This window comes from Podarcis tiliguerta, assembly GCF_965153285.1.
Source record: "Podarcis tiliguerta genome assembly, chromosome: 12".
NCBI lineage: Eukaryota > Metazoa > Chordata > Lepidosauria > Squamata > Lacertidae > Podarcis > Podarcis tiliguerta.
In genome coordinates this window covers 25,003,572-25,064,519 of record NC_139545.1, presented here as the reverse complement: position 1 = coordinate 25,064,519, position 60,948 = coordinate 25,003,572, and the positions used below count along the sequence as shown (strand labels likewise).

At 43.7% G+C, this 60,948-nt stretch overlaps 3 protein-coding genes across 4 annotated transcripts; all 3 read right to left on the bottom strand.

The window, feature by feature from the left end:
- Window positions 1-5,220: 5,220 nt before the first annotated feature.
- On the bottom strand, window positions 5,221-8,819 carry CYCS (cytochrome c, somatic). Of its 2 annotated transcripts, none has more exons than XM_083405273.1 (3): window positions 8,668-8,819; window positions 6,732-6,908; window positions 5,221-5,646 (listed from the first exon to the last, which is right to left on the bottom strand). In XM_083405273.1, exons 2-3 carry the CDS (start codon window positions 6,898-6,900, stop codon window positions 5,498-5,500), a joined length of 318 nt encoding a protein of 105 aa, XP_083261399.1. In that variant the 5' UTR covers window positions 6,901-6,908; window positions 8,668-8,819; the 3' UTR covers window positions 5,221-5,497. The 2 variants fall into 2 exon arrangements, with proteins under 2 accessions (XP_083261399.1, XP_083261400.1); XM_083405274.1 differs by having other exon boundaries at window positions 6,732-6,905; window positions 8,668-8,815.
- Window positions 8,820-12,242: 3,423 nt separating this feature from the next.
- SPMIP4 (sperm microtubule inner protein 4) lies at window positions 12,243-30,552 on the bottom strand. Its single transcript, XM_083405036.1, has 9 exons — window positions 30,447-30,552; window positions 27,816-27,958; window positions 26,434-26,595; window positions 21,870-21,899; window positions 20,405-20,514; window positions 16,165-16,226; window positions 15,248-15,413; window positions 14,430-14,521; window positions 12,243-13,153 (listed from the first exon to the last, which is right to left on the bottom strand). The coding sequence occupies exons 2-9, from the start codon at window positions 27,947-27,949 to the stop codon at window positions 12,365-12,367; spliced, it is 1,545 nt and encodes a 514-aa protein (XP_083261162.1). The 5' UTR covers window positions 27,950-27,958; window positions 30,447-30,552; the 3' UTR covers window positions 12,243-12,364.
- Window positions 30,553-32,003: 1,451 nt separating this feature from the next.
- Window positions 32,004-35,474, bottom strand: NPVF (neuropeptide VF precursor). The gene is made up of 3 exons (XM_083405644.1): window positions 35,314-35,474; window positions 33,343-33,713; window positions 32,004-32,349 (listed from the first exon to the last, which is right to left on the bottom strand). Exons 1-3 carry the CDS (start codon window positions 35,437-35,439, stop codon window positions 32,262-32,264), a joined length of 585 nt encoding a protein of 194 aa, XP_083261770.1. The 5' UTR covers window positions 35,440-35,474; the 3' UTR covers window positions 32,004-32,261.
- Window positions 35,475-60,948: the final 25,474 nt, after the last annotated feature.

Genomic DNA, 60,948 nt, shown 5'->3' with positions numbered 1-60,948 from the left:
TATTTAAGCTCCATAGAAGGTCTACCCTTTGAGTAGTGCTGTTTTAAAAACCAAAAAAACAGAAGACACAACATATTCATGCAGTTTATTCTATCTCATTTTCTGAACTACTGCTATCATTTTCCATTTCTTCTTGCTCTTGCTCTTTGTCATTTTTCTCATGGACTTCTAAAAAACAGCTTTGGGGGGGAAAGGGGGGGGAAACCTGTCCCCCCCCCCATTTTTCTGTCCTCCCTGCCCCGGCCTTTCCAAATCTACGTGACGATAGCCGGGGCAAAGCATAAGGCAAATTTTTTTGTATGCCAGGCCCAGAAGTACGGTAACCAACATCCAGTTACTGAATAGTATGTAATAGTAAGGCTCAAACTCTGTTTGAAAGGAAAAGAATATATGTGTGTGTGTGTGTGTGTGTGTGTGTGAATTGAAATTGTTATTATATATTATAAACCACATGATGGTAAGAGAGCTTTCTAAACAGTTTACAAAAATATACAACAGAATACTAAAATGATTGATAAAACAAACTCAAAAGCAGGCATTTAAGAGTATTCAATAGATGATTAAAGTCAGCAGTGGTTGAAAGGAAGTAAATCGGATGCAGCTTCTACGTGTTCAGATGGGCTGGCACTAACGAAAATGTTGTGAGCAGTTGCAGGAAAGAGTACAGTGAAAGCACCTGCCAGGTGTCAATCAGCAGGGAGCTCCAAAGTGTGGGTGCTGGGAGGCCTGGAAAAAAAATGAAAAAATTGGGGGGGGGGGAGGGAACAGGTTTTTCCAGTTATTTTCCAAAGCCATTTTTTTCCAGGAAAAATGGGGGAGGGATATTGTGTGAAATATTCAAACTATAGCAAACTATCCCCCCCCCCAATTTTTCTGGGGGGAAATGGCTTCGGAGGAAAATGGAAAAAAACTAGGCCCCCCCCCATTTTTTCTGGGTTTTTCCCCAGGCCTTCCCATCTCTAGCCCTGTGTGAAGCCAAAATTTGATGCCCGCCAGCCTCTCGCCTTCTGTTTTACTCAATTCAGTTCATCATAGTTGTGATGCCCTGTGTCACCCCCTAGGCTCGGGGCCCAGAGCGGCAGAACCGGTCATGCTGCCCTAAATTTGTCTCTGCCTTTCCTTAAGGAAAGGGACGCGGGTGGTACTGTGGGTTAAACCACAGAGCCTAAGACTTGAGAATCAGAAGGTTGGCGGTTCGAATCCCCGTGACAGGGTGAGCTCCCATTGCTTGGTCCCTGCTCCTGACAACCTAGCAGTTCGAAAGCACGTCAAAGTGCAAGTAGATAAATAGGTACCGCTCCGGCGGGAAGGTAAACGGCATTTCCATGTGCTGCTCTGGTTCGCCAGAAGCGGCTTAGTCATGCTGGCCACATGACCCGGAAGCTGTACGCCGGCTCCCTCAGCCAATAAAGCAAGATGAGCGCCACAACCCCAGAGTCGGCCACGACTGGACCTAATGGTCAGGGGTCCCTTTACCTTTACCTTCCTTTTAAAGGATGGGGTGGACCAGTGGCGTAGCGTGGGGGGTGCAGGGGGGGCCGGCCGCACCGGGCGCAACATCTGGGGGGGGGGGCGCTCGCACTCGCAGCTCTCTGCCCCTACCTGGCTCACTCACTCTCTCTCACTGCAGTGCTGGCTGTGCGAATCCGATCTGAGCCGCCGGGTCGCTGCCCACTGTGGAGGGGAGGGTGCCAGGCGTGCGGTGTGGTGCGGAGACAGAGCGAGGGACTATCTGGGGGAGGGACAGTGCAGCGGGGGTGGGGGGTGCAAATTACTTGTCTTGCCCCGGGTTAGGGGGCGCAAATTACTTGCCTTGCCCCGGGTGCTGACAACCCACGCTACGCCACTGGGGTGCACACAGCATTTAGTGCATCAAGTGGCTGGAGTGCTCAGACTGGGGAAGCAAACAAATTCCTCCTGGTGGGCTGGCTAGGGGAGGTTGGCATCTCCATGTCCCATTACAGAGGCGAGGTGGGTACCCGCTTAGTATCAGATTTCCTTTGAGCTGCCTCCCCTAATGGGGAAAGCTCCTGTGTACCAGGGCCGGACAGTGAGGCAGTTCCTTGAGTAGAGATACTGAGAGGGGCATACCTAGAACGAGGGCACTTCTGAGTCTGCCTGAGCCTCCAGAGGGTGGATCTCTACAAAGTGTTGTGGGAAAGGCACGTTTCCCAGAGGAATAATGGTGCCCCAAAAGACCCTTAACTCTTCTCACACCCTGAAAGGAAATAATGCAATATTCCCAGATAGTTAATGATGTATATGCATCAAAAGAAAAATAGTGCAAGTCATAGAAAGAATTCTTATTGTAACTTCTGGTAAGGTGTCACTTACTGAAAGAAACATAATTTTAAAAATTATAATGTTCATAATTTGAATCAGATTATTCAAGGATAATGCTGTCTCCACTATTGCCGCCATGAATATGTACATTTGTAAAATGAGCTTTCCTTTCCTTTGGCTCCTTCTCCTGGTCATACAGAAGAAGAAATTCCTAAGTAGGGCTGTGAGCAATCTCAATATTCAGCTTGGTCTTGGCACTTTGTAAAAGGGTAAGATTTGTTCCAAAGTGCTTCAGAGGCTGTCCGATTCAGCTCAGTGTCCAAATCTGCTTCAGGGAAAAATATCCTTCATTTTCTCTCCATTCACTATTATTTGACTATAAGGTTCCCCCATCACCACTTTTGACAGAAGTGGATGAAATCATAGCAGCCTCTGATTAAGTTGCTAAATTGCAGGCAAATTCATCCAGCTGTGGTTTGTGGACACCTTTAAGCTTGCTCTCCCCCACCAACATAGTAGTTTGTAACATTTTTATTTGGGGGCTCAACTGGATGAAGTATTTTATTTCACAAATAGTGGCACAAATAAGCAGTCAATTTTTTCATTTCTTTTTGTTTTGTTTCGTATTTGCACGGAGTAAAAATATCCTTGACATCTCTCTTCATTTCCCTTTTTCTTAAAAATAAATTTTATTTTCAGATTTTCTCATTTTACAAAGCTTGCTCCATCTTCCATCTGACAGCCCTTAGGTATTTCATAGAACTGTATAGTTGGAAGGGACAACAGGAGCCAGTCAAACTCTCTGCAATGCAGGAATCTTTTGCCCAATGTGGGGCTCAAACACATGACCCTGAGATTTAGTCTTATGCTTGACTGACTGATCTATCCCAGTTATTTGAAGATGGCTATATCTCCTCCCAGTCTCCTTTTTACCAGGCTAAACATACCCAACTCCCTCATCCGTTCCTCTTAAGTTTGGTTTCCAGACCCTTGATCATCTTGGTTGCCCTCCTCTGCACACATTCCAGCTTGTCAACAACCTTCTTAACTTAAAAATGGTTGTTGTTTTTTTTTAAAAAAACCCAGAAGCATTTTTACTTGCTTTATAGGTCAGGACATTAATAGGCAAGATGTTAAATTGTTTTTATATGCAACAACTGCGGCAAGAGTATTGTTAGCCCAAGAAATGGAAACAAGAAGAAATTCCGACGAAAGAAGAATGGCAGACGAAATTAATGGACTATGCAGAATTGGACAAAATGACAGGAAGCATTTGAAACATGCGGGACCAGAGATTTACAGAAGATTGGAAGAAGTATATGAATTATTGGAAGAGCAACTCTAATCAACAAATTACGCTAGTAGGACTACAAGAAGTTTTGTAAGGAGAAATATACGAAGTGTTACAAAGTAGAAAAAGATAGATATTGAGTTTGAAATGTAATAGGGAAGATAAGAAATGCATACTGAGAGATTGGAAAATTTTCAGACAGGATTGATGGAAGTCAAAAATTTGAATAAGATGTGAATGTTTAATTACTGTTGAAAATGATATGTTAAAAAACTAATAAAAAATTATATATATAAATCCTTCTTAACTTGTGGCGCCCAGAACTGGACACAGTACTCCAGGTGTGGCCTGATCAAGGCAGAACAGAGCGGTACTGATATCCCTTGATCAGGCACGGTAATCTAGTTTGAGTATGTCTAACCTCTAAGCTATATAAAGAAGTCAATGAACCTTTCAACTCAATTATGATGAGTTCGGTGATAAGGAAAAAGAATTTGGAAGTAAAATGGTTGTGTTAGTTCAGAGGTGAGGCACCTGTGGCCTCCAGCTGCTGATCTGTAATTTCCTTCATCCCTAACCACTGGCTATAATGGCTATGGTTAATGCTGGTATAATTACTACATTGCTACAAGCCCTTATCTTGTAGTGCCTTTTCCTTCAAAGCCCTCAAAGATAGCGCTCATAAAAACGCAAGAACCTGCCAAAACAGGCCAATCGCCCATCGTGAATTCTGACCAACACACTTCCCCAGCCAGCTGCCCCTAACCTTTTAGAAACTAAGATTGTAATGTATCATGGCATGGAGTGCTGCCATTCGATATACTGTGTACATTTCTTGCTCAATATAGACACGTAACACTCCAGGGTAAAATCTAATCGGTGTCCTTGTATACCTCAGCCAAAAGAATGGGAGGGAATGCATTTTTCTCACTTTCCTTTCCCCCTGCAGCCCACTTCCTCCTGTTTTGGAAGGCATCTCAACTCTTAGGACTCAAGAGCCATTTGGGGGAGGGGAGAAGAAACTACAAGCTATCAGAGAAGGGGAAGATGGCAATTATTATTATGGCCTATCTTCTGCCATTAGTGAAGACCTTTGCCGGCTCTAAAGCCCTTCTGTGAGCACAAGCGCACCAACAGGACTCTACTCATGGCTTTTACCACCACTTATACCAACTTGCTACTTTTTAATAACTGTAGCAGCTATTATGCTGCCTGCCTCTACCATAAGCCTCTGGAGAGCCAGGGATCAAGGGCAAGAGGTCATGTTCCAAGTTTTGTAGCTAAGTTTAAATTAAAAAAAAGTTTGTGTTTGATTCGTTGTATGGGGAAGGAAAACAGGAGATGCATACAGGGCCATGGACTTGCTTGTGATGAGATTATGGAAAGCACCATGCTGATTGCTTTCAAATACAGTGGTACCTCGGGTTAAGTACTTAATTCGTTCTGGAGGTCCGTACTTAACCTGAAGCACCACTTTAGCTAATGGGGCCTCCTGCTGCCGCCAGAGCACGATTTCTGTTCTCATCCTGAAGCAAAGTTCTTAACCCGAGGTACTATTTCTGGGTTAGCGGAGTCTGTAACCTGAAGCGTATGTAACCTGAGGTACGACTGTATGCTTGAACCCGGAAATAAAAAGCAGAGACACATTGACAGGGGTTGTTTGTTTTTTAATTACATGATCAGGAAACGCTACAGTCACCCTGACTGTACTCATTCAAGCCTGATTGCACAATTCTATAAATTATAATACAAGAACAAGTACATATGTTAGGAACCATCCATGATCAAAAGTTCTCTGGCTGACGAGAAGGCTTTTTGAAGTTGTTACAATATAATGCATGTAAAAATAGAAAGTTTAAAAACCAATCTCATCAGAGAGTCATTTCCATTTGTATGGTGAAATAAATAAGGCAGCAGAAGCCATTAGTTAGAAGTGGCCTCCTTCAGGTATGCTATTAAATCTGCCCTCTCCCCCTTCTTCTTAATGCCAGCAAATATCATCTTGGTTCCTGGAATATACTTCTTGGGGTTTTCCAAGTAAACCATCAGTGTATCTTCTCCCCAGGTTATACCTAGGAAACAACAACAGTATTTAACAAGATGTTTTCTATATAAAGAATCCAACAACCCTCCCCCCCCCATTTCAATACTTTGGTCCAATGTTGAAAACCATGTCATATGGTTCATTTTATATTTAAAACCACCAGCAGATTTGGACAGACAAATTAGGCAATCAGGACATGAACTGGTAACTTTTAAGACCAGTCACTGAGGCATTACTCTTAAAGATGTTGTTACTGGCCCTGAACTGAAAGCACATGATGGGAGTCGACACTTCCTGCTCAACCCTGCTTGTTTGTACAGTCATGATGCTACCTGTAAAATTCCATGCTATATTAGATAAAAGCCAATACACGCATAGGCAGTAAATTGCCGTGCAATGCATGGCAAAATCTTTCCCTAAGTGGGCATTTGTTAAGATGTAGTCCTGAGTATTTTTGTTTTAGGAACTCTGAAATTGCTCATTCTCATGACAGTCAAAACCTAAAAGCCTGCCCACTGCATGCAACCACTAGGTGGTGTTTCTATGGCTCTTTACTTGGCAAACAATCTTTTGCCAGCTAACGTGCACCAATAGGTACGGAGCTGCAAGAGAGACACTAATCTAGTGTGGGCTGTCTCATGATTAAATGGCAGCTCAAAGCTTCTGCAAATAGGAAGTTAGGAGGCTGACTCCAGAGAGAACAGAAATTAAATGGCAAGTTAATTCTTGGAAGCAGGCAGGAGTGGCAGCAGCATGTACCTGGAGTCCTGCCACACCACTGCTGGGACAAGGTCAGTGCTCTGTGGATGCACCAGTGGAGCCAATCCAGCACTCCCACTGGTGCCATGCACACAGAGCCGACCTTCCTCCTCTGCATCCTGATAAGCTGTGGTTGACTCCCTAGCCACCTTTCCTTGATGACCTAAAAGCAGGGCACATAACAGGCAATGAAGTGGGACTGGTTGAGTTTTGGAAAGATGCAGAGCACATTCCAGAATGCCCTGGTCATGGGAGTGAGCATGCATTCTATGTTACAACTATGTCCTCCCTATTGACTGCTGCTAATTTTCTTGCAATCTGATTTGCAAAGCTAACAGGACACTTCCATTTTACCTTTGCTTTTGTTGGCGTCTGTGTAAGAGAAACCTTCGGCCTGACCAGTCTTTCGGCCAAAAAGACCATGAAGGTTAGGGCCAGTCTTGTGCTTGCCTCCCTTCTCAACTGTGTGGCACTGCGAACACTTCTGAACAAAGATCTTCTTGCCCTTCTCAACGTCTCCCATGGTCACTGCTGAAGAAAAACAAGAACATCATACAATCTTAAACATTTCAAGGTGAGTTGGGCTCATCTGAAGTGAATGAAAAATGCAGTAAGAATGCAAAGATCTGGGTACTTCTAAAAGCGGCCATAAAGAAAACAAAAAACCAAGCACAAAACAATGCATTTTAAAGCCAGTGACTATGACCAGTAGATCAACTTTCAAAAGCTATTAGGTTTTACTAATGTTACATGTTAAAATGAAACATTAAAGAAGAAAATGGTCTGTCCCTGGGGTTCAAAACTATCTCAGGAAATTTGTTTGGAGCATTTGTTCTAGAGTAAGATAGCATAAGTGAATATCAAAGAGCTTGTCTGCATAAAACAAGGTATCAGATATATTCAATTCTGATTCATAGTAATCTATATTCCTGTAGTGTCATCATACCCAGGATACAATCAGGGCAGGTAAGTTGTTCGTGACACTGTTATTGTGCAACGCTACCATCCTATGTACTTGGGAGGTTGTTGCTTCCAAATCAACATGCACATGGCTGAAATTATTATGCAAGAGGTGTTCCAACATTACAGTGCCTTATTTCCTCAACAGGACCCACTACTGCCAAACCTGTTGAGGAAATAAGGGTCATGCTAAGTGTTATTTCTCATCTTCCCTCTCAGTTTGGGGGCAGTCTCAAAAACTGTGGTTAGGACAGTGACACCAGGAAAATTGTCCGTGTTACAGAGGTAAGTGAGAGAGGCACTGTAATGTTGGAACAAAGCATGCCTTCCTTCTCAAGTCTCCTGTTTCACAGAGTTAAGGGAGCATCCACAGGATCACACTGAACAGCAGGGACGAGCAGTCTCTCTTTGCCAGCCACCCTCACAAATATGGAGTTGGTAAACAAAAGGGTAGATTTAAAATACATACAGCACATGTATGTATATGTATATATGCATTTAAAATTTCTTCTTTTAAATACCAACCCCGTATTTCTGAGTGGCTGGCAAATAGAGACTGCTAATCCCTGCTGTTCGGTGTGATCATGTGGACGTCCTATATATATAGGGACCAAGTTCACCCTGTGCCTTTAGCCATGCTTGGTTTTCGGCGGGAAGCTCCAGGCCGCGCGAAAAGCTTTGCTTAAGGGCGGGATGAAGGGCACGAGTTCACGCGGGGGGTCAAACCGGCGCGTAGCAATGTTCTTTTCCCGGGCGGCCTCTTTCATTGGGGTCAACGACCTGTGCCTTCCTCTTCGGCTTTATGTGGAGCTTCACAAGGTCGAAAGATGCCCAGAAGCAGCAGCAGCAGCCTCTTCCTTATCTTGCATAAGGGCGCATGCTCGAAACCTGATAAAATCGCCGCCGCCGCCTATGAGTCAGCGCTGCGGGGCCTCTGGGGACGCCGCGTCCCTCCGGCAGGAGACACCGGCGTCTCCACCGCCCGTGGAAGGGAAGGGCCGCTGCAGGGGCCGCATCTATAGCCCCTTCCAGGGCGATGACCGGGGGGGGGGGGAGGAGGCCATGAAGGGCCGCGATTCCGCCGCCCGCCGCGCTCCTGCTCCAGGCCACGTGGAGGCGGCCCGGCCTCTCTCCCAGGCCTCTCCCCCCGGGCTCACCTGCCTGACCTTGGCCTTCCGCACGGCCCGCTCCCGCCTCGACCCGCTTCTCCTCCCTGCCCGGCCTACAGCGCAGGCTTGTGCTTCTCCCCTAACCCCGCTCCTCCGGTTCGGGGTACGGGGTGCCCCCCTTCATTCCTCACACGAGAGGCTCCCGCTCCCCCATTCATTACCACGCGAAGTAGAGGAAAGGATGCAAAGCCGCCGCCGCGCGTTCTCCCGTCAAGAGTTCCGCAGACTGAGCCCAAGGGCACCCCGTACCCAGCGCTATGTAACCGGTGTCTGCGCAACCAAGTTTCCCTCCGGGGGCCTGCCGCCGTTTCTCCCAGTTGGCCAATCAGGCACCGGCTCGGAGAAGCTCTATTGGGCCAGTCGGACGCCTGTCAGCGTGACTAATCTCAGCAAGTTAGGGTGAGCCCGAGGGGATCTCGGGTGAGCCGGCTTTGGCGTTGCGCAAAGGCAGGGACGTAGGGAGATGACGACAGCGGCGCATGTGCAGAAGAGGGATAGCGGCAAGGTCAAGCACGCTTGAGGATGCTGGCTTAAAAAAAAAAAAGTCATGTGATTGGATGCTCCTCCCTACAGAAAGTGACGTGCGTGGGAATTCCGCCCAGTGTGTGATTGGGCGAGGATATTGCAGTTCCTCGTCGTACAATGAAGGGGGATGCCCCATTCAGGTAATGATGGTGAAGTCACAAAGTTACAGGTAAATGATGCAATTAGGGAGCAAGACAAGTTGGAACGACTCTATTAACCTTTGCACCCAGAGCAAAGTATTAAATTGTATAGTCTGAGGATTATTATGCCACATTTTTTTTAAAAGGGCTAAAGGTTGCTTTCTCACCTGAGTCTCTCTGAGTAAATATTCAAACACAGAATAAGAAAGAGGTGGGATAAAAACAGTTTAGCATACAGCCATATATTTTTCTGGGAGCAAGCTGCGTTGAAATCAATGTGATTTGCTTCTGAGAAGACATGTTGTATAGGTTTGCAGCTCTTGAAATGAAATGCATATTCTAGCTTATGTAGATTTTACATTAGGGATATCATATAATAATTTTGTTTTTGAAGAAGCCTTTTAGTGCCCTCTGTGACAGTGCTGGATTGTCTCGATATGACGTTGCAAAATTTAGTGCCACAATTGTATATGCCCCAGAACACCTCTCTTCCTGCCTTTGAATTCCCACTCAAAGCTCGCCTTTTATGGGATATCTTGTGCAACCTCCCAAGGTCCTATGCCTTACAACAAGGATCACCAATATGGTGGCCTTTGGGTGCTGCTGGACTACAACTGCCCTCAGTTGCAGGCAGAATGGCCTGTGGTCAGAGATGATGGGAGCTGTAGTCCAACAAGCTGTAGTCCATCTAGTGCAAACTGCAATGACCCTTACTCCAGGCTCAGTTACAGTGAGGCAGGGATAGCCTACCTAGATGTTATGTCAATCACATGGATAGTGTCCATATAAAGGGATTGACAAAAATTTAATTTTAGGCATGGTGAGTAAGAGGATTTTTAAAAATAAGGCCACATTGCATGGGAAGAGCAGCTTTAACTCTTTCGTATGATGTGGTAGGATCCTCTAGAAAATCACCCACCACCATCATAGTACAGGCATGGGTGCTTTTTGCTAATTCAAATTGCTGAGGTTTTGGTCAGGCAAGCGAAGGGTTAAGTCTCCCCTCCCTGTTCGTTGCAGCCTCAATAACAATTGCACACACCCCACCTAGCATTATATTGATTTTAAATCCCATGATGTGGTTGCTAGCCATATAATTAGCTGGAAAATGCTGGTGGGTGGTTAAAGGTCACTGATGTGGATTTACTGAGTATTCTCAGTAAATGCAAATACAGGTTGCAATCTGTGTATTTTACGTCCACCATAATAAATGAACTGAAAGTTCCGCTTCATTGCCTGAACAAGGAAGTTAGAGTACTTCTACAGCTATCCAGGCAAAGGTTGTTGGCTCCTCCCTTTTATGGAGCTCTTAAAAGCACATGATCTCCATATAGTTTGACAGGTGAGTAGCAAATTGACTATTCTACTATATTTTAAATTAATCTCAAGAGTTGAAAATATTTTTTCTCTCTGGGTGGATTTGTGCATATAGATGAGGAGTGGGGAATACTATTCTGTTGCGGGCTGCACTTATTCTGGGGTGATCTATTAGGGGCTGTGTTCCATAAGTAGGCAGGACAAGAGCCAAAAGTGGGTGGGGTCACCCCCTCTCTTTTGCCCTCCCTCTGCCTTCGTGCCCAGTGAGCTGTTAGAGACAGGTCTGGTCTTGCCACAAACATATCCTAATTGCTTCCAGAGTGCTTCCCCCTCATTCCACTTTCCATCATTTGATTACCGTATTTTTTGCTCTACAAGACTCACTTCTTCCCTCCTAAAAAGTAAGGGGAAATGTGTGTGCGTCTTATGGAGCGAATGCCGGCTGCGCAGCTATCCCAGAAGCCAGAACAGCAAGAGGGATCACTGCACAGCGAAAGCAGCGGTCCCTCTTGCTGTTCTGGCTTCTGGGATTCAGAATATTGGTAATTTTTTCTCCCCACATTTTAAATCTTTCCCTCCCTTGGTGCTCTCAACACATGCAAGAAATTAGGCCCTTCTGCTCTCTCACATGCACTTGAATACACGAAAGAGATCCTTGCATATGCAATACTGCATAAAGGAAAGACCCCGCTTTCACATTCATTAGAACACACACATATCAGGGGCATAGAAAGAGAGGTGTGCTGATGACAGCCAGTGTGGCGTAGTGGTCAGAGCGTCAGACTAGAGCCTGGGAGACCATTGTTCAAATTCCCACCTGATCATGAAGCTCACTGGGTGACCCTGGGTCAGTCACTGCCTGTCATCCTAACCTACTTCACAGGCTTGCTGTTGGGATTAAATGAGGAGGGGGAAGAACCATGCACACTGCCACCTTGAGTTCCTTGAAGAAAAATACAAATTAACAACTACAGTGATACCTTGGTTCTCAAATGCCTTGGTTCCCAAACACCGAAAACCAAGAAGTGTTCTGGTTTTCGAACGTTTTTCAGAAGCCGAACGTTTCCGGGGCGCCTGCACCAATCAGAAGCTGTGCCTCGGTTTTTGAACATTTTGTAAGTCAAATGGACTTCCGGAACGGATTAAGTTCAGTGCTTTTGTTTTTGCTATTAATTTTGCATTTTTGTTTTTGAGGCTTTTTCGGTTAATTTATTTTTGTGACTGTGTGGAACTCAGTTCATTTACTGATTGATTGATTGTCTGACTGCAGAAATGGATAAAAGCCCACCATCCAAACAATGACTATAATCAGTGCAGGTAAGAAAAAATATTAATTTTAATTGTTATCATCTACAATACTGTTGTATTTATTTTATAGTACAGTACATTGATTATTACTTTCATTTTGTGGATCAATGGTCTTGGTAGATAGTAAAATTCATGTTAAATTGCTGTTTTAGGGGTTGTTTTTAGAAGTCTGGGCCGGATTAATCCATTTTGCATTAGTTTCTATGGGAAAGCATGCCTTGGTTTTGGAATGCTTTGGTTTTGGAAAGGACTTCCGGAACGGATTAAATTTGAGAACCAAGGTACCAATATACTTCATAATATTAGAGGCATGGCTAGCAGGTGTGGCACCCTAGGTGCAAAGAGGCTTTATGTCTTGTTCTCATTTGATTCCTCCCAACCCCCTTCAGAGCTGCCTCAACCTGCCTTTGGACGACACTGAATCCGTACTTCACACAAAAAACTGAAAAAACTAGGAGAGTGTTTTATAAAGCACAGCAAGCCAATTCAGAAGCAGCAACTGGAGAAATCGGCTGAGATTATTTTCGCCCTTCCCTTTCACTTTTTTTGAAAGGGTGAAGGACGTGTGTCAGTTATAGTGACGGGCATTCACGCCGTAGAATTTGTGCCTTCTGCCTTTCCTGTCGTGATCCCTCAGGTCCCTTATTCCTCCTCTAGTTAGATCACTCAGGCGTTTGATGGCTTCACCCTTCCTAAAACAATACTGCATATCGTTTAATTTTGTCTGAGGCCGAGCTATCCCGCAGTTAGGAATCCATTCTGGGAAACTGGACCTGCTTTCGATCCCTGGGAACACATTAGGAACACATTGAACACCCGGGATGTCGTCACAGGTTTCAAAGCTCACCTCCGTTGGGCCTGGTTTAGAGAGGCTGATGGGATGGTGCCACACAATGTAATTGCTTAAGCGGGAGGGGGGCAGATCTTCGTAGCGAATGGATTCAGCGGGCTTCAGAACAATCTCTGGTTCGGGGGGTACAGCAAGCTGCCTTTGATACAACTTCTCCGTCTTCCAGGTATCTGTAATTTTCTGAAACCTGCTCCACGGGAGTTTTATATGTTTCATGCTTTCTCTCGGGTTGCCTACCGGACGATCGATCTGATTTTGTTGGAAGTCCTCAATTCTCTTTTTGGCTCCGCTGTCTGTTTCCGGAGGCATTTGCCTACTGCTGCTCTGCACCGCATCTAAACATTTGCGTATGAGTGACTCGCCTGTCCATTGAGGTGGGTGCTCACAAATATAGCCAGGATCCTGCTGCTGAGGGTCATAGGGGCGAATTGGTTTGCCTTGAAGTGCGCGAGCAATGCGTCCTTCTAAGGGTCTTACTTGAGTCTCAGCTGACGGAAATGATTCTCTCTGAAAAACAGATCGTTTGGGATTGATGGCTACCCTTTCTGTTTACAGTGATGTTCTCTAAATACAACTCTCAGAGCAGCGATGGGGAACTTTTGGCTCTCCAGATGCAGTTGGATTACCAACTCCCATCAGCTCCAGTCAGCATGGCCAATGGTCAGGGGTGATGGGAGTTGTAGTCCAGCAGTATCTGCCATGCCAGAAATTTCTGTTATAGGACCATACTAGATACTATATATCATTTGCTTGATGATTTAATATTTAAATAAATTGTCCTTTTTGCAAGCAAGTGTATGATAATATCAGCAACAAGAGAATACAAGAGACCAAAAGACAACATCTATGAAATGAACAAACAGACTGGAGGACAGATGTAACCCTTTAAAAATGTCTGGTCAAAGAATAGGGCTGGGCGATATTTCAACAGCGTGATATATCACCAGCTAAACATTGCGATATACTGATATATCATGATGTCTGAAATAAGGATGGAGCTATGTATAAAGGCACTGTCTGGGTTCACGGTTTTTTCCACATTGCGCTTTTTTGCATAGCACACACAAACACACATCATGATTCGTGATATATTGCCCGGTCAAAAATTATGAAGCCGATACCACAATATGGACTTCAAACTGGTTTGGACGATATAGTGATATGTCACCCAGCCCTATCAAAGAGGAAAGTCTTAACCTGGTGCTGAGAAGATCACAACTTCAGTGTCAATGCAAGATTAAAAGCCACTGTAGGCATTGCAAGGTGACAGCTGTGTCCAGGGTATTACCTTTTTTTAACGTTTATTTCCATTATTATTAGTAATAACAGTTTATTTGTTCCACTCCATTAAAGAAAAGCTCTAATGAAGACATTTCATCACCACGGATCAATAAAACGTGTCTCACCATGAACAAAGCTAATGCATAGAAAAAGTGTGCCTTGCAACAATAAGGTTGCAGTTCAGAATTCCAGCCTTTCCATTCTCCTTCCCACCTGGTTTTCTAGGACAGTCAGCTGGCTGTTCTATGGAACTGAGCATGCTCAGTCCTCATTGGGCTGCTTTGTGGTTTCTCCCTTCCCTTAGAGACACGTTTGTTTGTTTTTCCATTTCTGCAAACTCCATGCCCACTTCCCAGCTTGCTGATATCTCCCTCTTGGGTCCTGTGGGTAGGTTCTGTCTACCTACCCTTCTGTCTACATCATCAATGGCACTCACAGCCTGAACATCAATCAGAAATGGAAGGGAACAATCAGCTTGAAAGGTCCTAGTTGCCATACTTACGAGTTCAACGTCCATGCCCAGTTCTCCAGTTGCTCTGCCAATCATCTTGGGATCGTGGTCATCCAGCAGCAAGGGGTTCATAGAACCTTTACCTTAAGCAAAACAATGTTGACATCAGTTTAGGAAGTTAATATGTAATATGTGGTATTTTTCTTTGAAAAATAGCAATAATGTTGTTATGTGTTACCTCAGTTTCCAAGCTGTTAGAGACTCAGGGGTACCTGTGCTTAACCCAGGATTTGGTTTCCTTGGAATGAAAGCCAATGGAGATGGTGGTGTCTCCAAGATAAATGGTTTTATTTACACATATATAGATCTCAATCATAGGATGGAGCGGCTCACAGTAACAACACCCTCCCGTAGTTTTTGCTTCCCCTTTAAGCTTCCAGGGGAGACACAAAGTCATGTCTCCGTGTCTGCAGCTTTAACATCCAGCTCCCACCTCACAGAAATAGCAATTCTGGGCATTGTGGCCTAGGATCATGTGGCCTTTAGTCAGATGAAGGGAGTGAGGAAGATCCCTATGGCCCCCTTTCCTGGAAAGTAGCATCACTTAGCTCGTTCTTTGAGATGCTCACAAAGGCTTCACTGAAGCCATTACCATTATAAGTTTGACCCATTCTGCAGGTTCCCTCTTATACTTTCCAGCCTTACAGGTGCAGGTCCCAATAATTGGGACCCCAGGTATCATCAAGACTGCCCCCCCACAAAAACTCCTCCTCATAATATTTTGGAAAATGCAGAGCAAGTCTCAAGATGATTTATCTGTAGGTATTTTGTGTTCCATCCTTAATCTCTCATGTTTAAAAGGTCTGTACCTGTGTAGTCACGCTTGTAAGTCGACAACCAGAGGGCCTTTTTGATATTTTCCAGCATGTTGGCAGCTCTGAATGAAATGTCAAGCTCCGGGGGTTTGGAAGTCTTCTTGCGGCCCCCCTTTGGGGAAGCATTTGGGTCACCTGCCTCACCATTTTCATCGCCATTCTGAGAAAAAAAAGTAGAACAGGCATGATAAATGCTCCTGCTTGAACTGTGTGAGTGTTTGCTGAGAGGGTAGGAAGGGCACAACTTTCAAAATTGAAGCTGTCAAGGTTTAAAACGTGGTTTTAGAAATCTGTCCAATTGGGAGCAAATGAATGAGGATGGTAAAATTTTGGATGCACTTTCCACACTTCCACATAAGAGTCTAGGGCAGGGATGGGGAGCTGTGTTCAGCTTGAGGGCCACATTCCCCTTTGAGCAACCTTCTGGAGGCCATGTGCTTGTGGAGGTCAGCACAAGAGGCAAAAGAGGATGGAGCCATTAGTATGAATGCTACCTTAGTACTGTGGGATATTTTCTACACACATTCTGCCACCCTCCCTCCTCCATTCAAAGAAGGCATTGCCTCTGCCATGAGCGTGTATACTTTGTATGATTAAAAAAATAATCATTTCCTGTCATTGTTCTGTTTTAAACTTTTTTAAAAAGGTTGTTTTTATTTTGTGCATCATCTCGAGACATATATGTGGAAGGCAGTTAATAAATAACAATAATATTATAGTCCATGAAGCTGGTTGGCAAAGGCTGGTCTACTCTGCCAGAGCTGTCTCCAAGACCTCTTTGTTACTTGAGGTTTCAACATTTTATTTTTAAAGATGGAGAGAACCAGGAATTGAACCTGGTTCTTTTTGATTGCTGAGCCCTAGCCCTCCCTCTATTGTTAAAATCCCCAACCATAGTTGCGATTACCTACAGGAAAGTATCCAAGCCGTCTGTCTAAAGGTTCGCCAGCTCTTTCGTCTCTTTCGGGGCCACCTTTAAAATTCAGAAATACTTGGTTGCATAATATGAAATTCAAGCAGCTCAGGTTAGAAGAAGAATCTGACTTGGAAGGGGGCAGCTACTTTGCTATAGTCAAGAAACGCTTCCTGATCCACCAAAAATCAGAGATCTACCAGTAGGTCTTGGCCTGTGTCCTGGTTGGGCAGAAGGCAGAAGACTACCATCTTTCGCAGAGCACTTTTAACAATGTTTGTGGAAGAGGAGCAAAATTGGCTGAGTACCCACCATACAGTAAAAGCACAATCTTGGGCACAGTAATTTGTTAAGGGTGCTCTGTGAAGGGTCAACCAAAGTTCCCAGGTTTTTTTCCGGGTTGGTGCTAGTGGTGTGTGTTTTACATGTATGGTGCATGCTCTTTGTGTACAGTCACGATGATTTTGCTGCCAGCGCCTGAATGCAAAGAAGGAACACAGCTGAAGAATTCCTCAGAGAAGGCCATAATTCTTAACCTGATAAGCTTTGCTTGGAATAGAACTTGTCCTCTGATGGTCCCTTGCAAAACAAAAATAGAACCGCACATCTTTCCATCTTTGTACTGCTTAGGGCCAGTCTAGAATGAAGTACGGGCAGACGGGAGAAAGTTTAGAAGGAGGAATGCTAATCACACTATTGTACAATAATGTCTTGCAAGCCTCCTTTGTTTACTAGGCAAAGATCCCACAATGTGCTTCTGCATTCTTATTCAGCATTGTGGTGATGGGTGGTTGGAGATAACAGCTCCTTAACTCAACTTGACCTGTTGCTTAATGCCATTACTTCCCAATGATTAAAGCTTCTTAACACTGTATGCATTTAAACTGGACAAATGTTCTGTGACTGCAGTAGTCTCATGAGGTTTTCCTCTTACATTACTCTCCTTTGCCTGTAATCCGTTTTGTGTTATTGCCAACACGTTATAGAAGTCTGAATGCACAGTATAGTCATTTATTCATTTATTTAAAAGATGTTATGCTACTTTTTCAACACATTCAAAGCAATTTGGGGGGAAAGGAGAAAAATTAAAACTGGAATAATAAAATAAAAATAAACACGCATATACATTGTGGTGTGCTCTCCCCAGGGAGGTTCATCCAGCACCTTCATTATAAGGTAAAAGGTAAAGGTAAAGGACTCCTGGACGGTTAAGTCCAGTCAAAGGCAACTATGGGGTATAGCACTCATTTCGCTTCAGGCTGAGGGAGCTGGTGTTTGTCCACAGACAGCTTTTGGGGTCATGACTAAACCGCTTCTGGTGCAACGGAACACCATGACAGAAACCAGAGCGCACGGAAATTCTGTTTACCTTCCCCCCGCAGCGGTACCTATTTATCTACTTGCACTGGCATGCTTTCGAACTGCTAGGTTGGCAGGAGCTGGGACAGAGCAACAGGAGCTCACCCCGTTGCAGGGATTCAAACTGCCGACCTTCTGATTGGCAAGCCCAAGAGGCTCAGTGGCTTAGACCACAGAGCCGCCTGCATCCCCCTACCTTCATTATACATCTTTAGGCACCAGGCGAGAACATTCTTCTTCAACCAGCCCTTGGCTGATTAATAATCTAATTAATCTTTTAACCTTTTAAATGTGTTTGCAGAAGGAGGGGTTATTGTTTTGTTGTTTTTGTTTTAACTTTATTTTTGCTTTTGTTTTATATTTTATCTTGTTAACCACCCTGAGATCTTGGGATGATGGGCATTATATAAATATAATAAATAAACAAATGTGTGTGTATTGGCCTGTTGAAAGCATCGTAAGGGGCAACTCCCAATAGACAGATAAAGAAGGGATGGCTTGTCTGAAAAATCAGGCTGAGAAGAACAATCCCTCAGTTTCAGGAGATATTGGGGGCACAGCTGTAAAGCCATTTCAGTGGCATATATTTGTATTGCATGGACAGATGTTTAAAGTAACAAAAGCAGGACTGGCCGGATGAAGGAGGCTTGATAATGTCACTACAACCTAATCTCCAGGATCTCCCTCCCCCTTTCCTTGGAACAGGAAAAACCCTGCTACAGGCCTCAGTTAAAAGCCCCACCAGGAACTCTATGGAACCCTGCCAATAAGCCCATTATGTTATGAGCACCTACACAGAGCTTGAATTCAAAAGTCAAGGTTCAGCCATCAGGATTGAGTCTGTGGCTTAGCCTCCTGTGACTCAGTTGATTTGAGTCTGATGGTTTTTTCACCAGCAGATTTCTATTGATTCCAAAACAGTTTTGAGCCTTACATGGATCTTGGAGTCAGAGGATGTTTAGCATTTGGGAAGAAGTGTGCAGACGAGGGGGAGATGGGCAAGCCCTGAATACAGAGATGGTCAATGTTTCCTCCACATACCAGGTATGTCATGCCTGCCTTTTGGGAAAGGTAGCATAACAAATAATAGAACCACAGAATGGTAGAGTTGGAAGAGATCCCAAGGGACATCTAGTCCAGGGGCCAGCAAACTTTTTCAGCAGGGGGCCGGTCCACTGTCCCTCAGACCTTTTGGGGGGCCGGACTATATTTTGAAAAATATATATGAATGAATTTCTATGCACACTGGGAAGAATGGGGCGGGGGAAGGGCAGGCATAACTCTTCATGGCGGGTTCTCAGGCTGGATTTAGGACCCAGGCGGGCCTGACCTGGCTCGGGGGCCGTAGTTTGCTGACCCCTGATCTAGTCCAACCTTCTGCACTGCAGGAATCTTAACTAGATCATACATGACTGGTGGCCATCCAACGTCTGCTTAAAAACTTCCAAGGAAGGGGAGTCTGCTACCTCTTGTAGGAGTCCGTTCCACTGCTGAACAGCTCTTGCTGTCAGAAAGTTCTTCCTGAAGTTTAGTCAGAATCTTATTTCTTGTAACTTGAAGCCATTGGTTTACTCCTACCCTCCAATTATATGGAAATATTTCTGCTCCCCCTCTTCCCCCAAAATAATGCACAGAACTGCCTTAAAGCTTCTAACTAGAGAGGTCTGCTATCTTATACTGTAATGGTTCTAGGGATTGCTTGTGCGTAAGTTGCCGTTACTCCTGGCTAGGTTGCCTGGTTGAACCCTTTCTGTCTGGACAGCCTCAAGTTCCGTGGCTGCCTCAGTCGCTGGCAGAATCCGTCAGTGGGCGTTTCTTAAACCTCTTCCAGCATAGAAGCTGTTTGACGCCCAGTCTTCTCCCCCTTTGCCTGCGCGGAAGTTTTCTGCGCAAAGTGGGTGTGGGCAATGGAGTACTCGTGCCCTCTCCGCTGGTCTCTTGCGAAGAGTCCTGGAGCCACCTCACCGATTCCCCCATCTCCTCCCCTTTCCCACTGGTGTTACGCTGATTTCCTTCCCCAGCGGATGGGCTACCTCTCTCCCTACTGGGACCCTCTCCACCATCGTCCTGGAGCCTCCTCTCCGCCTCTCGCTCCGATGGCAGTTCCCTGACATATACAGTTGAGAATATGATCTTCAACAGGCGTGGGGAACATTTAGTGTTCCAGATGCTAAACTACAGCTCCTATCATCCCTTAGCCATTGGCTAAGATTGCTAGGGCAGGTGGGAATTGTCATTCAGCATCATCTGGAGGGTCTCTGGTTGCACACTTCTTCTTTACAGCTATCCTAAGAGCAGGTTTTTAAATTAAGTTTCTCTATCTGATAATAATAATAATAATAATAATAATAATAATAAATAAATAAATAATTTTTATTTATATCCCGCCCTCCCCAGCCAAGGCCGGGCTCAGGGCGGCTAACAAGCAATAATAAAAACAAGTTGAATGAATACAACTTAAAAACAAGATTAAAATACAACATTAAAATACTAAAATGCAGCCTCATCACAGGAGGAGAAAGGAAAAAGAAAGAGAAAGAGGGGGAGGGGGAGGGAATCAAACTGGCTCCAAGCCAAAGGCCAGGCAGAACAACTCTGTCTTACAGGCCCTGCAGAAAGAAATCAGATCCTGCAGGGCCCTGGTCTCATGAGACAGAGCATTCCACCAGGCTGGAGCCAGTGTTGAAAAGGCCCTGGCTCCGGTTGAAGCTAATCTAACTTCCTTAGGGCCCGGGACCACTAGGGTGTTGCTATTTATGGACCTTGAGGCTCTCCGTGGGGCAGACCAGGAGAGGCGGTCCCGTAGGTACGACATGAGAAAAAGACATGAGAAGACTTAAACCAAAACCGCTCACAGGCACAAATGAATAATGCTTTACCTGTGATGTCGATGTTATTGTGGACGTAAGGATGAAGTGGCCGGTGACGGCCGGCCACAAGATGTGTCTCTGGATTGGCTGGTGACTTGTGCCTTAGATACTTCTCATATCTATCAAATACAGCAGAAAGTTTTTGAGAGGGACAAAGAACATTGTATGGTCATGATGGGCTTCAGTTGCTTGGAATGGATTTCAGATGAAGAAATACAGTCCCTTAATTTTGCTCCATACTTCTACCTTGACTTCTCTACAAGCTGTTCCATACCTGCTGACAGGAATGCCCTGGGTTCATTCGAGGGATTCAGCTGTTAAACTACAGGCTACAGCAACACATTTCACCCAGTATTTACTAACAGTATTTTAAAAAGAAAGAAGTAAGTCCTAAGAATGAGCCAAAGGCATGGGGAGAAAGGGCATTCCTACTGCCTCACCAGAGTGGTACATGCTCTGGTTGTCTCCTGCTTGGCTACTGCAATGCTCTCTACATGGGGCTACCTTCAAAGGTGACTCGGAAACTACAATTAATCCAGAATGCGGCTGCTAGACTGGTGACTGGGAGTGGCCACTGGGACCATATAACACCTGTCCCAAAGGATCTATGTTGGCTCCCAGTATGTTTCTGAGTTTAATTCAAAGTGTTGGTGTTGACCTTTAAAGCCCTGAACTGTTTCGGCCCTAGACATCTGAAGAAGCGTCTCCATCCCCATTGTTCAGCCCGGACATTGAGGTCCAGCTCCTCTTGGTGGTTCCCTCATTGCAAGAATTGAGGTTACAGGGAACCAGTCAGAGGGCCTTCTTGGTAGTCCCCCCCCCCCCCCATGAAATGCCCTCCCATTAGATGTCAAGAAATAAACAATTGACTTTTCGTAGATATCTGAAGGCAGCCCTGTTTCGGGAAGCTTTCGATGTTTGGTGTTCTGTTGGAAGCTGCCCAGAGTGGCTGGGGTACAAGGAATAAATTATTATCATTACTCAGCATGAATTCTTTCCCTTTTCCTAGGAAGGTGACCCCACACCTGCCCTTCTCTGCACCCGGAGTGCTAAATGCACTTGTTTTCTTTCTTTCTTAACTGTTTTTGCACTTCAGGAAGAGTAATGCAGAATTCTGGAACGAGGTCCAGTGGAGAGCTTGGGCCATCATTTTCTAGCCAATAAATTATACAGAAACTAGTTTAACAATAAACCAAAGGGAAGGGCAGTGTCTTTGCCATCAGCAAGCCTTTGTGGTCATCTTCAGCTCTTTCTGTCGCCTCGGGGGGAAGAGCTGGGAACCTGGACTGTGGCATCAATTGCCAGGAACCAGAAGCCACAAACTCCTCCATATAGTCCTAATATATTGTACATTTTGAACTGTAAGCTGCTTTAGAAGCCAGTTTGGCTGGGAAATGGATAAAAATGTCAGTCATACTTTTTCTGAATAAAAAACACACAGATTTTAACACAGACGTAAGTTAACTATACTTACTCCTCTGAATTTTCTGGCAAGTCAGGAAGTCTGTAATAAAAGAGAGGTCAGCCAATTATGGCAGTGTATAGGATACCTTATACTTCCAAAAGGCAATTGTAATGGAGACTATTCTGATTGCTGCGGCTGAATCTGGCCAAATGGCTTTAGGATATACTCAAAGCTTTGTAAATTTCACCCATCGGTCTGGAGAGGTCCAGAAGGTACAACACGAGAACGGGCCTTCTCTGCAGTGGCTGTGGAATGTTCCCCCCCAGGGAAGTTCGCCTGGAGCCTTCATTATGCACTTTTAGGTGCCAGGCAAAAACATTCCTGTTTAATCAGGCCTTTGGTTGATTTCATAGAATCATAGAATCATAGAGTTGGAAGAGACCACAAGGGCCACCGAGTCCAACCCCCTGCCAAGCAGGAAACATCATCAGAGCACTCCTGACATATGGTTGTCAAGCCTCTGCTTAAAGACCTCCAAAGAAGGAGACTCCACCACACTCCTTGGCAGCAAATTCCACTGTCGAACAGCTCTTACTGTCAGGAAGTTCTTCCTAATGTTTAGGTGGAATCTTCTTTCTTGTAGTTTGGATCCATTGCTCTGTGTCCGCTTCTCTAGAGCAGCAGAAAACAACCTTTCTCCCTCCTCTATGTGACATCCTTTTATATATTTGAACATGGCTATCATATCACCCCTTAACCTCCTCTTCTCCAGGCTAAACATGCCCAGCTCCCTTAGCCGTTCCTCATAAGGCATTGTTTCCAGGCCTTTGACCATTTTGGTTGCCCTCCTCTGGACACGTTCCAGTTTGCCAGTGTCCTTCTTGAACTGTGGTGCCCAGAACTGGACACAGTACTCCAGGTGAGGTCTGACCAGAGCAGAATACAATTGACATCCTATGCCCTTTTAAATAGTGGGGCGTGTTTTTTTTTTTGGGGGGGGGTTATTGGGTTGTTTTTATTTTGATTATGTAATTTGTGGTTTTATATTTTAATTTTATTCTGTGAACCACCCTGACACCTCCGGGTATAGGGCAGTATATGAATTCAATTGATGATGACGGTGTTAAAATGTCCTCCATGTTTTGGACATGGATTATAACATGATGCAAACAGCAGTACTTTGCAATGTTAGGAGTCAAAACGAGGAAAGCCTCCTTGGATGGATCTACTTTGGGAGACAAATGTTATTTGGAATCCATCAGTGAGTATTTTGTCTGCACTGCACTGAATTATTCATAGTTGTAAAATATTTACGTCAGTGGTTTATTGATTTTGATAATTATTTTGCTATTAAATAGTGTATTTTGTATTGTACTGTATTTAGAATCATATAGAATTGTAGAGCTGGATGGGATCCTAAGGGTCATCTAGTCCAACCCCCTGCAAGGCAGGAATCTCAACATGCAGTCCCCCATCCAATTTGAAACCAGACCACACCCTGCTTAGCTTTGCAAATGTGCTAGCAGTTTTGTTGCTGCATCTCTAGCAGGAAACTTCTATTTGATTATTTTTGTCCACCGCCCTGGGATCCTATGGGCTGAAGGGCACTTTTAAAATGAAATGAATAACAGCAGGAGCAGCAACCAAAAATTATAGGGAGCAAGGCTTGCATGTGTGCAGTACAATGAGGCGGTCGACTTCTGAGGTGGTAAAAGAGACTGTGCCGTTTCAAACTGCAGGTGGTATATCACATCTGTGAACCCTCCCCGTACATAAACAACTCACTGGAGCAGCAAGAATACTCATCGCGCAATATTGGAAGACGCAAGATCTACCCACGCTGGAAGAATGGCAAATGAAGCTCATCGACTATATGGAACTTGCAGAAATGACCGGCAGAATCAGAGACCAGGGAGAAGAGATGGTGAAGGAAGACTGGAGGAAATTTAAAGACTATTTACAGAAGCATTATAAAATTACGAACGTTTGAGGTTATCAGATTGAATGTAAAAGAATGTTATTATAAAAATGACAATGTTAAAGAAAGTATATTTAATATTACATAGGGAAATGTAAGGATAAATAAGATAATAATATTAATCTGAACCAAAGATACGCCAGAGGGAAAGAGTTTACTACCAGAATATAAGACCTAGAATACAGAGTGGGAAGGCATGGGGAAGTCGCAGACCTAAGTTAATGCTGAAGAATATAATGATACAATATTTGTTTTTAACTCTTTTATTCTTACCGTTTTTATTTTTCTTTATGTTTTTGTATAATGTATGTATTGTTTTTCCTTTGCTTTTTTCCTTTTGATGTGTTTGTCGATTTGTTCTTTTTTTTTGTTTATTGAATGTGGAAAATAAAATATTATATATAAAAAAAAAAAAACATAAACAACTCACTGGAAGTAGTTTAGTTCTGTTCAGTAAATTTATTGTGCTAGCCAAAGGACATGACAAAACCATATAACACAGGCAATATAAAATATAAAGCAAAACCTCCATTTGAACAAACAGAACCATGTGCTGCAAGCAAGACTGTGAACGGGGAGCCAATTTAGAACTCCGAATCTTCCGTACAATTTACTGTTATTTTGTCCAATTCCTTCTTCCTAATCTTGCTTGCTGCTAGTGCAAAAAGGTGACTTTATGAGCCTCACGGGTGTTAGAGTTACTCAACAATCACAGACCTCTCTCCGCCGAGGAGAGACTGCTTTCTTGAACAAACACGGGATTTAGAAAGCATCTCCAAGCTCCGTGTATGATGGGCAATAAAACAAATAATGAATAATGTCTTTGGCCCACGGTTGCCCACATATACAGAATCTACCTGCATATGGAATCTTTGCAAGTAGAGCGCTGGGGCAACATGGAATGGGCCCGGCTAGACAATCCTTTCTTCCAGATGTGCTAGGTTTTTTACTTGCAAGATGAGCAATTTTATGAAGGGGTGCAGTTCTAAACAAACCACTTTGCTGAATGTGTAGAGCAGGTTTAATCTATCTGGTCTGTTCTTTCCAGCTTTCTGGAGGCTGGTTTCTTGACATGACGTGTGTCCAGACATAACCACAAATGTTACAAACACTGCACGGGAAAGAAGTATGATATGTTTTAAAATAAGGAGCCACTCTTTCCCTACATCAACACCTATTAGGGGAGGGGCACAGCTCAGGATCTAAAGTGGACTCATTGTAATATCTGGATTTGAAGCCTGAAAAAATATTGGGTCAAAAAAATAGAATAGGTGGATGTTAATGAGTGAATACTCTATTTAGCTGAAGGACAGAAAACTGGAATTCTTTTTATCTCCTCCCCTCTTTCTTTTCCCTTTTCCTTCTTTTTCCTTCTGTTCCTTTTTAGATTAGATTTTTAAAATATTTATTTATTCTGGTGTATTATAAAAGATAATTTGTACTGGGAATGAACCTTTGTATATCTTTGGATTAGTATAAATGCAAATAGATTTTTTTTTTTAAAGGATCTCATGTGGGCTGCAATAGTTGCTCTTGGAATGTATCCTAATTTTTTCATTATGCTGATAACGCAACTGTGTTTCTTTCTGAATGAAACAGGCATTCAAACGAATAATTATGTTTATTCCAGTTCTAAAACGTGCAGCAATCACTTTTTGTGTTTTGGTGCCATCAGGTGGCAAAACTATAGTTCTGCAGTTCTAATCCCACAATGCTCAAGTTTCTGTCAGCCGGCTAAGTTTTCATATGGGCAATGAGAGAACCTTTTCTTCAGTTATTAACTTAACTGCTAGCTCTCTACAAGGACTGAGACCCATCAAAATCTAAAGGCACAACCACAACAGTACTCAAGCTCCATGTGCTATTTAAAGACAGTCTGATCTTAGCTGGGAACAACATCTTGAGAGACAACCATGTTAACCTGTTGCTGCAAATATAACAAAGGGTGCTTTTAGACTACCATTATTTTCAAGTGGAATTCTGTCATCTAACCTCCCCAGAAACAAATCAGAATGAAAGCTTATTAAATAGCCAAAGCTGTCTAACCTTCCTGCAAACCAATAAGAATGGAAGCCAAAGCAGTTCATCTTTAACACACAAGCCTTTATGAACTGACACAGAATCCAGTCCACAAAAGCCCATTTTATAATACAGTTGTCTTTAAAGGGGTCACAGTACAATTTGTGGTTTTAATCTTAGGATATATGTGACCTGACTCTTGTGATGGAGATACCTGTGTATCTTAGCAATGCTGAATAAAAACCAATTCAACCAACATAAATGCAAAACACACACGGTATATAGGAGTGCCCTTTGCTATGGCACTATTGCCAAAATAATGACATACTTGTTAATATAGTGATCTGAAAACTGCAGAATTTTAGGATGTAGACACCAATGCCTCATTCTTGAATGCTGCAGGTATTTTAAACGTGAGCTTAGTGTATCATAGATCATAAAAGCTCTTTGTTCACATTGGGCAGTCTCTTTTGACCATAGGATGGAGCGAATGTTTTTTATAAAATAAATATTCTTCCAGGTTTAGTCCTCTTCAGTTTTTGCCTTTCCAAGAGACACCAGCATTTCTGAATTGGCTTCTGGACTTAAACACAAATATCCAGCCATCCAGAGACAGAGAGGAAGCAGATAGCCTACCTTTGCGGGGCATCTCTGTTACTGCCATAGTATTGGTGTTCCTGATCAAACTTGTAAGGCGGCTCGTAGATTCTGTGGGATTCTGGCAACAGGGGTTCAGATTCTTGTTCTCCTTTCACGATGGGCTTGCGCAGCTGGAATATTTCCCTTAGCTCTTCATATCTGAAATCAGATCAAATGTTCCCAAAGAGCAGCTGCAACAATGATACTCTACCTGAGTGAAGCTTGCTTCATAGCTAGGATGGCCACTTACCAGACCGGAGGGCAAAAGAGGACACAGATTTGCATAGTAGTTGCACATGCTGATTAACATGTATTGGTTCACATTTGGAAGCAATTGCTGCAGTTTAAAAAGAAATATAATGCATCTTGCCATAGCGGGCCTGACTGCTGACCAGGCTCTGACTGTTGATAGTCAACTTGAAGACTCTCTCGCCTTCTTCTCAGAGTTGTTTCTGTGTATATCAGACTTGAAACAGACAGCCCTTCAAACAGAGAACTCTCCCTCATAAAGCAGGACACATGGACACCTAGCTCATAGTGACTAACAGTTTGAGTCTAACCATGTATACCAGGCATAGGCAAACTCAGTTTACACCACAGCGCCACCCGCGTCCCTATATGTGTGTTTACTCAAAATTAAATCTCCTCAAAGTCAATGAGGCTTAATTCCAATACACAGCATTGTGGCCGTAATAAATGTATTCATACCACAGTGGTACCTCAGGTTACAAACGCTTCACGTTACAGATTCTGCTAACCCAGAAGTAGTACCTTGGGTTAAGAACTTTACCTCAGGATGAGAACATAAATTGTTCAGCGGCGTTGGCGCGGCAGCAGTGGGAGGCCCCATTAGCTAAAGTGGTATCTCGGGTTAAGAACGGTTTTGGGTTAAGAATGGATCTCCAGAACGAATTAAGTTCATAACCAGAGGTAGGTAAAGGTACCCCTGCCCGTATGGGCCAGTCGTGTCCGACTCTAGGGTTGTGCGCTCATCTCACTTAAGAGGCCGGGAGCCAGCGTTGTCCGGAGACACTTCCGGGTCACCTGGCCAGCGTGACGAAGCTGCTCTGGCGAGCCAGCACCAGCGCAGCACACAGAAATGCCGTTTACCTTCCCCCTATAAAGCGGTACCTATTTATCTACTTGCACTTATGGGTGCTTTCGAACTGCTAGGTGGGCAGGAGCTGGGACCGAAAGACGGGAGCTCACCCCGCCGCGGGGATTCGAACTGCCGACCATACGATCGGCAAGTCCTAGGTACTGAGGTTTTACCCACAGCGCCACCCGCGTCCCCGTAACCAGAGGTACCACTGTATAAGACCTAAGTCAGCTACATAGAGATATTGAAAAAATATATAGAGTGAATAGCTACTTCTTACCTTTCTGGTGATATAGGTGGGCCCGGGGGGATATGCAGCGGAGTCAGGTGATTCGCAGATTCCAAGGTTTTTGTTACTAAGGCTGTTCCATCTTGAGCATCATTGTAATAGGTCATACCCGTATGCATTTCCATCTTTAATAGCTACAGAGTAAATTTATACACAGAAAAGTCCGTGATCAAAGCAACTAGCATTTTGCTTAATTTGAACAGATAAAATTCTGTTTCATAGGGAACTAGAATTGACTTTGCAACAGCACCAACTTCATTACTGATCACTTTTCAGATTGTAATGTAAAAATGAGAGAGTCTGGACAAAAGTAGATATGACAAAGAATTTCATGATGAACTGGAAACATTGAAAACTTGGGATTTTGGAAAAGAAGAAGCCAATTTTGTTTTTTCAAAGTGACACAGTATCATATTAAAACAAAGTCCCTAAAAAAAGTTGGAAGGGACTAGAGCAGCCTTTTCCTATGTGATGTAGTCCAGATGTTTAGAACTGCCATCCCTGGCCAAGCTGGATGGGGTTGATGGGAGTTGGAGTTCAGTAACATCTGGAGACACCATGTTGGGGCAATGCTGGATTAAAGTTGTTTGCATGAGGGGAAATTCTCTTTCAATTACTGGGTATTGTACCAAATGGTATGTGGGAAGAATATGAGTCGGTTTCTTCTTAGCAGCCATTCAATATACTCTAGCTCTTACTTTGATTTCCCTTAAGATGTAGTTTATGGCAGAAATGCAATTGTATCATGCCTTCCACTCTAGCATTGAACTTTGGCAAATTCATACAGAACTATCGCACATTTCTGTTGTGTTCCACTTTTGATAAATACATGCAGTTTTGTGAGTGCGTTTGCCTGCTGGATTACACCAGCAGTTACGCCCCATATACCAGTGCTATGGGTACATGTAATGCCAGGATGTGACCGCGGTTGGTTCTAACCCTGTTCACTTCTTCAAAGGACATTTCAGTGGAAGAAATATACAAGCAGAGCATAAGGCAGGCATGGCAAGCCTGTGACCTTCTAAATGTTGCTATATTATACCTCCCATCATCCCTGCCCACTGGCCATGCTGACTGGGTCTGATGAAAGCCAAAGTCCAACAACAACTGGAGGGCCACAGGTTTGGCACAAGGAGAAGCAAAGAGGCCCTCTTCCAAGGCAGGAGATGCGCTACCCCATAGCAGATTCCCAAACAGAGATACCTTGTACTTCCAATATGGCCTCAGCCAGAAACCAGTTTTCTTTCTGTGTCCCTTTCTTCCAAATGGCAAATAGTCTATGTTTACACAAACTGTTCACATCCTCCTCCACCTCTCAGCTGGAGGGGTGGTTGTAGGTCACCTTCTCTGTGCTCTAATAGGTACCTCATTCAAAGGCATAGAAAGTATCCCAGCTGTCAGGGACTGGGCTGAGGAGGAATGGTGGGGACCGCCCCCCTGCACTTCCCAGAGAAGAGGGAGACAGTATAGATTCACAACAGTGGTTTGCAGAAGGTCATAGTTCAGAGGCTGCAGAGGGGAGAAGCTGGGAAATATTGGGAGAGGAGCAGGAGGAGGAAGAAGAACCAGGGGACAGACAGCTGACAAATTCAGTGTCTTTGGAAAGCATTCCTGACCACCCCCTCGCAGGACCTGGCGAGCATTGAGAGTAGGAGAACAGAAAGCTGAGAGGCAAAAAAACACAGATTAGCTGTGGGATGAAATATAATAGGAGAGACAGAGGGGGCGGGACTTTACTCGGAGCAACGCCATTATCTGAGAGACTGCATCCTATGTCTATCTCTGTGAATATTGAATAAAACACCTTGGTAAGAGCCTCTTGTTTTTTCCATTACAGTGGTACCTCAGGTTACATATGCTTTAGGTTACAGACTCCGCTAACCCAGAAATAGTGCTTCAGGTTAAGAACTTTGCTTCAGGATGAGAACAGAAATCGTGTGGTGGCAGCAGGAGGCCCCATTAGTTAAAGTGGTGCTTCAGGTTAAGAACAGTTTCAGGTTAAGTATGGACCTCCAGAACGAATTAAGTACTTAACCTGAGGTACCACTGTACTGGCAGCCTGCTGTGAGGGAGGAGGATTGGATTCCCTGCAGCCTGACACCAGCTATCAACCTAGCCATTATCCCTCATCAGCCACCCATTCTGGACTATTAACTAATAACCTGCTCTGCCTCCACGGTCAAAGGCGGTCAACTTCCTGAATACCAGTTGCAGAAAACCACAAGAGGGGAGAGAGTATTCTTATGCTTGGGTCCTGCTTATGAGCTCCCCATTGCCATCTGGCTGACCACTGTAAGAAGAGAAAACTGGACTAGATGGGCCTTTGGCCTGAACCAGCAAGCTTGTCATGTTCTAACTTGCTCAAGGTCATCCATCAACAACCACAACACCATGAATCGTGCAACATATGTCCACTTTCAAAGTTATTATTATCATTTATTAAATTTGTATACCACCCTCTACCCGTAGGATGGATGAAGATCCATCTTTGATGCTTCCATTAGTCTCCAGGTCTTTTCCCCAACCCCATGCAGTGTTGAAAGTTAGACAGATAAGAATGGCTAGAAGAGAGGAAACAGATGGAAGCGGACATAAAAGTGGAAGTTTGAGTCTCAAACCTACCTTTCTAGTTTAAGGGCAGTGCAGTATATTGTTCTAGTTCCCTGCCCTACCTTGTCAGTGGTATCTGACATCACAATGTCCTGATTGTTTGCTTTCACAGTTTCTGATGGAAAATTAGCTTGTTGAATTTGGCACATTATATTTCGGTATGGATGTGGAAAAGTGAAATATAGTGCTTGATACTGAAACCAAAATACCACGAATGTGCTTAAAGGAAGTTTAGGTAAACGAAGGAAAAGAAAACCCTCACCTAATTGTGCTTTGAAAAGCAACCTTTTAAGCTATTTCTTGAAACAAGGGGGAGATATCTGAGAGTGACGGCCACATTCTCATTAAACCAGTGCTTAGTTTTGTATTCTCTATGTTTTGACAGAATGAAACACATTCTAATGTTCATAGTCACTGGGAACAGGGCAATATTCTCCACTACAACGGAAGGCAGCAGGGGTGCAGGGGAGGCCACATGGCACACCACATATGGCTATCTCCTCCAACATCTGGTCACCACTCCCCATCCCCTAGCGGTGGAGGTTAGTCCATTCTGGCAAATGGGGCACTGCCCCACCAACCTTAGTCTACCCTCAGCCAGTCTCCACCTGCCTGCTTTCTTGGTTATACAACCAGTCAGGGGATGGCATTGACTCTCATTGGCTCTGGCTCCACCTAATGTTGGTCCTCCTACTTTCTGCCCTACAAGTCCAACCCCTGACCACTACCTGCCAGCATTTGATTCCTGAGGTAGCCAATGATAGAGATACTTTCCTCTTGGTACTAATGGGGGACAATTATGACAATTTCAATCAAAACCATAGTGGGAGAGGAAAGAGTTGAAGCTCCCCTCCCCATGTACCTGGCCCTGATGAAAATCAGGGCTCCCACACTTAAAAAGCCAAAAACTCTGAGAATATTAGCAGCGACACAGTACAGTATGTTGCTTAGTTTGGCCCTGATTTGTACATGAACGCAACCGCAGTACAATCCTGCAGGTGTCTGGACTCACTTTACAACTGCCAGCTCTTCATTGATTCATCTCTAACTTCTTGGCCTAAGCCTAATAAGAGTATTGTGTTCTTCTTCTTTTGGAAAATAAAGGGCTTAGGCACCAACACACAACTTGGGTGAGAAACAAAGAAGGTTTGGGAGCTCCTGCAGCTTCCTGAAATCCATTCCTGTAGGTTTGATTTATTCCAGTCCTTCCCCTGCCTTTCTCCCCAGTTCATGAATAATATATATGCATGGATAATAAATAATCTACAGATAGCCATCCTTGTGTGTGTTACCTGCCTAGAATTTTCTTGCAGCTTCACTTACTAGGCAGTGATTATTTCCTTGGCTCCTGTGCTATAAAACCAAAGAGAAATTTGCATTGCACAGCATCATGTCATTCCCACCCCCCCCATTTATTTATTTATTTTTGAGGATTTCTTCATCCACAGGAATCAGGAAAAAAATTCCAATGCTTTTGTACATTTTCTTCTGCACAGCGTTTATAGAAGCAAGCCCCAAGCACCTGTTTATTTCTGCAACACTTTTCAGCCACTTTGGTTACAAGGTAGATTTCTTGTGGTGACATTTTTTATTTTGCTGACACTGTTTTCAGCTACATACAATACTACTATATGCTATTTACAATTGACACCAATGGCACAGAGTACAAGAGAGATCGAAACCCGCAGCACAGCTATGGAAACAAACTAGTACAACAGCCACCATCACCAGTCTACAAATGCCTCTTGATGGAAATCATGATTTGAAGACTGGTGGCTTTTTTTTTAAAAAAATGCCCCATTTCTTTCTCTTTCGTTGTATCGCCTTTTAGAACGGAAATTCACCCAGAGCCTTCCAAAGTCTTGCCTCTTCATCATCAGATTCCCTTTTCATATTATTGTGTAAATGGCCAAATCTGAAAAGAAAAAATCAACCATGAATGATTCAGCAGCACCAATGATCCAAATGTGGATGGATGTAAAGGAGAGAGCCCTTCATCACCCTCTGGATCATTCTTCAAATTAAATGTGCTTTTCAAGGGTACCATTCAAATGCTTTTTAAAAAAACAATCCTCTCCACCACCCCATTCCAAAAATGTGTTTTGAATTGTATGAAATGTCCAATTATTATTTTTGGGTTTTGGTGATGGAGAATGGAGAATTGGTTGATGGAGAACTGAACTGTTGAAATATAATGCAGGAGAATTTTTCGGCACAACTCTAGAGCTTGACTTTGGAGAGGAAAGATAATTTTTTATCAAATGCAGAGAGGATGCTTCCAGAGTGGCCTCATTGCTTTAAAAATGTCACATCTCTCTCCATCATACTTTCCTCCTTCAAGTTCAGACAGCAGGTCCCTTAAGATTTTCTCAAGCCACAAAGGACATACAGTGGTGCCTCGCAAGACGAAATTAATCCGTTCCGCGAGTCTCTTCGTCTTGCGTTTTTTTCATCTTGCGAAGCAAGCCCATTAGCGGCTTAGCGGCTTAGCGGCTATTAACGGCTTAGCGGCTTTAAGAAAAAGGAAACAAACTCGCAAGAACTCGCAAGACGTTTCGTCTTGCGGAACCACTCAAAAAACGGAAAACTCTTTCGTCTAGCGAGTTTTTCGTCTTGCGAGGCACCACTGTACTTGGACTTCCAGGGAATACTTTATTCACATTGACCTGACAAATTCATAACGGTATATTATTACATCAAATCAGATTGGTAATGAGGTTGGGATTAGAAGTTGTTTATTGAACGAATAACACATAGAGCAGCTTTCTATGACCTGGTTCCCTTCAGCTGTTTTGGACTTCATCATGGACACACAATCTGTGGCTGATGGGAAGTGTTGTTCAGATCATGGAAGGCTGCCACAGAGTGTTCAGCACTTGAATAAAACAATGGATTTAAATTTATTTACTTGTTATTGCCTTGGTCAGGGTCTTTGGCCACTTGGGGCAGACTGAAGAGAAGCGATGTCCCAAATCTTTGTGGCAAGTTGGCAGAAGAATGGAAGGAACTTTGAACTGAAGGAGCTCTCTCAGATCTTTGTGACAAAGGAAGGGTGTGCCGAACAGACGCCCTTCCAAACCGGAGAGGCAGGTTTGCTGCAGGCTTGATGCTTCTCTCTTCCTGAACGTTTCTGCCAAACCTCAGGGGCAAGTTTGCAGCTGAGTTGGGCACCTTCTTTGTGGTGGGTGTCCTCATCTTAATGATGTTCTTCAGCCCCCAATCCTCCAGTTCTTCAAGGTTCAGGCTTCTCTGGTTTTCTTCTATGATGTCTTCACTAGACTAAAAGGGGAAAAAACAATAACACAACTTCAAGGCGATTAATATACTGGTTACATGCTGATAATTAAGTGTGATTCTGATTAGGCTTGGGCCCTCTCCAATTCTTGACTCTCTGCCAGTCCCAGATTTTTCTGTGGAGAGTGAGAACACTTCAAGAGTAGTTGGGGGAGGGGGAGTCAAATACAGTGGTACCTCGGTTTACAAACTTAATCCCTTCCGGAAGTCCGTTCTTAAACCAAAACCATTCTTAAACCGAGGTGCTCTTTCCCTAATGAGGCCTCCCACTGCCAGTGCCCTTCCACCATTCGGCTTCCGTTCTTAGACCGAGGTAAAGTTCTCAAACCAAGGCACTATTTCTGGTTTTGCGGAGTTTATAAACCAAATTGTTCTTAAACTGGACTGTTCTTAAACCGAGGTATCACTGTACTCAATTCATTCTGAAGTGGTCTTACCTTCAGATTGGCTGTGCACTTACCCCGGTGTGGGCTAATATTCTTGGCTTTATTACCAATTCCCTTTCCTAGTTTAATCCTTTAAAGAAATAGCCAACTGGCTGGAACTGGCCAGATTTTTTGTCACAGACACCAGGAAGGTGGAACCATCCTGCTAAGTAATGTCTGATGGATAATTTCTACCTTGATGACTAACATCAGAGATGGAGCTTATTTTCGAGGAGAGAAAAGCACAAGGTTATGATTTATTGAATAAGTAACAGGCAAATAAATGCAGACTCTCATTTTATTGAGATGTGCTGGAACTCACAAAAAGAAGTATCTCACAAGAACCTGGAGAAATATTAATTTGGGGACAATTGGAAATAACAATAAAGGAAGAGTCATATTAGACTGATTGAGTGTCAGAACTGGAGATGCTGGAGGCCTGCAAAGGGAATTTGAAGTAGTACCATTAGCAGATGGCAAAAAGCTGTATACCACCTACAGCTAGGAGCTATTCTGGAGTGTATCTGCTAAATATTGGAAATAACTGTATTCTATTTAATTGACAGATAGAAGAGAAGTACCTCTTTTTTCTCTTTCTTTCTTTTTTCTTACTTAGTTTTTGATAGTATTTTATTAATATTAAATAACATTACTTATAAGCATGATATGAATGATATGATATGATATGAAGATACATAAAGAGAAAAGATTGGTAGAAGAGATTTGTGAGAGAGGCAGAATAGTCTGGTTTTTCTCAGGGTGTGAGGTTGAGAAAGATGGGAGCTGTCCCAGCTGGGAGCTGGGAAGACATGGATCTCTGTGAACTGAAGATGAAGATAGGAGGTTGATAAAATATATCATTGTGTTGTGTGTGTGTGTGTGTGGCAGCAGGAGGCCCCATTAGCTAAAATAGTACCTCAGGTTAAGAACAGTTTCAGGTTAAGAACAGACCTCCAGAACAAATTAAGTTCTTAACCCGAGGTACGATTCTTGGAGGGACGCAATTTTCTGATTCGCCTCAGGTGCCAAAATGCTTTGGGCCGGCTCTGATTGATCCACACATATGCTGTTTCAACATTTTCTCTGTCAACCTCTTTATGTGCCAACAGCAGTGCAAACACAGTTCTTAAAGGATAATATTATGTCAGTAAATTTCTTACCTCGGAATAGTTATCATCACTGTATTCTCTGCTCTGCAAGCTGGTCATTACTGATTCATCACGGCAGAAGGTCTTTGAGGCTAACAGCAAACATGTAGCTAAAGTAAATAAGATTAATCTGTTCATTTGAAATAATTTTCAGTTCTCCTAAGATCGTATTTACATCAGAGATCCAAATCTGGACAGCAGAAAAAGTGGCATCTTTTTATACTATCAGGCAACCAAAAAAATAATAATCTTACCATGACACCGGTTCCAAACATCTTCATTTTAATATGAATTAGAAATGTGAGGTTAATTATGTATGGGAAGTATGCAGAGAATTTGTTTTGTGAACTTGTTTAAACAAAAGTGTTTCCGGTCAAGAAATGCAGATGGCATTACCAAATATTTCCCTTGCCTATTAAAGAGCTTTAATTAGGGCTACAATAATCTGGAGCAAGACCTTATGCTTAATTACCACATTTGAAACAAAACCACTCTGTTCATGCCTCAGTCATCAGTACTTGAAAATGAAATGCCATTCTCCCAGGTCTGTGGGAGTTTGTTTCTTCTTAGAGGTGCACCATTGGAAACAGAATGCCTTACTGGGTTGTTGGGAACAGTAGCTCTGTGTGCAGTAAACTTCACTGCCCAGAATTCTTTGAGGATGGAAATGTGTTTTGAATGTGCTTTAAAGGTGTAGTTTGCCATTCTGGATTCCACCCTGGGCATTATTAAACACTTCTATAGCAATTGTATTTGTTATAGGTAAAGGTAAGGTAAAGGTACGTTTACATTTATAGAGCACCTTTATCTTCCAAGGATCTCAAGGTGATGTACAGTGGTACCTCGGGTTACATACGCTTCAGGTTACATACGCTTCAGGTTACAGACTCCACTAACCCAGAAATAGTGCTTCAGGTTAAGAACTTTGCTTCAGGATGAGAACAAAAATTGTGCTCCAGAGGTGCGGCAGCAGCAGGAGGCCCCATTAGCTAAAGTGGTGCTTCAGCTTAAGAACAGTTTCAGGTTAAGAACAGACCTTTGGAACGAATTAAGTACTTAACCCGAGGTACCACTGTACATGGTTATCCTCCTCATTTCATCCTTGCAACCTTTTGAGGTAGGTCAAGGTAAAGGACCCCTGGATGGTTAAGTCCAGTCAAAGGTGACTATGGGGTTGCGGCACTCATCTCACTTTTCAGCTGGTGTTTGTCCACAGACAGCTTTCTGGGTCATGTGGCCAATCGCTTCTGGTGCAACAGAACACTGTGATGGAAACCAGAGCGTACAGAAACGCCGTTTACCTTCCCGCTGGAGTGGTACCTATTTATCTACTTGCACTTTGATGTGCTTTCGAACTGCTAGGTTGGCAGGAGCTGGGACAGAGCAACGGGAGCTCACCCCATTTCAGCGATTCTAACTGCCAACCTTCTGATCAGCAAGCCCAAGAGGCTCAGTGGTTTAGACCACAGCGCCACCCACATCCCCTCCTGTGAGGTAGGCTAGGATAAGAGATGGTAAGTGGACCAAGGTCACCCAGTGAGCTGAGTGGGGATTCAATCCCTTGCTCTCCCAGGTCCTATCCCAACACTCAGTCCAACTGTTACATATTGGAAACTGTTTTGTAGGATATCGTATCCTCTGTAAGATTACTCGCTAATATATAATTTATTGTGTTTTATTAAATAGGAAGTGTAATGATATCTGAGCTCAAAACCTGATGGATATTAAACAAATTCTTCTTTATTTGACTACTGTGCAACAAGTGGCAATATCTGTTTGCTGATGTCAGCTGCATTGAGGGATAACTTTCTGCTCCCATGTAGGTTCCATTGCAATGAATGAGGGCCATGCAGGAAACTCCAACGCTGTGATGAACTCTTGGCCTGGAGGAATGCATGCTTTCATATTAAATGGCATGAAAATCTGATCAGTAGTAATGAAAAGAGCAACTTTGTCTTCTAAGCGAATCCGTCAGTGTGCCGTAAATCACTTGATTCCAGCGGAAGAGCAGGTTTTAATATTGTTCGTTGCATTTCATATAATAATATAATGATAAATCCTTATTCATTATTAACAGCGCATTGTGCAAAAAGGATATGCATTACATGACTCATGTCACCAATAAGTATCGAAGGATTTCCATAAAGATGAATAATTCATTGCATATTCATTTTGCCCCAGTATGTAATGACCTATTTTATGGCTCATTTTGAAATAGCATGATTTAAAAATGCATACATTTTTTCATTGAAGAATTGGCCCAGTCATTTTTCATACATTCTATGTATGCAGCCTTCTTACTGAACTGTGTTTGATATTTCTTTGGTCTTAAAAATGCAGCTCTACGTAAAAGTTCAAGCAGATGTTAACAGTTATGCTAGTATCCTGATATGGTTAGGGATGGAGGAATCATTTGCGTGGACAGGCAGAGACCCCCCCCCCAACCTCAGGAGTCTCTGGGAGTTTTGCATCACTTTCACACCTACATATGTCATCCTATTTCTGCGTCAATCTGTGTTTTTTGTTTGCTTAAGATGCATGAAAATTCATATTTAAATATGTACCTAAATCCTATGTTTGAAAGTAATTTCTCTCAAAAGACACCTTTCTAAATATATTTTATCCTTAAATACACACGTTTTTATACCCACTGTGGTATGTGGTTTGAGTCAAGATCCGTATCTCAAAGTTTGGAGAAATACAATGGAAACCTGTGATCCGATTTGCATGTATGTGCAAATTCAGAATTTGCAAATTTCAGAATATGTGCAAATTCAGAATTTACAAGCAATATATTGCAGAGAGGCAGGGAGAACCTCCTGCAAGAGTTTGGCAAGCTGTCTGCCATGGAGAATTCACAGTAGTGTGTGGAGGTGTGTCTGGGGTTCCTATGAATTGTCATAGTCCCATTGCTGAGTGACAGCATGTGAAACTCGGTGGAGTGTGAGGCCAAACAACCAGAAGAGAAGAGTCTCTTGAGATACCTTGGCAGAGTCAGCATATGAAGTTAAGTCTGTTCTGAAGGTTGGGCAAACAGTTGGGAAATCCAGCGGTCAGGGAATCTGATGATTACAAATCTCAGGGTCCAGATGTAGAGCAAGAAGCAGCAAGGTAGGACCGGGAACCACAAACATTGTTTCCAACATCTGACTGCTGCTGAGAGCTCTTTTTAAGAAGGCTGAAGCCAGCTGGTTCTCCTCTTCGTCCTTGAAGGCTGATCAGCTGCAGGTGGAGTCACACCTCCTTCTCCCCCTTCAGGCTGTTGATCAGCTAAAACGAAGCTGACTCCTGGGCCCATGACATGAATCTGGACTGTGTAGACCAGGGTGGGGATCGTCTGGTCAGTCTTCTTGGGGCCACATGCTGGTGAGTGGGTGGGGGAAGAGTCAAAAGTGGGCAAAGCAACAAATGCCCAACAAAAGCAGGGTACACTTACACAGCAGGCAAGAAGAAGAAGAAGAAGAAGAAGAAGAAGAAGAAGAAGAGGAGGAGGAGGAGGAGGAGAGTTTGGATTTGATATCCCACTTTATCACTACCCGAAGGCGTCTCAAAGCGGCTGACATTCTCCTTTCCCTTCCTCCCCCACAACAAACACTCTGTGAAGTGAGTGAGGCTGAGAGACTTCAGAGAAGTGTGACTGGCCCAAGGTCACCCAGCAGCTGCACGTGGAGGAGCGGGGAAGCAAACCCGGTTCCCCAGATTACGAGTCCACTGCTCTTAACCACCGCACCATACTGGCTCTTTCTCACCAAGCAAGAGTCATGATCACAAGACACATTTCATCCAGCCAAAAACTCTCAAGGAGGATAGGAAGCAGGGGCAGTGAGGGGTGTGGCCTTGCGGGAAGGGGTGTGGCATGGGGGTAAATCCTGAGGACCATATAGAGAGGCTTAGAAGGCAGCCTTCAGTGCTCAGGTGTAGACTAGCCCTGGTCAGAGGCACAAAGCAGGCTTTGTCTCTTGTAGACCAAGTTATGGGGTACTGTCAGGGACTGGGCAGAGGAGGAATGGTGGAGACCGCCTCCCTATCCTGACCCTTCCAGGGGGGAGGAAGAGGAAGACAGTATAGATTTACAACAGGGGTTTGAGGGAGGTCGCAGCTCAGAGGCAGATGAGGGGGAAAGTTGGGAAAGCCAGAGCAACATGTTGTCATTAGAAAGCATTCCAGACCCTCCATCTCCCAGAACCTGGCAAGGCTTAAAAGTAGGAGAGCAAAGAGCTCAAAGACAGAGGGCAGGTAGCAGCACCCATAGAAGTGACAAATGAGAAAGTGGGAGCGACGGGGGCGGAGATTCAGTCAGGACAACGCCATTATCCAAGAGGCTGGGCTCTATAGCCTCTCCCTGTAAAGTTTGAAATAAAAAAGGGCTGTAAGAAACTTTCCTTTGTCTTTATACTTTCCTGAGCAACCAGCCGGGAGCTGCTGACAGCATCCTGACAGGTACTGGGACAGCAGGGCAAATTTAGCAAATTGCAACAGGGAAGTTTTGGGCAGTTTTGGGTCATAGATGGGGTTGAGAGTGTCTGGGTCATGTCTCCAATGATATTGCAGAAGCAAGGCACCGGCCATTTAAATGGCGCCCTTATTTTGAAGTTTTGACCCTGCTCAGAGACCATTCTATTTTCCCATGATTTGGGGGAGCCTGGTTCTCAGGGAACGGGTGAAACAGAGCATTATAAAGTAGAGTTGTTGAGAAGAGCAATGGCTAAGCACAACTGGAGTTTCATTTTACAGTCTGTATGAGCACGCTACAGGTTTAGCTATGCTGTTCAGGCTTGCCACATGATATTTGGAGCGTTTATCTTTAAAACCAATTTCATTTGTATATTTAATAAATAGCCACCATCTTGCATAAAATTTGTCTGGTCCCCACACCCCGTTCCTTTTATGACTTTTAAGCTATGCCTTATTTTCTCCGCACTAGCTGATTACCAAATATTTATATACCATAAGTCCAGGAATAATCATGGCAAGGCCTTCCAGGTTTCGGCTATCAATAGCCAACTGGCCACTAAAGAAATAGTAAATCCTCATGCTTTACATCAGGCTTTAGGCCTTCAGAGGGGGACAATAAACAGAACTGGAGTGAGAAATCCATAGGCTCCTAGATTATTTTGGACACTTCCCCCAGTCCCCCAAACTTCTGTATTACCAGACAACGCATCATAAGTGAACTTAAGTTCACTTATTATTATTATTATTAAGTTCATGCATCATCAGTATCGTGGTTGGGTTGTGGGCAATATATGGGCAAGCTAAACTGGTGTCCAGTACCACTTTTTCAACAAAGTCTTCATTTTATTTTTAATTGTATTCTTTTATTGTGGATGTGCTTTCCACCTTGGGAGGAAGGGGTCAGAGAGAAACTGGATAAATTAAATAATCAATGCAATAAAAGTGAGGTCAGTCCAAGAATGCAAAAGTTACTCTTTTCTGCCCAACCTTTGTTTGTTCTTATTTGCTAACATCTACTAAAGTTTGGGGAATGTGATTCATACAAGGAAGGAGCGATTCAGGGAATGTTGCTGTTTATAAGAATCTATGAATCAATCTTTTCCTTTTTCATTCTTTTTCTTGATGGAACAAATCTCGCAAATCAATAGAGACCTGTAATGTTTATGCTGCTTTTTTCCTGATGATGGAATAAGGAGAAACATTGCAGAAGTGGGGCTTGGTGAAATGAGAGCAAGAGACCAAAGACAATTATATTTTCTTAGTGAAAAAGAAGAAAAAGAAGAAGAGGAAGACGTGAGAACAATAATTCTAGGCTGGACAGGTTCTTCAATTATGCATCTGATTCTAGTAATAAAACAAACATGTCCTCAATAACAGCTTGAGCTATAAATGTACTCGTACTTTTTACTAACTCTTTTGAAAAGAATGGCACTGTACTTACAAATGTACTGCAGCTTGCACTATCCCCAACCCTCTCTCTCTCCCCTATTAAAAATTAAACTAATTTAACATACATTATTAAGGGGAATTGGATTGGTTACAAATCAACAGCCTTCATAAAGGCTTAGGGGAGGGAGGGAGAAGCTGATTAAATCTGGATTCAGAGGTAATAACAAAGAACACAGGAAGAAGAAAAAAAACACTTCCATAAATTTAAGTTTAAGAAGTCTTTCTGGAATTTTAAAGAGGCATTAGCCTTTTAACTAAATTAACTATTAACCGAGGGCCTTTCAGTATGGATACTCATTACTCTGGAATTTATTAGAATGCGATTTTCTATAGAAACTGATCAATTTGATTAGTAGAGCTTTTAATTTCCCTGTTCCCTCTGAATATTTGTGTCTTTTGTGTTACTGTGTATAGTCCAGGGATGGAGAGAGCCTGTGGCACTTGCAGTGTTGCTGGATTCCAGTGCCCATCAATCCCAGACCCCATGACCAATGGCCAGGGATGATGGGAGTTGTAGTCCAGCAATATCTGGAGGGTCACAGGCTCCCCAGCCCTGATGAAGCAAATACTTTCTCATACCTTCAAACACTAGAGTGCGGCAAATTGGATCATGACCTCGATGGAGGCTGCCCCCTCTGCACTCTAGCCCAGCTCCCCCATCTCTTGGTGCATCCTCCTCCTCAGTGTCTGCTCCCACCACAGCCACTGAAGTGCTTCCTGAAGCTGGTGCCACTTCCAGAAGTGTGGCCCCAGCTTCCAGAAGTACGTGTCAGGCTTCGGAGAATCGGTTTCCTCCCCCCATGGCAGTAGATAAGTTCAAAGAAAGGAACGTCTTACCAGTTAGAAACTTTAATAATCACAGCAAGAGAACAAAGAACACATCTCCTAGAAATGGCCGTGCTCCCAGTAAAGGTTTACACTGCCTTCTGTCCCTATTAATCTACATCACTCCTACGTCTTGCCACCTGAGCTTTTTAATCCCTGTGCTTTCTGTTCTGAGACTTTCTGAGCTCTTCGTGACTTTGGGGAGATCGGAGGAATGCTGTCCAATGACTGTGAATCTGTTAACCCTCTCTCTCCCAGTGGTTCTTCTGCTAGCTGTTCTCCATCCAGTATTTCCCAGCTTCTGCCTTCTGAACTATGCCCCTCTGCAAACCACTCTTCCAAATCTATACTGTCCTCCTGCTCCTGGGAAGATTCAGGAGCAGGGGGAGGGGGTGGCTCCCACCATCCTCCCTCAGTGCAGCCCTTCTCAGCACAGTCTCTGACAGTACGTCAGCTAGAAAGCCAGAGGAATAAGAGTGGGTGATGCATGAGGACAAGGTAAACTGGTGCGTCTTTTGGTTACATGCTCTGGCACGGCCAGAACACAGGAGCTAAAATGGGACATCCATGATTGGGATCAGAAGCCAGGGCGGCTTCCTTAAATATAAGATATCTTGCTTAAAATGGGGTAGTTGTGCAGCATGCTTTCTACATGTCACCCATTTCTCTGTTACTTGGGCCACATATAAATATCATGCACATTACAAGTTGCCTCATAGCCATACTATTGATGTATTGAGCCTCGTGCGGTCCATTGCAAGTGGGAAGAGCTTCCTGAAGTGGAAGGCAAAGACTCTTTCCTGGCTCCATTAGCTGTCAGGGAAAGGTCTGGACCAGAGGATTGGGGAATGTATTATCAGGCAGATCAGCTCCTTTTGGAAGAGGAGTTGGGGGGAAGATTTGCCCTCCTTATCTCCAGCGGTTTCAGGAGCAGAGAGAGACACAAACACTCAGCCGTTTCCACAGGAGTTGCCTAGTTATGAGATAGTGGAAGGAGAGAGAGAAGGGAGGGAGCAGCTAGCAGAGAGGTCATTGGAGAGCATGGGGGACCCTTCCTCCCCAAGAACTAGGAGGTCTGTCTGTATTAGAGAACAGAGAATGCAGGGAGGAAGAGCTTCCCATTGGCACCCAGGATGTTGCTGGGGACGTAAGGGGGAGGGGCTGAGAGTAGCCAACTGCTCTCCTTGTGGAGAGATGTGGATTTTTGCTTGCAACAAGATGACCGAATAAACAGGACTATAAGATATTAACTGCTCATTATTCTCTTCTATAGAGTGACTGTGGTGGGGGAGAGAGGACTCTCCACGCCTGACATTACCTGAGATTAACTGGAGTTGTCAGAGATTTTAACTGGGACCTCTTAGATGCTATGCTGAGCTCAGGCCCCTCAGTGAAGGCTACGTGAACATGCTCAGGTTGCGGACAATGGGAAAAACCACTGACTCAGATCCTGAACAGACACTCAGGACACAACAGATACTGGACAAAATGGACAAAGAGTCTCCACACATCCTATACCTGGGACAGGCCATAGATCAGATATCCACACCTTATACTTTATAACCGCTAGTACCATAAAATTGCTGGGGCCTCTATACACCAATCTATCTGTCCCTCTATGTGTTTCCATAGGCTGTTTCCATTAATGCTCATTCCCCAAAGGTAGCCTCATGTGCAGAGGGATATGAGTGCACATAGCAACTTTCTGGCTGCTGAGTACAGTTCCCTATCCTTCACCTCTGTCCTGGGAATGGAAAGGGACGCAGGTGGCACTGTGGTCCCATTGCTCTGTCCCAGCTCCTGCCAACCTAGTAGTTCGAAAGCACACCAGAGCAAGTAGATAAATAGGTACCACTGCAGCGGGAAGGTAAACTGCATTTCCGTACACTCTGGTTTCCTTCACGGTGTTCCGTTGCGCCAGAAGCGGTTTAGCCATGCTGGCCACATGACCAGGAAAGCTGTCTGTGGACAAACACCGGTTCCATTGGCCTGAAAGCGAGATGAGTGCCGCAGCCCCATAGTCGCCTTTGACTGGACTTAACCGTCCAGGGGTCCTTTACCTTTACCTGGGGATGGATAGCTCAATTGCCTTCTACATCCATGTAAATCATGCGGGATTGTGTGGTTGACTTCCTGAATGAATCAGGACATGAGCCATGAGGGCCCTGCAGAATTTGTATGCACCTAGATGGCAATTGGGACACGGGTGGCGCTGTGGGTTAAACCACAGAGCCTAGGACTTGCCGATCAGAAGGTCGGCGGTTCGAATCCCTGCAACGGGGTGAGCTCCCGTTGCAGGGGCTCCTGCCAACCGAGCAGTTTGAAAGCACGTCAAAGTTCAAGTAGATAAATAGGTACCACTCCGGTGGGAAGGTAAACGGTGTTTCCGTGCGCTGCTCTGGTTCACTGGAAGCAGCTTAGTCATGCTGGCCACATGACCCGGAAGCTGTACACTTGCTCCCTCGGCCAGTAAAGTGAGATGAGCGCCACAACCCCAGAGTCGGCCATGACTGGACCTAATGGTCAGGGGTCCCTTTACCTTTACTTTAGATGGCAATTGGATGAACTGCCCACAGGGATGGCAAAGGCAGGGGTGGTGCACCATGCGGGCAAAGAGAAAAACCACATGCATTTGCTCTTCTCTGGCAGAGATGATTGAATTGTGAGAACTTACTTACAACACACGTACATCAGCAAATGCTACACGATGTGCCCTTTGTTATCCCGGGTGACTCTTTGGCTTTTAAAAATCCATGACATTAGGAGAGTGCTCATGACCATTGCTGTCATTGGATTTTTGCGGGGAGAGGATATATATGTGACATTTTACTTTACATGCGCACATACACTCTGTCACATAAACAGCTGCTTTGTTAGGGCAAAGGGACCATCAATTCCAGTGGGATTGTCGACGACCATCTGCCACTTAACTGTTTATTTTGCTGGCAGGGAACTCTGTCTATAGTTTCTAATCACTTTCATTGAATTTAGTGGTTCACAGCTTGCTGGCTTCATGTTGAAACATTAGTCACAAATCTCACACTAATTTTGCATTTATTACTCATAATGCCGGGAAACTCAGAAAAAAACCCTGGCTCCACCGTTCCCTTTTCCTATCAGGTTTTCCAACTTATATTCTTTATACTGGTGTTATTTAGGTTCAGGGACTTTGAACTATGCAGTGAGAGTAATGGTTGCAGAGAGTTTCAGCTGTGTGTGCAAACACCTCCAACTGATTGCAGGGAATCCAAAGATATGGACTCCAGCTCCCATCATTCCTAGCCATTTGCTGTGCTGGCTGTGGATGATGGGAGTTGTAGTCCAAAACATCTGGCGGGCACCCAATTGGCCACCTCTGGACTAAATGATAGCAGAACAACCATTGCAAATATATCCGATCATTTGCTTTAATAAGATACTCTGAAAATAGGAGCAGCCGCCCACACTGCCCTAAATCCAGTGCTGCCCATCTTGCACATAGTCTGCTCCCAAAAGGGTCATGGTGGGCAGAGAGGAATCTACCGCTGAAGATCCTTTTCCTCCAATGATCTTCAGCAGTGGGTTACTGTTTGTTCCTCCTACCTCGCACCGACCAGCCATTTTTAGACTGTGGCTTCTTTACATATCCATTTTGGAAGCAACCCAGACATCAACACCTCTGCTGATTTCAGTAAGCGACTGAGAGTCATTCTTAAGAACCTATGAAGAGCTCTGCTGATTCAGACCAAAAGTTCATTCAGCTCAGCATCCTATTCTTACAATGTCCTTTTATGTGTTGCTGTCCAGCTGGTCATGGCTGTGAACCAATGCCTGGCCGGCCAGCAAGGAACTCCTCCACAACCTGGGCCCCGATTGGCTCATTTGAACCCGGTACACCGGCCAGGAAGTCACACCTCCCCATGGCTGCAGCACCTGAAGGGAATTCCCCATCGGCCAGCGACCAGGAGGGTCCAGCTGCTGGGAAGGAGGTGGAGAGTAAGGGTCCACAACTGAGGGTCTACCGGGGAAATGGTGAGCATCCGTTCTCAGTGTCCAACCGCATAAATATGGGAAACCTTGTTTTCAGAAATAAGTTAAGATGCTTCCCAATTTTAGGGGGAGAGTTGCTCAACTTATTTTTGTGCCATTCTGATACAAGCCTGTGTTTGTGGCTGCAGTGTGTAATAAGGTAAAGGTACCCTTGCCCGTACGGGCCAGTCTTGACAGACTCTAGGGTTGTGCGCCCATCTCACTCTAGAGGCCAAGGGCCAGCGCTTTCTGGAGACACTTCCGGGTCACGTGGCCAGCGTGACATCGCTGCTCTGGCGAGCCAGAGCCGCACACGGAAACACTGTTTACCTTCCCGCCAGTAAGCGGTCCCTATTTATCTACTTGTACCCAGGAGTGCTTTCGAACTGCTGGGTGGGCAGGCGCTGGGACCGAACGACGGGAGCGCACCCCGCCACGGTGATTCGAACCGCCAACCATTTGATCGGCAAGCCCTAGGCGCTGAGGCTTTTACCCACAGCGCCACCCGCGTCCCTGATATGCAGTGTGTAATATGCTCGTGCTAATATTGCAGGCACCTTCTTAGACATTCCTTCAAAACCAGTAAGTGGTGAGCTGCACATTGCTGTCTTATGCAAGCACCATTTTGTAAATTTCTAAGTTTTCAGTTTTTTAACAGCAGCAGCAGCAACAACAAAAACAAAATCTTCATTTGTGTGCTTGCCCCTTTGCTGCGCTGTTTTTTGTTTTCAGCAGACTTGCAATTCAACCACATGGGGGCATGAGATGTTTGCTTAAGAAATTTTCTGAGGCCCTGGAGCATCACACACAGACTGAGGTTTTTTCTGGGAAATGGAGGTTAGGTTACTACCTAGTGTTTGCTAACTTGCCTACAAATTATGTATGACTGAAAACTATTGCAAAATGGGCCTTGTGTGAAATAAATCTAAACTCAATTACAAAATATGGCTTTGTTTGGGAGAGGAAATGTAGAAAACTCCACTTAATCTATCTGGTTCCTAAATATCAGAGTTGAATTTTTGATCATTCATATACAGAGAGTGTTCCAAAAAGATATTCAACAGTAAAAAATAGAGACTTGTCTGCATTTAACCTTTGCATTTTCAGCTTCTGCTTAATTTTATTCTATGCTTATATCACTACAGTTTTAAAGAGATGATTTAATTGAGCTCAGTTATTCATAACATTTTCCTGATGTGAAAAAGATTATACTTGCTCATGCAATTTCTATTACACTAGCTACAGTTAATTATTAATTTTAATTGACTTGGAAGAATCCTAATGTTATGCTCTCATAACTGAACCCACTTTTCTGGTTGCACTTTGCTCCTCTTTAGGGTACTGCGTCTTGCATTTTGACAGGGCTGTCCTGTAATACCAGAAAGATAGGGGGAAAATACCCCTTTAATTAGCTATACAGTTTAATTTGAAATGCAGTATTGCTTTGTACTTTGTTTTTGGGAAAAAAATACATGTACGTGCATCCCCCTGGGGAGAAAGATGGCTGAACCTATTTATCTACTTTGGCAGATGAGGGTATGTGATTAGATTGGTTTGGTTTGCTTCCTACCTAAATTTGTTCATTTATTGTTTTGGCTGACCTTTCTTAATTTGAAAAAGCACAAACTGTTTTCACAAACGTTTCAATCTCTTTAGAAAAAGACCAAGTTATCCTTTTAAGAATTCCTAATTGAAGCTTTCACGTTCAATGTGCTCAGATTTAGGACCAAGCTACACATGACATGTTCTGTTCTGTTATTGTTTTTTGTTTTGTTTTTACAACTTTTTCTACAGAAAGCAGCTGTGGGAATCTTCAGGTTTGGGCATGATACACGGTCACCATATCTTTCCTCCCCAGTGGAAAAACAGCTGGGGAATGACACATCCCCTCGCTGTTGAATGACACATCCCCTCGCTGGGTCCTCTACTCAACCTGAATCTACCCAGGGTCGCTTTGCATGAAAAAAATAGCCAGGGGAAAAAAAAAACCCTATGGCTGTTTCCAGACGACCTGCTTATTTTGAACATTCATCCTGATTTATTTGCACAAAGATTTTGGATCTTAATTGTGCAAGCTGTTTGTATGTGTATGTGATTGAATTCCGCATGAAAATTGTGACGGTCTGAAAGTGCCCTTAATGTCAGGGAATGCTGGCTGGTGTGCAAAAAAGTTAAGGGAAAAAAATGTAGTCTATCTTATAATGATGAAAATGAAAATGAAATCTAAATGTACATTGCCATCTCTCTTGTAAAACTCTTGTAAGTGGCAAATGCGACCTTCCTGTTTCCATTAAAAGACTCCAAAACTAACCAGCCAATTTGTACAAGCAGGATTCTTTTTTGAAGCCCATAACATGTAGGCAATAATTTTATCATTTGTAACGTATGGTGTTGTTATATACTGAAGTGCTCACCCTGGGCCAGCAGGGGGATACTGTAGATAGTTATGCAAATAAGGGCTTGAAAGTGACGTTCAGTGATTGGATAGTTTTAGAAAATTGTTACAGTTACGTTGTACTATATAAGCAGGCTGACTGAACCCTTCAGTTCAGTTCAGTTCTGGCCTGTGAATAAACAAGAGCTGTTTGAAGAATCGCTGTGTTGTCTGATATGTTCACCCACAACTTAACAGGTGTGTACCTCCAGCCCATACTGGTGCTCAGAAGTACATCCAAAGACTTGAAATTGCCACTCCCAACTCTAATATAGCCTGGGCAAACTCGCCCATCTTTTGTGACATCAGAGCAAATCAGGTGCTTTTATGAAGGATAAGATACAGCAGTGCTCCTTATCCTCATTGCCATAAATGACAACATTATCGGCAATGCATTCACTTTTATCAGTATACAGTCAACAGTACAGTGATTGGGGCCCAAACTGGCCATATTTGTTCCACATACTTCTTGGCAATAAGCAATTTGCCTGTAAACTATCATCTCATTTGCAGTGTCTGAAAATTATAGTGCAATGAACACAGTTTTAGAGCTTGTTTGTGCTCCGCTAATGCACTGAATGTACTTGAATTCTAGGATTTATATAACATTTTATGGAATGCTATTAAACCAGCTTGTTGTTGATAACCATTGTAACATTTACAATGTTCTACAGCAATAGCGAAATCATTATTCCCGGTTGTGTTCTTCAGAGATCGTATGCTGTGTATCAGTGTAGCGAAAACAAAATTAAACATTGCTGGCTTTTCCATCGTGGAACTGCTTAGCAAGAGTAATTCAACTTTTGTATTAAGAACCAGTGTACATTGGGAAAGGATTCCTCTGAGTTCGTTGCTCCTTCCTTCACTTGCAGCCTTATCTTATGGGTTTACTTACAGGCAAGGGCCCTTCCAGATATCTGTTTTATTGTGCATTCATGACGATTTGTGTTCATGATGGTATTCAGTGCTTTATTTTTAGGGAAAAATGAGTCAGTACTCACCATGAAGTTTTTACAGTAAAGTGCCACACTTTCAACATTTGAAAAGCTGTCGGTACTGCGTAACCTTGAGTATCCCTGGGGGGGGGGGAGCACTGATTGGATTGAACAGTTATATGTGATCCACTTTCAATAAGGTTTGGCTCTGCAAAAATTTCAGAACAGACATACTGCTTCATTTTCAGTTGCTGAATGTCCATAGCTTACTACAGTGGTACCTCGGGTTAGGTACTTAATTCATTCTGGAGGTCTGTTCTTAATCTGAAACTGTTCTTAACCTAAAGCACCACTTTAGCTAATGGGGCCTCCTGCTGCCGCCGGAGCACGATTTCTGTTCTCATCCTGAAGCAAAGTTCTTAACCCGAGGTAATATTTCTGGGTTAGCGGAGTCCGTAACCTGAAGCATATGTAACCTGAAGCGTATGTAACCCGAGGTACCACTGTACTGGAATCCTGAAACTCTTAATAGAGCAGATGTGTGAGGTGTGTTTGTTGCCCTGTTTTTGTTGCGTGCCTCCAGACAGCAATAATGCAGTAACGCTTAGGGAAGCATCACAGAAGCTGAATGATTCATGAATATAATTCCACCACTGATACCCTATTAAACCGGAATCGATGACATTTTACCTCTGGAAAAACCCACCCATCTGGAGGGGCCCTAAGTCCGAGTGTATTCAGTGGGACTTACTCTGAAGTAAACTTGCAGAGGATTGCATCGTTAGTGATCCAGTCTTCTGTAGAGATGCCCTTTTGTTCCACGCTTCAGAATTCACTGAAAACCAGGAATTATTTTCCTAAAGACATCTGGCGCTTTCTTTCAAAGCTGACACATGCTTTCATCTAGACAAGTAAGGTGATCTTAAGGTTTGGATCAAAGTCTATCTTGCAGTTAATTGGTGTTAGTGAGGTAGGTTTGACAGACTCGTGACACACGGCTCTGGAATGCCTGACACTATTAAGGCCTGTCTGTTCTGACCCAGTCAGCTTAAACACATCAACATTCCCGGGGTTTACCAGCTTTCGTTGTATATTCTCCATCGCTATTCATGCCAAGAAGTGAAAACATCTTCGGAGTGAAGGAAAGGCAATTACACAGAGGTGTGTGCGATGAACAGGGCTGCTTGTTGCTTTAAAAATTATTATTTAAGGAAGCCCACAAGAAACAACAGGGCAAATGAAAGAGAAAGGGAGATGAGAAAGAAGATGAGAAAGAGGGAACCAGCAGCAACAAAATTCAGCGTTCCTGTTTATTGCTGAAGTTTGCCCCCATTTTTCCACCCTCAATATTTCTATGCTCAGACCTCTTTGGGCAATGTGTGGAGTTTCTCCCTCTTTCAGTCTCACCCCCAAAAATATTTTTTGCACTTCTGTAAATCTTGGCTTCCCCACAAACCTGCTGACACCTTACGCTTGTGCATGGGCGCTGCTGTTTGGCAATGGCCTCCAGAGCTTGAATACTGGAATTAGAGGGAATAAGATTTCCACAAAGCCTATCTGCACTGGAGCTTTTCCTGAATTAACTTGCTCTGTTGGTGGCAAACCAGCTATTTGGGAAACATCAAATTAAAGAAACCCTGCAGAAAGCTGTGCACTTTTGTCATACTTTCAAGTTCTGCGCATAATCTAAGAGTCCAGCTAGATCCGTTGGCTAGAGCATGGTGCTGGTATTGGCTAGGTTGCAGGCTCGATCCCCGTAAGGAACAGCTGCACATTCCTGGATTACAGGGGGTTGGACTAGATCAAGGTTTCCCAACCTCAGGTCTCCAGCTGTTTTTGGACTACAACTCCCATCATCCCTAGCTAGCGGGTCCAGTGGCCAGGGATGATGGGGATTGTAGTCCAAAAACAGCTGGAGACCTAAGTTTGGGAAACCTTGGACTAGACGATTCCAGGGTCTCTTCCAACTCTGATTCCATGACCTGACTCTATGCTATTTTAAAGCTGAAAAGTAGCTGATACCTGCCACTCACTGCCCTAAAATGAGGATATGGCATGGGAGGGAGGATGGGGTTAAACTGAGGGAGATCTAATGATTGATTAAGGTTACAATCTTATAAACACTTACCTAGGTCCACTTCCCCCATTAAAAACAGTAGGACTTCTGAGTAGGGATGGAGGTAAAATTAGACCCCGTTCTTCTTAAAACGTCAGCACTTCCCAAATCGAGATCTGAACCGAAGCACAACCATCCTTCACAATTCGCACTTCTCTGAATTTTGTAGCAAACCTGTCCAGCCAAATGTGTAATATTTGAAAATTGCACATAGCGGGGCAAAGTGTGCCTAAAATTGCACATATTAGTAAATATAATACAAAAATGCATTTTATTTGGGAAATTGCATACAAAACTGTATAGTTGAGTAGAATTTCACACTAAAATGCTGGTGAATTTTCACAAGGATTTTTTATTTTTTTTAAACACACACACACACACACAAACTGATATGGAAAGGTAGAGAATGGAACTTTAGATTGGAAATGCTAGAAACTAAGAGAAACTGAAATGGACACACCCGTCCATCCCTCCTTCTGAGCAAGTAAACATGCCTTGACCTGGGCTACAAAGCATTTCTTGTACCCTTGCCCCTCACTACTAATCTTCATGTGAAAGGCAAGTCAGATGAGACCTGTGAGGTCCCTGCTAAGGTCTTCTGAATCTGGTCTGGGCTGCAGCAATGGGGGAGAGTTGTCCTTCCCCCTTTGCCATTTTGCTGATTGTTAAGTCCTTGCTCTCCCCTGAAACTATTCCTGTTGATCTTGATTTGTTGGGTTTTGTATCTTAGTTTGTTTTGTTGTTGGGGAGGATCTTAACTTTCGAGCCAATATGGTTTCTCTTCCTTGTTTATTTTTAATTTATTTTAAAAGCTAACAAGCCAGTAGAAGCCTTGCTTTTGATACAACATTGTTCCTGATATAGCATTGTTCACACCAGGGCATTTTGTTCATGAAATACAGCTGGGAAGCCACTGTCTGAAGTGGTTGCAAAGCTTCTTTTGTAAAAGAAAGAAAGAAAGAAAGAAAGAAAGAAAGAAAGAAAGAAAGAAATCAACCACCCACTCTGCAAGTCACTTAATACTTCCCTCCACACATACACACACATTTTTGCAAGGGACCAATAAAAGATTGTATCTGTGGTGTTTGGCACCCTTTAACTCTACATGCTGTTTTCTTTTTTTGGGTGCCCAGCTTTTCATCCATGAAAATGCCATGGAGAGATGAAAATATGGTACCCAAATGGCAATGACTGACAGACAACTAGAGGATTGATTCCTGTGGCTGCCGTCAGACTTAATGCTAACTTAATGCACACAATTTCACACCCCCTCTTGTGAAAATGTTTGCATAATCCACAGTTTGATGGCTTGCAAAACTGTTTTGGATCATCTACCTGGGACTGTTCCATTGTGGGGGCGATGCTTCTATTTTTACTTGTGGCAGCAGCGTTTTTCTTTTCCACATTCCATTAACTTTTCAACAAAGTTTTTTGGGGGTGCTGGGAGGGGGCGCAATATGGCAAATATGCTTAACATTTAGAAAATAGTCAAGCAAGCCCGATGGCAGACTGCTTTCCACATTGTCAGATATATCAGGGGAGACGGCAATCGGTGAGTCCGTTGTTAGATTACATGCATAAACCCCAAATGTTCCACACCAGCAATGGCTTTTTAACATGCTTAAGCTCCGAGGGCTGATTCAAAGAGACTTTGATGGAATAACCAGAGTTTATGCATTAGACTTGAAAGGCATTTGAATATATTCCACTTCAGTGTTTTAGCTCTGGCACATCCAAGATTTACTTCTAACCCTCTTTCAAGAAAATTGAAACTGTTTTACATAGCTTTTCAAGTACTTCCAGAGAAATGCCACTGGAAAAAGTAGACATTTGGTTATACAATCTTAATAACTTCTTTGATTATTCAAATTTTAAGTTATAACCTCAGGCAAGCTTTTTATTTTAAATCCAGCAATACTCTCTGGGTGAAAAAAGAGAAAGAAATCAGATACATAGTGGGAAAGACTTATTTACCAACATGAAAGATATAACATGTTTATGGTACCTACTGAGTTTTAAAGGAAAAACTCAATGCTTTATCCATTGTTTCATATATCCCAGTACATTTCCTTCTTTGGAAGACTTCTCATTTTACATTTTGCTTGAATAAATAGAAGCACTATTATATAAATCTGCCAAAGTATTATTCACTTGATCAGCTTGCCTACTGCCTAAGGTTGGTGGAGATGCTCTTCTCTGTGACCCACCTATGGTGCAGAAAAGGCTGGTGGGGACCCAAGATAAGGTCTTTTCTGTGGCTGCCCCCAAATTGTGGAACACTACACCCCATTAAGCTTAAGCAGACCTAAGCTGAGAGCCAGTGTGGTGTAGTGGTTAAGAGCGGCAGTCTCGTAATCTGGGGAACCGGGTTCACGTCTCTGCTCCTCCACATGCAGCTGCTGGGTGACCTTGGGCCAGTCACACTTCTCTGAAGTCTCTCAGCCCCACTCACCTCACAGAGTGTTTGTTGTGGGGGAGGAAGGGAAAGGAGAATGTTAGCTGCTTTGAGACTCCTTAAAGGGAGTAAAAGGCGGGATATCAAATCCAAACTCCTCTTCTTCTTCTTCTCCTCCTCTAGCCCTTTTTGGCCACTTAACAAAGGCCTTTTTAATTCTGACAGTTATCAATCTTGCTGGTCAGATCATGTTTATCTGAAGACAACGTTTCTTTAAAAATGTGTTATGCTTGCCTCTTGTATCTCATTTCGATGCTGATTTATTGTGAGGGTGTGGTTTTAATTGCTGTAAAATGTCATGCCTAATGGTGTTTGTTTTTTTGTTTGTGTAACAATGTCTAAATAAATAAGGGGATGCCATGTGCAAATGCTTCATTTTTGACTGCATGTGCCATGAAATAAGGAACCAGGGAGGATCATGGCTCCACGCCACATAGGGGAACCAAATAACTAATAGTAGAAGAAAAATAGCCTGCTTGGGCTGTTCCCTTATGCAAGATTCTGTGGAAGAGTTCGTTCCTGCAAGGTTGTTCAAGATAGACATATCTGTGGGTCCCGAACGCCCTGGAACTCAGATGTTTTGGCTCCCGAATGCTGCAAACCCAGAAGTGTGTGTTAAGGTTTGTGAACGTTCTTTGGAACCCGGACATCCGATGGGGCTTCCGCAGCTTCTGATTGGCTGCAGGAGCTTCCTGCAGCCAATCAGAAGCTGCGATTTGGTTTTTGAATGTTTTGGAAGTCAAATGGACTTCTGAAACGGATTCTGTTCAGCTTCCTAGGTATGACTGTACTTACGTTCCCTGACTATTCCCCATGTTTCCATCTATATACTCATTCTGTTCCACTCCCACATCATTTGCATGAAATTTTGCCTTAATTTTTGAACTGTCTTTTTCAATATATGCCTGAATCGTTGGATGGTTTTTAACCAAAAACTTTGTATCCATTTTGGTACCTTTTTTTTAAACATTTGTAAAAACCAAAGGATAACTGTGTCTTGAGCCTTATATCTATCCAGGAAGGAGGAATCAGACTGGATCACTTACAAAATGATTCCGCTTTTGCAATCCCTTGCACAAAGGGAGGGGCATACCACTCTAGTATGAAAGGTAAAACACATGTATCCAACCTAAATGTGTTTATCCTTCTCTTTATCCATGAAAACAAAACCCTCATAGCCTCTTTTTCAGCCAAATACTTTTCTCCTCCAGATCTCTTCTTTATCAAAGGTGGAAATTATGCCACTAATTATACCATCCAAAAAAGTCACTGAGTGCCCATTATTCTTGCACATTCCACAATGCAGTCCTAGAAGCGATAAATGTGTGTGCAGCTATCATATTTTCCCCGGGTACAAAAAGAGCTGTGCTTTGATTGATTGCAAAATGTGACGTCCCCAAAGTAGAAATGGATGATGAGGGCAGCATGCAACAAGCAAGAAACAAATGTGAATTCATTCTCGAAAATGATAATGTGGAGTTTTTGGTTCTTGGTTTATTGTGATGGGAATACACCTAACCTCCTCTCAGGCTTATATGCTCCTGCTTATTTCTCCTCTTCCAGTGCGGTTGTGAGAAGGAGTTGGGTAGCTTTCACTTCTGTTTTTGATTAATAGGGACTTGTGTCGTGCCAGCCAAGCAATCAAGATATGGTTATCCTTAACTATAGTTTGTTTGGAACTAGCCAACATCAAACCATGGCTTATTTCAACAAACCATGGTTATGGCTATTCACAGGTTAGGGTACAGACAACACACTAAACTGTGGCAAATCTGAAACAGAAATGGAAGCTTCCAGCTTCTCACAGCTACATTGGAAGGGAATGGGTGAGCTGTCAAAATGGTTCAGTATGTCCAATGTTGTCATCACACACATCCCCTTATTTAAAAAACCCCCATAACTCTAAAGGCTCATTGGTCCTGACCAGCTGAGTTAAAGAACAAATAAACATACTTTTATTTCAAGAAAATGGGGTTTTGGCCTGTCCTATGCAATTTTACCTCTTTTCTCTTTGAGATTCCCCAAGTGATATGTGCAACGGGTTGCTACGATACAGATCAGTTAATGACTTTATGTTCAAAATTAATACCAAAATCTGTTTGGCTAACATGAAAGGTTGTCACATCCATAGGAACCACTTCTGTCCACCCCAACACTTGCAAAAAAAGGCAAAATCTCTGCAAAAGGGTAGCCAGGGATGAGAGGAGAGGGAGAAGCATAAAGGAAAAGGAATTCAATTTAGTTGACAAACAATTTAAATGCTTAATTAGGAATGGGGGAGAAAAAAAACCCCTGAGCAGGTGGTGCATTATTCTGCCAAATGAGAGCTAGCGCATGGCGTTTGCTTGAATCAAAATGAAAAATGTGAAGACCTGAAATACAGGGCTGTATAATGGCATTTGAGCGGCTGAGATGAGCTTCTGATTATGTGAAGAAATCCAACCAGGGTGGGGGTGGGAGTGGGGGGGGGCAGACTCTGATTTGCCTGCAGAAAGACGGATCCCCAATTCTGCATTTGAGATTTACATGGATTGATCATTGCATTAGCCGGGGCTACATTTAGCTGTGCGTTCCCAGCGGACAGGCGAAATGATGGCCCAGAAGAAAACTGCCACATTTCAAACACTCCAGCTGTGCTTTGCCACCATTGCTACCTTCTGCTGCCAAATTCTGTAATTTATTATTTTCTCTCTCCCTCCTCCCGCCTTCTATGAAAATATTGCTAATCTGTTAAATGAAGGAAAGACCAACAAGAGAATAGCACAAGGAGAAAATGAGTGTGTGTGTGTGTGTGTGTGTGTGTGTGTATGATCTGTTGAAACTTTAGAATTTCTTTATGCGTTGCTAAAAATAATGGGGACAACCCCCACCCCCATTCCAGCAAATATGGGCTGTACTAGCAATTAAGAAATCTTTGTTTTGGGGTTGACTGTGCCCTTAAAGGCAGAGGAGGTGGATTAATAAGCATGCAGAACACGGTAAAGAATACTGTAAAAAATGATAATAAATAATAAGGCATTATTTTTGTTATTTATTGAAGCCCGGAGAACAGGCTCTAGAGGACCAATTGTGGCCTTGTAGAAGACGGAAGAAGCTTTGGTCCTGGTTTTGTGAGACAGGTCTGTGTTTATGTCTGTATCAATACGGCATGGCACAGTGCATAGATCTTTCTTCCTGTAGCCAGGCAAGGCCCTGTAACGTCTCTACTGTCAAGAAGAAACATGTTTTCATTAAAAAAAAATTGCTGCATGTCTATGCCCACATCACATATGCAGGGAGAGAAAGAGAGACCCCCAGCCCCTATACATTTGGGGTTTTCTTTCCTTTGTTTCCTTCTGAAAGGATTTATACAACTGTGGAAAGGGGAGAGGAACAAGAGGAAGGGATGGCTACTGAACAGAAGGGCCTGACTGATCATTTTATCTCTGGCCTGATAATAGCTCCAGTAGCTTCTATGGACCAGGGCATGTGGCAGGTGGAAGCAAAGGTCATAGGGGTGATGGCAGCCATACTCATAAGTAGACCCCTTGTAAGACTTAAATAACTTCCGTGAGCCGAGAGGAAAGGCATACCTGTTAACACAAAGCGGACCAAATCCGGGATGCCATCTTGTGGGTCCACACTCCTGCATGACTCATATGACTCATGTGAGATCATGCTCCCAGCCCCAGCACTTTTTTTGGGCACAACACCCCAAAACATGCATTTTGGGGCACCATGTCCAAAAAAGTGCAACCCAAAATAACATGAGATCGCAGGAGCCATTGTGATTGCTGTCTTCTCATGAGAAAAAATGGGATGTCCCTGGGACGAGTATGGGAAGGTTGGGGCAAAGATCATGGGCATGATGAGCTCCAATATTAGTCATAATCACAGTAGGACCATTGAAATGAATGGATATAAGTCCATTGATGTTAATGGGTCTTTTTTTGAACAAGACTCATGTCAGGTGTCACTCATAGATTCCTCCCAAAAGTGGTCCTGCTAAACAGGTACTTCGATGTTCTCTTTGGAACTCAGCCAAGCAAGAACCTAAAGGAAAAACCAATTTCTTCCAGCTTTTCTGCTGCCTCAAATTTTAATGGATTAGTCCTGGAGGTGAGGAAGGAGCCCTGTGATCAGGGAAGCGAGCCAAAGAAGAAAAGGGGGGAAAAAGAAGTACATTTTTATTACTGAGACTGAAATTTCACAGAGCATTTAGACAGAATGTTTCTCCAGTGAACAGCCTGGCCAGGTCGAGCCTGAGAGAGAGTGAGAACTGACCTTTGAAAAAGTTTGACCAGGCCATGCTTTTTGTCTCCTGGATTGCATTAGAGCAGCAACTGACAGCGAGAAAGGGAAGGACATCCTTCACTGAGACCAATGAGTTCCGGGGTTAAGTCAGATGACTAAGAGCCACAAAGGGGAGAGCCAGTGTTGTGTAGTGGTTAAAAGCGGTAGTCTCGTAATCTGGGGAACCGGGTTCGCATCTCCGCTCCTCCACATGCAGCTGCTGGGTGACCTTGGGCCAGTCACACTTCTTTGAAGTCTCTCAGCCCCACTCACCTCACAGAGTGTTTGTTATGGGGGAGGAAGGGAAAGGAGAACGTTAGCCGCTTTGAGACTCCTTCGGGTAGTGATAAAGCAGGATATTAAATCCAAGCTCCCCTTCTTCTTCTTCTTCTTCTTCTTCTTCTTCTTCGAAGATGGGGTGTGGGGGAACCTCAAGGCCAGGGGCCCAATGCAGCCCTCCAAGCCCCTCCTCAGCCATGCCACCCACTCCCCAGTCCATATCTCTCCCCAGTCTTCCTTCACACCTTATTTCTGACTGCCTGGAATGTATCCTTGAACTCAGCTAATACCTCTTCTTTGCCTAAATGAATAGAGAGTGGTGTGAGAGAGACATGTGTCCAAGCAACCATCTCCTCATATAAATCTACCTGATGCAGGATAGGCCCCTTAGTAGTGGCACACCGCTTGTCAAATTCATTGCTTTGGCAGACCTGGTTGACTCCCCCTCTTTGTCCTCCTCAAGGTGCCAAGTTAAAACACAGCTATTCGGGTGAGCATCTGATCTAGGTGAAAGAACTTTCGCCTGCTTGATCTTTTCAGCATCTGCTGTTGTAATATGGCTATCTCTGTCACACTTCCTCTGGCTTCAACTCCTCAGAACTTAAGCCAGCTGCTCCTTGACTCAGAAAACCAGATTGAGCTCCCTTTCGTAGCCTTTCTGCTAGACATAAGAAGCCCTGTTCATTGTGTGTGGAGCAGAAGTCAGAGAAACCTGCCCATCGTTCCCTTCCCACAACTCACCATGCTCAATCCAGGTGTGCCTCCTCCATTACTGGTGTGGCTGCTCACCTTCAGTTTCCTCCCACCCTTCTTTGTGGCTTTGGGGGTCATAGCTCAGTGGTAGGGCTCCTGCCCTGCAAGCAGAAGGTTCCAGGTTCAAGCCCTGGTATCTCCAAGTAGGGTTGGGAGACAGTCCTGCTTGAAGTCCTTTAGAGGTGCTGCCTGTCAACATAGACAATACTGATCGAGATGCACCAATGATCTGACTCAGTTTAACGCAGCTTCATATGTTTCTATGGGTCCTTCCAAGACTTGTAAACCCCTGAAGAGAATTCAGAAGGTGACTTTGAAACACCACCCTCTCCATTTTCAACCTGGTCGTGTTTTCTACAGGTTGGACAGGCAGAATGGAGGAAGCTCCTTTTCCTCAATGTGTTGTAAAATGTATTTTGAAAAATAACATCAGCCAAATCATCCATTAGTTAGGTTTCCTCCATGATGGAATGAAGGTATATGAATTCAGGAGATGTGAATGTCAGGCGATCTATAACATGCCAGCTGATCTACAATTTACTTTGGGTTTGTTAGCCTCTCAGAGGCTTACGTGTTTGCTTGGCTGTTTTCCTTGACGTGGGTCAGTCGAGCAGGAAAAAGATCAAGATTTCTCTGATTTAGCAACATATGGAAATATATCCACTAAAACAAAGAAGGGGGGGAGGCCTACTAAAATTAAACATGTTCACTTCTTTTCCATTAAGAGGCTTTCAGTTCCAATCTAACGTTTCTTGAAGGAACTGAAATTCCTAGACAGGACCGTGATAACCATCCTGCTATCTTATTTACCTCTACTTTGTTCCAGAGGTTATCTCTCTCGCTGCAGACATCTGCTACCTGATACAGACCTGAAAATATGTTTCTTGTGGGTCCAGGTTTTTCAGCTGCTGATGTCTGCTTGCGATATGGAAGGTTTCCTGGCCCTCAATCATTCTTGTTGCTAATCCATCCATTCCTCTTACAGGACCTGGATAGGATCAGGCACACCAAAGAGCTGAAGCTTAAAGGCTGGGAAATCTTGCACACCATCCTTCTATGCCACCAGAGCAATCCCCACTGGAAAGGCCGCAGCATGGGAAGGAGCTAATGAATGACGGTTTGGGGATGATACAGCGACAGCACAGCAACCGTAACCATTCCGTGGCTGGTGATGCTATTGGTTCATAATGAATCTAAGAGCTGTAGTTTCTTTTCTAACGAGACCTTTGGTCACTTTTCTTACAGTTTGGGCATCCTGTTGTATATCAGCTTTGTAATATGCTGGGCTGGCTTCAGGGTGTTGGGTGGGGGGGGGCACCAGTTATGTGCCCATTCAGTGGAGCCATTGAAGAAGAAAGGAGCAGAGTGAATGGGAGTGAGAACCCTCTGCTCAGATGACTTGTGTGTGCCAAGCATGAAATGATCAGGGGAACAAGCTTCTTAATGGAAGCCACAAGCCACACCCACTTTTAGTCAAATCATGGTCCCTTCTAAATACAGTAACTAGGGCATCCCCTGAATTCCTTGCGATTCAAGCACCATCCAAGCCCATGCTGACCATAACACTATCCTTTAGATCAGAGCTTTCCAAACAGCTTGGTCAAACTCATGTTCATAGCTTCAAGAACACTGTCCAAACATCTTGTCCAACCAAAATTATATTATC

Coding starts and splice junctions, on each gene's coding strand:
- CYCS (XM_083405273.1), bottom strand. CDS start 6,900: ATGGGAGACGTTGAGAAGGGCAAGAAGATCTTTGTTCAGAAGTGTTCG. Junction 5,647..6,731: donor AGACGCCAACAAAAGCAAAG/GTAAAATGGAAG, acceptor GTTGTTTCCTAG/GTATAACCTGGGGAGAAGAT.
- SPMIP4 (XM_083405036.1), bottom strand. CDS start 27,949: ATGGAAATGCATACGGGTATGACCTATTACAATGATGCTCAAGATGGA. Junction 20,515..21,869: donor TTGCCAGAAAATTCAGAGGA/GTAAGTATAGTT, acceptor TGTATTTGATAG/ATATGAGAAGTATCTAAGGC. Junction 14,522..15,247: donor TTACAAGCGTGACTACACAG/GTACAGACCTTT, acceptor GTTTTGCTTAAG/GTAAAGGTTCTATGAACCCC.
- NPVF (XM_083405644.1), bottom strand. CDS start 35,439: ATGAACAGATTAATCTTATTTACTTTAGCTACATGTTTGCTGTTAGCC. Junction 33,714..35,313: donor GTGATGATAACTATTCCGAG/GTAAGAAATTTA, acceptor TTCCCCTTTTAG/TCTAGTGAAGACATCATAGA. Junction 32,350..33,342: donor CCTGACCAAGGCAATAACAA/GTAAATAAATTT, acceptor TTTTCTTTTCAG/ATTTGGCCATTTACACAATA.